Source organism: Akebia trifoliata, chromosome 11, assembly GCF_017979445.1.
Source record: "Akebia trifoliata isolate Shusen 1 chromosome 11, ASM1797944v1, whole genome shotgun sequence".
NCBI lineage: Eukaryota > Viridiplantae > Streptophyta > Magnoliopsida > Ranunculales > Lardizabalaceae > Akebia > Akebia trifoliata.
The window spans coordinates 14,798,403-14,870,491 of NC_141385.1; the positions used below are offsets into that span (position 1 = coordinate 14,798,403).

At 37.5% G+C, this 72,089-nt stretch overlaps 1 protein-coding gene across 4 annotated transcripts; it reads left to right on the forward strand.

The window, feature by feature from the left end:
- Positions 1–4,555: 4,555 nt before the first annotated feature.
- On the forward strand, positions 4,556–23,895 carry LOC147391029 (Translation initiation factor 2, small GTP-binding protein). Of its 4 annotated transcripts, none has more exons than XM_086457948.1 (9): positions 4,556–4,587; positions 6,117–6,183; positions 9,186–9,230; positions 9,437–9,527; positions 9,764–9,833; positions 16,370–16,700; positions 17,364–18,404; positions 18,673–18,822; positions 23,395–23,895. In XM_086457948.1, exons 3-9 carry the CDS (start codon positions 9,204–9,206, stop codon positions 23,827–23,829), a joined length of 2,145 nt encoding a protein of 714 aa, XP_086314074.1. In that variant the 5' UTR covers positions 4,556–4,587; positions 6,117–6,183; positions 9,186–9,203; the 3' UTR covers positions 23,830–23,895. The 4 variants fall into 4 exon arrangements, with proteins under 4 accessions (XP_086314074.1, XP_086314071.1, XP_086314073.1 ...); XM_086457945.1 differs by lacking the exon at positions 4,556–4,587 and adding an exon at positions 4,887–5,145; XM_086457947.1 differs by lacking the exon at positions 4,556–4,587 and adding an exon at positions 4,887–5,139.
- Positions 23,896–72,089: the final 48,194 nt, after the last annotated feature.

Sequence of the window (72,089 nt, forward strand, 5' to 3'; positions counted from 1 at the left end):
ACACATCACACCGGGATTGGCCAGAGAAGTTACCATTCGCGTTATGGACATATTATACTTCAATACAGTCTTCCACTAGAGTCACTCTAGTGTATGATATGGAAGCAATCTTACCGGTTAAAAGGGAAAATCCTGTATCTCAAGGTCTTGATGGAAGTTAATTGTTAGAAACAGATTGGGTTTGTCAATGGAGATGAGTCACTCGCATGTTTGACAAGAAAGTCAAAGTTCATCACTTATAAGTCAAAGATCTAAGCATCAGACTACAAAAAAAAAAAAAATTGAGCACTCTTCCTCGATCATAAAAAGTTTGAACCCAATTTGAGAGATTCAATCATTAAGGAAATACTATCTGGAAAAACTGTTAGACTTCAAGATCATGATGGAATCGAATTACCAGAGTCAACCAACCTTGACCAGATCGAACAGTATTACATTTAAGGAGGTCATCTTTGGTCGAATCAATTTTCCTGCTACCCAGTTCAATATCTCCTTTCTCAGCCCTTTGCAGCCTTTTAAAAAAAATGATGCATTTTTCTTTCTCAGCCCGATCACCTAACCTAGGGGAGGGAAAAATTCGAACTACGTCTTGGTTTGATCCCAAAATTCTGGGATACGTAAGCAACCTGAGAAGTTACTTCAGGCCCGATCACATCAAAATAAAAAAATAGATTCCCTGACAAAGAAAAAATCTAAAAAGAAAAAGAAATATTGCTAGAATGGGGAAGAAAATTCAAGGAAAAAAAATAATTAAAAAGAAATGTCACACAAGGGGCATTTGGATTTTTGAGCCTCAAAATTCCTTTCTTTTTATACCCAGTCCTAAGCCTACCCATAAAAGTCCTCCGAAGTACTGTGCGAAAAAGTCAAGGAATATAACAAAGCATGATTAGACAGTAACTCCATAAGTTTAAAATGGAAGAAAAAGAAAAATGAAGCCTGCTAGGTTGAAAACCCAAAAGGGCAACTTAGGCAAAAATTAGGGCAAGCTCGCAAGGTTGAAAATTTGAAAGGATGACCTTAACAACAATCAGAGCAAAGAAAAGAGAAAAAATTATAAGTTCGTTAGATCGAAAACCTAAAAAGGCGATCTAGGCAAAAGCTAGAGCATGCTCGCTAGATTGAAAACCTGAAAAGGCAATCTAGGTAAAACTTAGAGTAATCAAAAAATAAAAGAAAATCCCCATTGAGTTGAGAAGCTGAAAAGACGATCCGAGTCGAAATATCAGAAGTCCAAATGATCAAGTTTCAATACCCAGTTTGAACCAAATATAGACTCAGTGGATACAAGTATCTAGTCTATGATTGATCTGAAAAGTTTCATGTCCCTAAACGAACCGACGGAGAGAAAGAACAAATTCTATGATGAATTTCAGAAAGAAGTATTTTGTTCAAATTTCTTTGAGCCTGACTCAAAATCTTCAATATAAAAAGTCAAAATTAAAAGTTAAACCTTTATTGCGCTTGTGGTAGTTAAGGATTTCAAACTTTCATAACAAGGGCACTTCCTTTTTCTAAAGAGTACAGTTTCCCCCCTTATACTAGGGGCATTCATTTTCAAATTATGTTCAATTATCCCCAGTGCAATGTTCCCTGTCAAACTAGGGCATTTTAGGTCTGAAGCTTGGTTAATTTCAACCCCAAAGGATAATATGTAAGTTAGTAAAACTTGGCCGAATCAAGTAAGATTTTATTTATTTTGATTAAAACCATTAATATTTTATAATTTAAAAGTTTATTATAGATGGTTAAGTATCTTTTAATTTTCAAAAATTGTAATTATTTATATATAAATACATATTAATAAATGGGGGCGGTTCAAAGGCCATATGTAAAAACATATGAAAAAATAATGGTTTTTCAAAATATGGGTTAGAGGTTTTGGATTTAGCTGATTTTTTGCAAGGATGGCCACTATGATGAGAAGATTGTCCTCACAAAAAATCAGTTCAATTAGAAACTTCTAAATCCATCAAAAGTGATTTACAAATTATTGACAAAAATTTGTAAAAAATCGACGATCCACATTCTAAATCACTTTTAATGGGGTTAGAAGTTTCAGATTGGACTGATTTTTTTTTTCAAATGATTTTCCCATGATAGAGATCATCCTCACAAAAAATCAACTCAATCCGAAATTTCTAACCCATATTTTGAAATTTTATTAATGTTACATTGTTTTTACATAAGTTTTCTCATATGTCCCTTGAACCTGACCCTTAATAAATACATCAATGATACATTCTGATGTAATGGAGCACATGTAACCATAGATGTTTCTCATCGAGATACGAGTGAAAATCATATATAGTTATGTGTGCACCACCCCATCAAAATGTCAGGATCCAACACGACTAACAAACAATTGTAATCCGAGTTAAATAGTTACTATTATGAGATGTGATGACTCGGAAGAGGAGGGCGAGGCGAAACGAAACGAAATACTAAAACCACGAGTCTGCATTCTTTCTCTCCGAGAGCTTATTATAGTGACCAAAGTTTGGAACGGACATACATCGTAGAACAACCTCCTCTTGATGCGGGATTCTTTTTTGTGAGTTTCTTTGTTACAGTTCTTGATTTGTTCTTTTTTTTATTGTTATATTTTGAAAATTTAGTGTTTTCTTTCCCCAACTTTTGATTTCTGGCTATTAATCATGAGTTCTATAATTAATTTTATGACTTTAGCGATTGGGTCCCTTTCCCCCATTTTGTTTGAAGTTAATGTTGTAGATTTCGTTCGAACTTGGATTCCAAGTTCCATCGAATTGATGGTAATGTGCCCTTTTTTTTAATGCTTAATTTTATATAATTTTAAGATTTGTTATGTGCTTTTTGATCAGTTTATTCATGAGATTTTCACAAGTTTGTAGTTTTAGGGGTTTGGTATGACCTGATAGACTAGGGTTTTGAGTTTTTTAGTTTCTCCCCAAAAAGGGAGTGTTTTAGACATACCCCTCCACGTTTTGGAGAGTGTTTGAGATAACCCCCATCGTTTTCAAACTGGAAAGATGCACCCTGGAACCCAGTCTTCTGTGATTTACTAATAGAAAATGACCTGAATGCCATCGTCTTCAAGCTGTAGATAAAAAACAGTCATCTTCAACCTTAAGATTCTATCTATTTTAAACTTCAATGCAAGATAAGATTTTTGAGGAAGTAGAAAAAGATGGAATTTTGGCCAGAAAATGTTAGGATTTTCTACAAAGGGTTAATGCGAGGTTGAAAATGATGAATTGAAGAGAAGATTCAATAAATCATAAGAAATTTGACATAGAGGTTGTAAGACAGGTGGACAAGGATTTTGCACACATTTTTTTATTATAGGGACTCTAGGACTCATCTAAACCGACTAAGATAGTATGGGCCTCATTGTGCTGAGTGGATCAAGTGAAGGAACTGTGGGATAGAGATTGAGAGTGTATAATGCCTCCACTCTTGACTAGGTAATAATATTGTTTGCTTTGGGTTTCCCCTCGTGGCTTGAAAATGCGTTGTTACAAGGTAAGGGAGTTGGACTACCTGTAGCTTAGAATGTCGAACATCCCTGGTTGATGTGGGACTAACTTTATCCTCCTCCTTACTATCCTACTCCACAACCACGAGCCCAACCACACGTGCCTGATCAACCACTGGTCTAGCCAGTAGCGCACTAACGTGTGTGTGTGTGTGTGTGTGTGTGAGAGAGAGAGAGAGAGAGTTGTTAGACTTGAGATTAATGTCCTTTTGTGCCTATCTATTAATGAATAGATAACCCCTATTTATACAACAGGAGGAAGAAGGTTAGTTCGAGGCTAGCTTATGCTATGCCATGTTTTTTGACATGGTTGGTGTGTTGTTGTTTGTCGTTGTGACGTAGATAAGGCAGCTCAGCATCTCTCTCAGTTGGTTGTGGGAAGAAGAAAATAATTAATAGTTTTTTATCTAGAGATTGAATATGAGGACATTTGGGTCATTCTTATTATTAGTCTATAAGAAAATACCAAGATTAAGGATTAACAATAAAGAATAGGGGTATCTCAAGTATTCAACAAAGGGTTAGGAGGTATCTCTAAGTTGCCTTTAAGAAAAGAAAATAAATGGTTGAACTATTTAATGCGGAATGCAAATCAAGTCAACAGTTAAGGGTTCTGACATAAAATTTGCAATTATTTAGGTTTTCACTTAATTGAGTTTTTATTTATCGTTTTATCATTCAAGATTATTTCAGATTAGTTATTATTATTATTATTTTTGTTTTGAGTTGTTTAGGACTTTATTTTTATGTTTTTGGACTTATTTTCATGTTTTATTGACCCATGGTCTTATTATAATACTTAGGGGAATTTAATAACTTTAGTTTGTATTATATTTAAGTTTATTAGGATTGAAAAATTAGGGGAGAGAAATTAACGAAAATTAGATTATTTATTTAATATTTTAATTTTATTAGGACTCTTGGTTAATTTTCTTTATTTATAGATTGTATTAGGATTTATTTATAGAGAATGAATAGAATGCATAAAATTATAGAAGTCTTTATTTTCTTTTGAATGCTGATGCATTCAATGTGGTTGATGTCATGAAAATCATTGGGGTGATTCCAAGGTAAATATCAATTTTTTCTTTGATTTTCTTCTTCAATCCATCTTTTCTATAATTTTTTTGAGAGATCAAGAAATCATCAAGAACCCTCTAATGCCTTCAAAAAATCACTAATAAAATCTGTTTTCTTGATTTTTTTTTTCAAGAATTCTTGATTCTTGATTTTATAAATCTCAATCCTTAATCATTTTCCAGTTTCTTTAATCCTTATGTCATTAAATCTTTTTCCAAATTTACCCTATATTCTATTATTAAATTATTTTTTTGAAGAAAAAAAATCATAATTTTTCAAACCCTTTTTTTATTGTAGCCCCAAAATCTTAAACCAAATTCCCTAACCCTTCAAAATTCCTCTTTTTTCCCTCACTATCCTGCATCTCGTAGGAGACTTGAAAGAGGGAGATTGAAAGTGAGGGAGTTTTAGAGACAGAAAATCGGGAGAGAGTGAGATCGAGAGAAAGCATTTTGGAGAGCAAGAACTCAAGAAAGAGAGAGGGCTGTTCTTGTGTGCATGGCTGGGGGTATATACCAAAACAGAAGAAGAAGAACTGAATTGTCTGGGTTTTGATGGATTTTTTTTTTCCCTTTTAGATATGGAATTTTATTTTGCATAATTAGGGTTTTTACTGGATTTCTCTTCCTAAGAATTTTTTTTTTTGGTTACTAGAATATTGGATAAATTAATTGATATTTTAAGTTAGTTGGAGAATCAAATATTATAGTTTAGGTAGATAAAATTAATGTTATTTGGTGTAGATGAGGTGTTTGTAAAATTTTCAAGCTTCGCAAAGTTGTTATTTTGGGTTGCTGAAAAAAATGTTGAATGGCCCATGTTATTTATCATGTGGTAAAGTTGATTGATGTTGAGTTTGAAGGACTGTATATTAGAAGTTAGATTGGTAAGTTGAAGTACAATATGTGTAGGAACAATGTGATTGAAATAAAATCTGTTGTTATTGAAGTTCAATCACTTATTTTCTGTTTTCTTTTGAAAGATTTATTGGGATTATGGATTTTAAAAATATATTGTGTCGTACTTGGTTTATTTGATTATTTTGTTTGTCGTTTGGATGATTATGGTGTCATATGTGAAAGTCAGTGGTTCTCCTATATATCCATAGTAGCAACTTTGAAGCTATTGGGATTATAGTTTAGAAAGTAGATGTAGAGTTCAAGTTGCGATTTTGGTGGATTGGTGGTTACTACTTTTGAAGGATTCATGTTGGGACTTTAGTTGATTGATTGATGTGTATCTTAGATGTTAATGTTGATTTTGGAAAATTATACGTTTAAAACGCAGAAATTAAAATGGATACAAAGTTTAAAGAATGCATGAGAATAAGAATTATAGAAATATTTAGGGGTTAGTGACATTATAATGTTAAAGTGTTGGATGGTGTTATGCTAATTTTGACAAGTGAATCTTAGAGCATGTTGTGTTAGTTTGATTTTTAGTACACAAGCTGTAAAATTAGTAAGGATTTTTATGTGTTATTAATAAAATTATAGTTTCTATTTTATTTTTTTTTCAGAAGGAATCGGGCGGGAAAAATGAAAGGTCATCATTTTTGCACTTGTGTCAACAACCTTATGATCTAGGTAAGTGATCTTCCTTATTCTGGAGTTTTATAGTAATACAATTCTTTTGACTGATTAAAGTTTTATAGAAAGTGCTCTTACTTTGATAAGTTTTATTGAAATGGTACTCTTGATAAAAGTTACATGGGTTTTGATATAAAAAGATTTATTGAAAAATGCATTTGCAAGTAAATTATGATTCAGTTAATGATAAATGAAGGTTGCTTGTGATAGAGTATCACATTTCTTATATAATGTTTTAATGAGGTATATTCAGAATTATTTGAGTATAAATTAAGAGATTTTAAGAATTTTGACAAGAACATGTAATATATGATTGGATTACTTTTGATGGCTTTTCTTTAGTGTTATATTAGGTCGAATGACCAGTGAGATAGAATACTATGAAAAGTAGGCCATATTGATCCCTTGGATGTAAGACCCGAAAATGTATGGCACCGGGTTCAAATAGAGCTTACAGACCACACTTGCATCTGGTGCAACTAGACAAACCCTGTTTAATGGGTTAGGATAATCTGTAGCGGTTGGGAAATGGTGTGCTTGGAATGAGGCCCTTGCGCTAACCCAATTTAGGTCGTTGCGTAGAGTCTAGAGGGATCAATGTACCTGGATCTCTCTATAGCGACTATACTGATGATTGAAGCCGTTGAAAGACATGTTAATTTCCAGTGTAGGATAGCATTCTGGTGTTCAATGCTTCTTTACTTAATGGTAGCCTAGATGGTTATATTACATGTTCAACTAGTTTGAGAGAATGAGAACGAGAATGAATAGAAAGTGATTTTCAATGATCATGAATCATTAGTATATTAAATAGATTTTTCATTATTCTCATAGTTTCTTTTCATGTAACTCTTTTTTTAAATGTTATTGAAATGATTTACATGAGAGTGATTTGAAGGTAATCATGATTTACATTATTGTTTTCACTATTTTATTTTAGACATATTGTCTTGATAGTTTTCTTGAAGTTGTGATTTTAATTACCTAAAACTCTTATGTATAAGTTAATTTTACTTTCTTTGTTTGGTTAGCAGCTTGGGTAAACTTTTAACTTTAGAGTTATTGATCAAATGGGCTGGGTAACGCCTTACCTTTGTTGCTTATGCCATGCTAATAATGAATATTCACCATATTTAGACCCACTATCTTTTTACTAAAGATATTTGGTATTTCTTTTACTTATCGAAAAAAAATATTTGGTATTTCTTTCTAGCCCAATTCCATAGCCATTGGGTATTCCCTAAATTAGTCTGGGAGCTTTTTCAAAGTTGGAGTATCCAAGCTTTTTTCCTATTGAGAGTGAGTTTTGTGGACTTTAACCCCAGTTTGTTGGGGGAAATGGATGAGGAAAACTTGAGAAACCTTTGAAGGAAAGGATTCATCTCTTCAAGAAGTGCTTTTAAACATTGCTGGTTTGTTGTTCTTTTGGTGTAAGCTCCACGAGGAGGTCATCTCGACCTCATATTTTCTTTTAATAAAATCTTGCTTATACTTGCAAAAAAAAGTTAGTTAGATCAAAGCTCAAACTCACCTACACTCCCTTGTAGAGGAAGTTGAGATTGGAATATAAGGCTAACATTTGATTTCAGCAGGACAAAAGCTCTTTTTGTAAATTGATATGTGTATTCATTTTAGAGTTTTTATGCTAGGTCAAGTTTGATTAGAATCATGTAAGTAGAATTGGTTGTTAAGATGATTTTGCTTACTTTGTGGTTGTAATTTTTATTGTGAATATTGAGCAAATGAAAACAAGTGGCATTTACAGGTTAAAATAAGATTCTTTAAGTACAAAAAATATAGAGGAAACTCTTTCGATTTTTTTAATAATTAATACATCTTTAAGGAGTTTTCAAGGATTATTCCTTGTGATTTGGAAGCTCAACATAATCCAAATTCCAGATCTTGGGGCGTGACAGATAGTTTCCTCTAGGCCCGTTGGTGGTCCTAGTCACTTGGTATCTATAGAGGTTAAAGAGCTTGAAGAAGACGGATTTTGGGAGAAAAACAGGGGTTTTTTGGCTAGAGGTTGAAGATGAGGGAATTTAGGCCATTTAGCATTAACCTATAATAGAAGACCCAAGTCAAATGGGGCATGTCATCAATTTGAAAACATAGACTTGTATCTCAAATATTCACTAAAATGTGGAGGGCTATGTCAAATCCCCCCCGCCCCCCTCCCCCCCGCCACACACATACACCCAAAATAAAACAAAACTATGCCTTAGGGGTTTTAAAGAATTGTGTTAGTTAGTAAAAAAAATGAATTTATTTTCTTTTTGGTTTATTACTCACTAGAAGTTTTGAGTAAATTTTTGGGTCATTTAGTATTTCAGCATAAGTTGCTTGTTTTTGTGCAATTCCTTTGATTGATACTGTTTAACTTTGTTTAAGGAACCCAAAAACAGTGTCATGTTCATTAAATATAAGGTATATAAGAACATATGAGCCTAAGTTGTAGCTCATTTGCATCCTTGATTCCTTGAACCGATTACCATCTTTTAGCTGACCTTGCCTCCTCCATCCCTTGGGACCATTGTTAGGATATCTTTATAGTTTAAGAAATAGGTTGTGAACTGAATTTGGAGGAAAAAAAATACCATTTTACAATATTGAGAAATCAAAACTACCTGATTGTATATCATTACAGCTACTTCATACTACAACGTGCAACTTATAAATACAAAATCAAATTGCTTGTTATTGATAAAAAATCACATTGTTTGTAGGACTCTGATGACTAGTTGTCCTTGAATATAAGCCATTAATTTAATTCGATGAGGGTGAAGGAAGAAGCATGCATATTGTCAGTCTCTTTTTTTGTTTGTTTTTCACTTGTAACTAGTAGAACAGTCCTTGCTCACTATCTTAGAAGATTATGCTAATTCCGTCACAAAAGCTCATAGCTGCTGATTTTTTTCCTCTCTTTTCTATATATTATGTTACTTGCATTTTTTGTTTACGATAATTAATTGTTGTCTTTGTTTCTTTGTTCTTGGCAGAGGCTAACTTACTTATGAATGGCGTGGAGAGAGATAAGAAAAAAAGTTAGTTTTCATGTATCAAGCTATCCGTGGGATATAATATCCTGAAACTATGTGATATCGTATTTTTATCTTGTCAAATCTTTGGGATAAGGCTTTGATGTTATTGTGGTTGACTAGCATGTAGGATGCTTTTAGAAACATAACCGTTTTGGTACTCATATTTTTGTTTAGTGCTTATAAGGTTTCTCTTGATTTTTATTTCCCAGGGTATCCAAGCCATTGCTTTAAGAGCCTTTACCCCAACCACTCTGGGAGAATGGAGGCAATCGATCTCTGCTTCAGTCAGGGGCATAACAAGTAATTCTTAGATGTTTATGTGTTCCGTCACTCATTGAAGATTAGTTTTCTATATCTTTACATTTTTTGTTATGTATTTTTTATCGCATGATGAACAATAGGTTTAGTCTTAAGATCATTTAGATGGTGTGATGTATCAGAGGTTCAGAAACTTGCGGTCATAGGCTTCAGTTCTGAGGTTAACTGAGTTGCATTGCATATAACATTTTTGACCCTTCTGGATGTTTTTGGTGCAGAGTTCAATGTCAATCCAACATTCCAAGGCATTGAAAATGGCATGGTTTCACCGAAACGATACCTTATTCGGTAATTTGACCTTTTTGTTTTTTTTGCTTTTAATCTTTTTCCAATCATATCATTTGTTTTTTAAACCAGTTTTTTTGTTTTATTTTTATATAAATGAAAAAAACAAATTATAATTATATTCTAATTATAGCCGGTTGGCCCTAAAGGTAGGGGGATAAGAGGAAAAAAAAAAAGACTCGACCGTTCGGAGTATTCCAAATCACGTGAAAAAATGAGAGGAAGAGAGGCATATATATATATGGGATATATCCATCCATATTGAATTGGAGATACATCATACTTCAATGATAAAATCATCTTTGATTTGACCAATTACATGTCTCTGATATGGATGAAAGACGATAGAAAAGAAATCAAATTGGAGGAGACAAACACTTTTCGATATAGGAATCTGTATCTAATGTCTAATGAATTCAATGGTTCCAACATAAATGAAAGAAAATAGAAGCGAGGATGAGAAGGCTTCCAAGAAAAAAATAGGATTAGCTGTCACTACTAAAAACCTATTCCTATCTAAAGAGTTCCTTGAAGAAAAGGCCTATGAACTCACTAAACAAATTACACCAATAAACAAGAGACCCAAAGTACTAATAATAAACTCCTGTCTAAAGTTGCTAATTTCCTTAAAAAATCCTTCCGTTCCTCTCCTTCCATAGATCCCAACAAACCGTGAAGGGTATGAGCTTCCTTAAAATCCTTTCTTTGACAAACACATTTTTGGAAATAGATATTGGAAATGAATACTTAGTTCCTTTCATTTGAGTACCTTAAAAACCACCAAACCTCTGTTTCAGACATGTTTGGTTAGCTTTTACCGGTTCTATCTCTTGTGAAGTGGGACCAAACCTTCTGGGCAAAGGCACAATGAATAAGAAGGTGCTTCACAGATTTCCCACTGGATTCACACAAGAAACGTATATCATCAGAGTTAAAACAGAGAGAAAAGTTAATTTTCATTAACTAAGCCTAATTAGGCTTTAAAGGTATTACATTAACCTAAATAGAGGAAAAGACAAAAAAGGACATAAATAAACTCATTTTAACACTCCCCCTCAAGTTGGTGAGTGGATATCAACAACACCCAACTTGGACAGGACATCTTCAAAGGTGGTTTTGCTAACACCTTTAGTAAGAATATCAGCAAGTTGTTGAGATGTTGGAACAAAGGGAGTACAAATCTATCCAGAAATAATCTTTTCTCTAATGAAATGACGATCAACTTCGATATGCCTCGTTCTGTCACGTTGAACTGGATTTGCCGCTATGTTAATAGCTGATTTATTATCACAATATAGTAAGAATGGGGCTGGCACAGGAAGACACAGGTCAGCGAATAAAATCTTCAGCCATAACAACTCACACACTCCAAGTGCCATGGCTCTATATTCTGACTCCGTACTCGACCGAGAAACCACATCCTGCTTTTTACTGCGCCAAGTTACTAAGTTACCACCAACTTTAGTACAGTATCCAGAAGTAGAACGTCTATCAGTCACTGAACCAGCATAATCTGCATCTGTCCATGCCTCAATACGAAAATGACCATGATTACTGAACAAAATATCTTGACCAGGACATCCCTTAAGATATCTAAGAATACGATAGACTGCAGTAAGATGAGATGCTCGAGGAGAGTGCATAAACTGGCTTACAACGCTAACAGCATAAGCAATATCTGGGCGAGTCATAGACAAATAAATCAATTTTCCCACAAGTCGTTGATACTGCCCAATATCCGATACGCACTCCCCTTCGGAGTCACTGAGTAAATCAAGGACATATTTTTGCTGAGAAATAAATATACCGGCCTGGGACCGTGCAACCTCAATACCCATAAAATAACGAAAATGCCCAAGGTCCTTAATCTCAAATTGACGACCTAAGTAAGTTTTGACCTCAATAATACCAACATCATCATCTCCCGTAAGAACAATATCATCAACATAAACAATCAGAGCAACAGTTTTACCGTGGGAGTGACGCAAGAAAAGGGTGTGATCAGCAGAACTCTGATGAAAACCAAACTGATGCATGGCCTTAGTAAAGCGCTCAGACCATACATGAGGAGACTGCTTCAGGCCATAAAGAGAACGACGAAGACGACAGACATGTGTCGAAGAAGTAGATGTAAGAAACCCAGGAGGTTGGACCATATAAATCTCTTCCTGAAGATCACCATTGAGAAAAGCATTCTTAACATCTAATAATCCGAGTACTTTAGTTGAAAGATAGTTCAAGTACGATGAGGGCACGACTCTCTAGGATAAAGTGACCGCAGCACCTTAAAGGTGACAATACACGATCAAAAAAGATAAAAATTGCTGTTAGAACAGCCCCAAACAACACCTTGCTGTAATCACAAGCCTCCGTAGGTATTCACAATAACTGCTGAAACCCTCATATACCCCTTACGATGATTGAAATACAACAAATATTCACCTGTTGTAATTTCCAAGGATTATAATAGAAAACTGCTATGTCGTACAGGGTAGGGTAGTCATCTACTGGTGTTATCTACTGAAAAATAGGTCACCTGCTGTGATACGAAGAACAAACAATCACCTACTACAATCGCAGAGGGCAAAAAAACACTTGTTGTGATAAAGAACAACTCAGATAGCCACCCACTTGTGTCGCACAAGGCATATCAGCCACCTGATGGTGTCGTTTGCTAAAAAACAAGCTCCTACTGTAATCGCAGGGCTCACACAGCAGCCTCCTAGCGTCGTAAGACTTGAACGATGCTGTCTTGGGTGTCGCAATACCTAAAAACAGCTAATTTGAATGTCATAAGGTTCAAACAATGCCAAGTTGAGTGTTGCAGGTCATCACCAGTATCACTGCTGTGAATACAGCATCGCTGCTATGACTATAGCCTGATCGTAGGCTTTGAATTAGTTCTAACTCCCTATCGCATGATGCGATAAGGGTGTGTATCCGCAAAGAACCCTCGTAGGGGTGATATAAAATGAAGACAAGGGTTGTAGGGTGCTGGTTTTATGTAGAGATGGTCGACTGAGTTTGGTGTAGAAGAGGAAGAAGTTGAAGGTCGATGGAAGCTCTGATACCAAGTTAAAACAGAGAGAAAAGTTAATTTTCATTAACTAAGCCTAATTAGGCTTTAAAGGTATTACATTAACCTAAATAGAGGAAAAGACAAAAAAGGACATAAATAAACTCATTTTAACAATCAGAAATAATACCCGTTATTTTAAGGTGATCTAACGTTAAAAGTTTGTTCAAGGCCACTGTCCACACAAAAACAAACTCACTTTTGATGGAATTTTAGGAGCCCAAAGTACTTGGCAAGGAAACTAAGACGTAACACCCCTCAAGCATAGATCCTATCGTCCTATGGCAGATGATCACAAGCATTGGAATATATAAGATGGTGTGGGATGTCACATCCCAAATCTCCTACTCGTTGATACCTCTCCTGAATCCAAAATCCCAAGATGAATCCCCTTCATTTGGAATCATAAAATGGGCATTGGCAGCCCTCTCTTACATGATATTGAAAATAATCTTGGAACAAGTTCCTGTATAAGGGGTGTCACTGCACCGTCAGTCATCCTTGAATTGAACACTATTCCTTCTTCTTGGGTTGAAAAAGCTGCTCTAGCACCCATTATTTTTTGTGCAGTGTTATGTGATATGCAATGTAACGCTCTCTCATATTCTTTGTAAGTATAACAATTGCTCATATAGCACACGTTTTTCCTCAAATAATGGTTGCATTTTTTTTTTTTTAAATATTGGCCATTATATAAAATATAACATTTGTTATTTCTGAATAACACTTACAAAAATAATGGTTGGCCCCGATTAAAAGTTTTCTATCTAGCATCCTACGCGTCTTTATTTTTGACCCAACAGCTGTGGCGTACAATACAGAGAAGAAAATTAGGATTTTTTACGGAATAATATGCATGGTTCTCCTAAATGCCACTTTGTAAAATGGGAGAGGATTTGTGCTTCTAAAAGAAATGGTGGGTTTGGAGTTAGAAGATCAAAATGGATGAACTTAACCCTTCGAGGTTAATTGATGTTGAATGGAAGTTTCTGTCTAATGGAGACAAGTTATAATTCGTAAGTTTGGATGTGATCCTTTTGGCTTGGACAATGGTAGAGTTAAGAGTCTTGTACGATTATAGTGTTTGTAGGGTAATTCAAAATGGGAAGGAAGAGTATAACAAAGATATTGTCGTTAAGGTTGGAGGTTTTGAATTTGGGATGATCTGTGGTGTAGGGATGCCCCTTGAAGTCTTAGTTTCCCATTCTATTCTATGCATCACGAAAGAACAATCTGTTTCAAAGTTTTGTTAGTTCGTTAGGTTTGTTATCGTCAATTTGATGGTGTTTCTTGGGACCTTGGCTTAAGCAGACACATAAATGATTGGGAACGGAGGCTTGCTATGCATATCTCATTTTCTCCTCATCTATGAGGACAATGCAAAGGAGCCGTAATGGAAAATGTCTGGTTTGATCTTTGTATCCTATGCAAGTGAACCACAATGGGCTTTCATTTCTGGGTTCTATTATTTGGATAATGAAAATTTTGCCTAAAATGACCTATATGTTATACAAATAAAATTCTAATTGGTGCTTATCTTGTTGTTTATAGAAAAGCTATCATCATTTTTTGTGTGATGTGCAAAGAGAATAGTGAGACTGTCAACCATATCTCCCACAACACCATAGGAAAAAAATATTTGTTCCCATTTTTTATTTGTTTTCCAGACCCATTGGACACTTCGGATCTTTTCTTACATGCAAGTTGAGGGTTTTAAGAAGGCAAGGAAGGCTGAAAGTGAAGTGGATTGAGTCCATGATTTTATGTCTTGCCAACATTGGGTTGACTTGCCCAATTTATGTTGGCGACATATTTCGAGGTTCCTGATTAATGGGGTGGAGTTGGAAGGATAAGAGAACATTAGAAACGAGGCGGTGGAATTTTATGAAGGGATGTTCTCTGAAGATTGTTACAATCGTCCTTTGTTGGATAATTTGCATTTTGATCGTATTTATGAAATCCAACAAATTTGGCTAGAAAGACCCCCTTGAGGCAGATGAAATTTAGGACTCCATTGCAGAATTGAAAGGTGGTAAAGGTCTTGGGCCAGATGGTTTTTCCATGGCCTTTTTCAAGGCTTGTTGGGACATATTGGGAGATGATGTTATGCTTGTGGTCAAGGATTTCCAAGAGAATGGATTCTTAGACCACTACTCTTAAGACCACCTTTTTGGCTTTGATCCTGAAGAAAATGAACCCAGAAGATATTTGGGACCTAAGACAATTAGCCTCGTGGGTTCAATATACAAGATTGTGAACAAGGTGTTAGTGGTGAGACTTAAGGAGGTCATGGGAAGTATTGTGGGGTTAGAGCGAGGAGCTATTCTGAAAGTTTGCTAGAACTTGGATGGAGGTTTGATAGACAATTAATGCATTGACTTTAGATTAAAGGATAAATCCATGGAGTGGTTTTTTTAAGGAATTTAGAGGATTGTTTTTTTGGGGATTTTTGGTTTAGATGGGACTTACTGTTTGGGGTTTAAGAGTTGTAATTTGCTTGCTTCTTTTCTCTTCTGTTTGTTTTTCTTTTCTGTTGTATCTATGGGTGGCTGTCTCAGCCTGCTTTTCTTTTTCTTCAATAATTTTTTTACCCATCAAATTTTGTTTTTTTTTTCCTTTATCATCTCTACATAGTCTTTCTTAAATCACTTCCCAACACAATTTGAAGAATTCCGCAGAGAACATTTTTGGCCTCAGAACTTTCCCTCCGTTCGTGTATCTAATGTCTTCCCATGCTGAAAGGCATTGCTTCCTTGTCTTTACGATCTATCTTCCTCGGCAAAGCCTGCGTGCTGCTCCCGCTTCGAATGGATTGGATCCACTGCCTCTTCATTAGAAGCTTAAGATGTGGGCTTAAAGCTTTCACCTGGCTTTCCCGCTGTTAAGTTAGAAATTGAATTGGATTGCTTATAAGCATTGACAACCTTATGAAAAAGATTGTGTTGTTATCCCCTTCTTTTAGCCATATGAATTTAGTTTTTTTTGCTTAAACTGATTTCTTCCATTTTGGAGATCCTTAAGAATTCCTCCCCTGCATGTATTGTCCTGATTTTGCTCTATTATCTAACCTTCCTTGCTTCTCTTTATTATCTAGCGCTCTAATATCTTTCTTTTTCATCTCCGCACTACAAAGTATTTAAATAAAATAGAATGTTGAAAAGTGTGTTTGCTTGAATCTGATACATTGTATGACACGATATCCAACACAACAAATTCTTGATAAATTGAGTGTCCTTATTACGTAGTTTCTTCTCCAATGTAAGAAAACGTCACACGCTAAATATTAGCAAGCTTTAAATATTTGTAAAAGAGGACTTTTCAAATTCCTTGGTAGCTTTGCTATTTTTAATTCGTAATTTGATTTGATTTTGTCTTATGTTTCATGCTTTCTTTTGCCGTCTTAAACATCAAGTTGTTGCTGGTAATTGAAATAATCAAATTCTCAACGTTTGAGATTGTGCAGATGTTTTCATGTGAGCTCTGAGCTATTGGCAAGGGCAAGAAAGGAGGAGGTGTTTGGTTTAAAAGCTCCCAAGAGAGCGAAGTTTGTAAAAAAGGACAGTAGGACTCAACCACCTGTTGAAGCTCCGTATGTGCCTCCTAAACCAGACAAAAGGACAAGATCCATGCCTGATAAAACGATTGATATTTTCGAAGGCATGACTATTTCTGAGCTTGCAAAACGGGCTGGTAAATCAATATCTGCTCTGCAAGATATCGTTGTAAATGTTGGAGAAAAGATTGATTCAGAGTTTGACCCTATTAGCATAGATATTGCTGAGCTGGTTGCAATGGTATTTCCTTTTTTAATATTGCGGAATCCTCTTTTTAAAATTATATGATTCTCCTGTTTCTTTTGATAATTACTTAGGTCAGGATGGACTGGTAGTCTGCACTGGTATCCCCTTTTGGGTATATAGTATTAAATTCGATATATCTTCACGAAATATACCAAAATATTTTCATTTCCACAAGGTCCAACATGAAATTTAACCGACTATTTCTTTTTATATATATTTCAATGGAAATAACTATTCATTGTGTAGTCAAACGTTGTTGATCTTCATTATCATACTTAATTATTTACTGTATTCTTAAGACATAGTAGTGTATTTTCATGTCTCTTTTATCACTGTCTACAGTTTTACTAGAAAATTCCTCAATATTTCATCAATTCCCTGAAAATGTATTAATTTCTTCGCTTTTCAAACTGTGTACATTTTCAGACCGGCCAGAAATAGACACTGAAATCAAAATTTAATACCTTGGCTGGGTATTGCCGTTGTGGCAAGATCCAATGTAAATAATCTATCTATATGGCCTCTAATCTCTTTTCTATTTATACTTCTTACTGAAGTAGATGTTCTATACGATGTGCGTATGGTGCTAGATGGAAATTTTCATATTGGGAAATACATGTGTGGTGTACCATTAATATAAGGTTTTCCACTTATCAGGAAGTTGGAGTCAATGTTAGAAGACTACACTCCAATGAAGGCGCAGAACTCCAACCACGCCCACCAGTTGTGACAGTCATGGGTCATGTCGATCACGGTAAAACTTCTCTTTTAGATTCCTTACGTCAAACATCTGTTGCAGCCAAGGAAGCCGGAGGCATCACGCAGCATCTTGGTGCATTTGTCGTGGACATGCCATCAGGAGCGTCGATCACATTCCTTGATACCCCTGGTCATGCCGCCTTCAGTGCGATGCGTGCAAGAGGTGCTGCAGTCACAGATATTGTAGTGCTTGTGGTTGCAGCTGATGATGGTGTGATGCCCCAAACTCTCGAAGCCATGTCCCATGCCGAAGTTGCTAAAGTACCGATTGTGGTTGCAATTAACAAATGTGATAAACCGACCGCGAACCCAGAAAGGGTAAGAATCCAGCTCGGTTCCGAGGGCTTGCAGTTAGAAGATATGGGTGGAGATGTTCAAGTGGTTGAAGTCTCGGCAATGAGTAAGATTGGATTGGATAAGTTGGAGGAGGCTTTGCTTCTCCAAGCTGAAATGATGGATTTGAAAGCACGTGTGGATGGACCTGCTCAAGCTTATGTAGTGGAAGCGAGGCTTGATCGAGGGCGGGGCCCGTTGGCTACTGCAATAGTGAAGGCGGGGACTTTGATATCTGGGCAACATGTGGTTGTCGGTGCTCAGTGGGGGAGAATTAGGGCTATTAGGGATATGCTGGGAAAAGTTAAGGAGAGGGCATTACCTGCAATGCCTATCGAGATTGAAGGGCTTAAGGGGCTTCCCATGGCTGGTGATGATATTGTTGTTGTGGATTCAGAGGAGAGAGCGAGAATGTTGAGTGCGGGAAGGAAAAAAAAATTTGAGAAAGATAGGCTTACAAAAATTGATGAAGGGAGGATTGAAACTACTACCGATGCATTGGAAGATGTGCCCCAGAGGGTCGAGTTGCCAATTATAGTTAAAGCAGATGTGCAGGGCACCGTCCAAGCAGTCAAGGATGCATTAAATAGTCTGAACAGTCCTCAGGTATGCCAAACATTTATTTCTTGCTGGATTGTTTAAAGAGAGATTCTATTGCCACACCAACTTTTGCTAATGCCACCCCAATTCATATGTAAATCACCAAAGAATTAGCACACATCTTGGGCTGGCATTAGCAAACTTTGGTGTGGCAATAGAAGCTCTCTTGTTGAAATGACGTTGGCGGTTGATCATTATACAACATCAATTATGGACTATTCTTTTGTTGATTATTCGTATATGCTAAACCTTCTCTCTTAAACCTCATTGCCAGGTTTTTGTGAATATATTTCATGCTGGTGCTGGCCCTATTTCCCAGTCTGATGTGGATTTAGCACAAGCTTGTGGTGCATGCATAGTTGGGTTCAATGTACGCAATCCACCAAGTTCTGTTACTCAGTCAGCAAATCGAGCAAATATAAAGGTACCATTCTTTCATTGGTCTTGTTCTTTGTTTTCTCATGAAGCTTTTCCATCAAATTCTTCTTTAACTTGTAGTAAGGTGAAAACAAATTAAAAGGAATACAGATCTATTTTTAGTTATTTTCTTGGGATCTGGGGATCAGGAAATCATATAAATTTTTTTCGAGAGGAGGAATCCCAAGGCACCCTTTTGCCATCTTTGTACCATTATGAGGTAGCCGCCCTAATTTAGCTTATAAGTAATGAGATACCTTAGATTTCCTCACTAAAGAATTAGGAAAAACTGAATAAGTGATAAACTATGCCCAGAATAATGAAATCTAAGTGACTAGGAGGCCTAAGAATTGTCACACATTGATCCTCACTAATACAATATGCCACATATCATAAATATGTTAATACTTCAGTTAATTTAAGTAGACAATACTCTATACTTTCATTAAGTCAAATCCTCAAAACAAGGTTGTTAACATTAAAAGATGGAAGAGGGTGTGAAATTAAGGGATGCTGAAGATTGAGATGGCAGGCCTTTGCAAATAAATTGATGATGGAAGACATACAAAACTTAGAGGCAATGAGAGTAGAGTGATGTGGGATGAAGTAGCTAAAGGCATTAAAAGAGTATCTTTGGGAGTCTATGGGAAAACAAAACTTGATTGTAGAAGTATAATGATGGTGTTCAAATGGTCAATGGAGAAAAAGATCCATTACAAGTTGGGGCTAATAATTATAAGGAGAAAAAACTAGGAAATATGAAAATACAAAAAAGAAAGGAGACAAAGAAAGTGGTAAGTCAAGTGGCGCACCATATTTGGTCGCACTTCTTATCTTTGTTTGGTATAGTGGGTTGCTTCCCCCGATCAGTCAAGTCGGTTTTGGAATCTTGGTTGATGTGGGGAGGTTTTTTCTCTTCTTCCAAACGAGTCCTTTGGTTCTTGGTGCCGTTTGCAATTTGCTGGGGAATTTGGAAAGATCGCAATCGCTGTATTTTTGAGGGGAAAGTGTCTACGTTGGAAGGATTAGTTATGTCGATTTTGGAGATTCTGTTCTCTTGGTGTAAACTTTATAAGGATTTTAAAGGGGTCTTCTTTGAAGACTTCATTGTAAGATGGGATAGGTTTGCTCTTTATCGCGAGAGTGATTGGTTCCTCCCGCTTTATTGTTGTTTTCTTTTCTTATTTTCCCTCTTTGTTGTGAGTTGGTCTTCTCGACCCCCCTCGTTGTTCTTTTCAATAAATTCATCTTTACTGATAAAAAAAAGAGAAAGAAAGTGGTAAGTGAAGCTAATCATAAGGCATGTGATGATCTATACAATACATTGGGTGCTAGGGAAGGTGAAAATATGTTTACAAGGTGGCATGAAGTATAGAAAGAAAAACTAAATACTTAGATAATGTCAGGTGCATTAAAATTAAGGATGAGAGTCTTGGTTAGAGATGAAAAAATTAGATAAAGTTGGATAAATGAGGACTACCGAATAGATTTGGGGCTAGCAAGAGATATATGAGAGATTCAGGAGCCACACTTTATAAAAAATAGGGTTTAGGAAGTGAAAACAATAATAGAAAAGATGAAAATAGGAAAGGCTTTAGGTTTAGGTGGTATTTTGATATATTTATGGAAATGTGTGGGAAGTTTTGGTTTGTCATGGCTACCTCAACTATTCAATAATATTTTGAAGACTGAAAAAATGTTAGATGAATGGAGAAAATGTATCATAGCACTTATAAATAAGAAAAAAGAAGCATACACAAGTATCAATGTATAAAACTTATGAATCACCTTATGAAACTATGGGAAAGAGTGATTTGAATAAAAGTTTAAGAAAAAAAAATGAATATGCAGAACCAATTTGATCTTATACCATGTCCACAGCCATCAGGCCTATCTTTTTTACTTAGACAAGAAGTTCAAATAAAACAGGGAAAATCTCCATATGGTTTTTTTACTAACTTTGATAATCATGCGACCAAGTACCAAGAAAGTTAATTTTCTGGGTATCAGGAAAGAAACGAGTCCCTAATGGATATAGTGATTTAATTAAGGATATGTACTAGAGGATTATGATTAGTGTGAGAGAGAATGGAAAGGAAATAAATGAGTTCTCAATTACAATTGGTTTACATCAGGGATTGACTTTGGGTTTATAAATTGCTCATATTCAAGAACGCTTATCTTGGTGTAAGTTATTTGCAAATGGGGTAGTATTAGTTGATGAGAATAGAGTCGGAATCAATAAAAAACTTGTATTGTGGAGAGATGTTGAAATCCAAGAGCTTAGGAATAAGCATAATTAAGATCAATTACATGGAGTGCAAATTTATATTAATCCTTCTTGGGAAGAATGTCCAATAAATACTGATAGTATGGAACTTGAAGCGTTTCGTTGTCTCATGTTTATTATTTATAAGGCTGGGGAAATTGAGGGTGATGTTGTCTATAAAATCATAATTTGATGGCTATAATGGACTAATGAAGGTATGCTTTTGGAGTGCTATGTGACCGACACATACCATTCAAATCAGAAAGGAAATTTATTTTTAGAGGACAATAAGACCAACTATGTTTTATGGAGTCAAATGTTGGACGGTCAAGAAGCATCTTGTTAATTGATTGAGTGTAGCGAAGATGAGGATGTTGAAAAGAATAAAATTAGAAATGAATGCACTTAGGACATGTAGGAGTAGCTTCAATAGTTGAACTAAGAGGAAGTAGATTGAGATTGTTTGTCCATGCTCCATGAAGGCCAGTTATTATTTTTGTTTTTGATAGGTATAAAAAGATTTTATTGAAAAATAAGACAGAAAACGACGGCCAAGGTAGCCACCAAATAAGGCTCACAACAAAGCAAAGAAAAAAAAAAGAAGGAAAATTACACTTGGAAGGAATAGCAAGTTGATGGTGGAAGATCTGAAAGAACATGGATTGAGGAGATGGTGAAAGAGAATATGAACCCACTTCCAATTATAGACATGGCACTTGACATAATTGAATGGAGGAACTGATTCATTTAGCCAAAGTCGAATCTTTGATAGGAGGCTTCGATGATGCAATGGTCCAGGCATCTCTCTCCTTTTCAACCTATTGAATCAATAGAAGGCTCCATGAAAGAGTATGTCCCCATATCCACTACAACATCAGTTACAACATGTATCTTGATTTTTGAATTACTTTCTATCTGAAAAGATCACTTACATTATCATGTTCTTTGTGCTAGAAAAACTAGGTAACAACATTTCATGACAGTCCAGGACTTTGCTTACTCCAACAACAATAGTAGACCTGACCACAATCCACTCTTGGTCTCTTTTAGAGGCTGAATGGGAAGAAAGAACAACCCATAAGAGCTTCTAGCTTTAGCATCATCTGAGGACTGTCCAAGTTGTTGACGAGGGGTGCACTCTAGATTCCCAAAGTTGATACCATAGTTGATGTAAACAAAAAGGACTGTCCTTGAGAAGTCCACTTATCCAATCTTTGGTTTGTGATCTGCAAGTCGTTCTTTCCTAATTTTTTAAATGAGCAAAATTAGACTTGAGATAAAATGTGCACTAAAATTTACAAAGTCTAGTTAATTGTAATGTGAGGATATATATTTGTGATGTCGACAGTGTTCTGTCCACATGAAAAAATCAATGGGTCTGCAGCGTTTGACCCATTTGTCCAGTATTGATCCACAAATCAATCTGACAAACAAGGCAATCAAATTGCCAAGCTTTTATCATATATGATTATATAGGTGTGGCCACGGTTCAAAATATTGACGAAACACAATGGAATACGAAATATAGATTGTTTCCGTGTTTTTTCGGAAAAAAACAAAGAAGGGAGAGGTTAGAAGAAGAAGAAGAAGATGAAGAAGCTAGGGTGCTGCTGCATCTTCACCTTCTTCCCCTTTACTTTGTGAAGAAGCTAGGGTCTTTTATTTAAGTTATACCCTTGACTTGGTCTTCTCTATAAGATTAGGCTATTTAAATAAAACAACCCTCTAGACTGGGTTACTTAAATAAAAACCCTTCATTTTAATAACTATTTCAAGCACCCAATATTTTTTTAAATTGATTACATGCCCTTTGACCATGGTCTTTTGTAAAAGGCTTCTTTTATAATTCAAAATAAAAAAAGGCATAAATATAGTCATTTTCTAGCTGGGTATCCCGATTGAGTATATGTCTAAGAAGGGGTCTCTTCCCGAGGGAAATATCCATATAAGTACGAGCATTATATCGAAAGTTTTGGTTTTTGAAAACACTGAAACATTGCATCAGAACGAGATTGTAAATGATGGGTGTGGCCTTGTACAAGCTCCCAACTAAAGGCCTAGCTTGGGACATGTAATATCACATAATAAGCTGATGGTCGGTCTTTTCTCTTTAAAGACAACTTGGTGTGGCCAAAAAAAATTCTGGGTACATGGAGAAAGAATACAGTTTAATTAGCTGATATACATTAAAATCATATAAATAATACATTATTATTGAGTCGGCATGTATCGGAAAGTCATGAAGTGTCCCTAAATTCTTCACGATCCTGATTCCTGACTTTCAATAATTCTTTCTTTTCTTCTGTATAGATGAAGTTCCACCGTGTAATCTACCACCTTTTGGAGGACATGGGCAATCTGATTGTAGAAAGGGCCCCAGGGACTTTCGAGACCCATGTTGCTGGGGAAGCCCATGTTTTGAGCATTTTTGAACTCAAGGGGAGGAGCAAATCCAAAGGAGAGGATGTGAAGATAGCTGGTTGTAAGGTTATTGATGGTCATGTTACCAAGTCATTGACTATGAGGCTTTTGAGGAGTGGAGAGGTCGTCTTCGAGGGATCATGTTCGTCACTTAAGCGGGAGAAGCAGGATGTTGAGACTGTTGGCAAGGGGAGTGAGTGTGGTCTTGTGATACTTGGTTGCGATGATCTTCAGATTGGAGACACCATTCAGTGCTTAGAGCAAGTGAACAGGAAGCCTAAGTTTGTGTCTTCAGAGAGTGGGGCTGTTCGGATTGAGTGCTAACAATGCCCCTGCATAGGAATGGTATGTTTATTATGATTATCATTGGAATATAGAGACATTTTTTTTTTAATATTAAATTTTCTATATTTGCCCATGCTTTTCTTGATAATTTCAAGGGGCTTTTGTTCTTTTTTATGCAGAATAAAATTTCTTTGTGAATTAGCTATTGAGGGCTAATTCATCAATTTTGAGACCTTTTCATATATTTGCTACCAGTTTACCTATTTGTTGCAAGTCTATTTTTTTGGCTTGTTAAACCTGTCCTGGTCATGTAATTTAGTGAAGTTAAGCTTCGAGGTTTATTTGGGAACTCTGGTGTGCCAAGGGCTTTTCTGTATGAGGAAAATTTTGCGGCTTATTAATATTTTCCCCATACATAAGAAATGGATGCATTCATTTGTTGTTGGCTTAAATTTTTCATATTTTGTAGAAAGTATCAAAACAGTCATGAATGAGGCCAATATTACTGGCCCAGCCATATTTTTAAAGCATTCATTAGAAGTTTAGAAGAGCAATATACCTGTTTTGATGAATATATATATATATATATATATATATATATATATATATATATAGGGAAATGTTCAGCAACAAACATTTTGGCAAAACATTTTTCAAAATATGGGTTAGAGGTTTTGGAATGGGCTGATTTTTGGTGAGGATGATCTCTACGGTGAGGAGATCATCATCACCAAAAATCAGCCCATTCCAAAACCTCTTACCCATCAAAAATGGCTTACAAAAAATGGACGGTCCACGATTTCCCAACTTGTAAACATGGGGCTAGAAGTTTTGGAATGGACTGATTTTTGATGAGGATGATCTCCTCACCATAGAGATCATCCTCACCAAAAATCAGCTCATTCCAAAACCTCTAACCTATGTTTTGAAAAATGTTTTGCCAAAATGTTTGCCAAAATGTTTGTTGCTGAAAGGGACCCATATATATATATATAGGGTAGCGTTCAATGGCAAACTTTTTGGCAAAACATTTTTCAAAACTTGAGTTAGAAGTTTTGGAATGGGCTGATTTTTGGTGATGATGATCTCTACGGTGAGGAGATCATCCTCACCAAAAATGAGCCCATTCCAAAACTTCTAACCCATGTTTACAAGTTGAAAAATCGTGGACTGTCCATTTTTTGCAAACTGTTTTAGAGATCATCCTCATCAAAAATCAGCCCATTCCAAAACTTCTAACTCATGTTTTGAAAAATGTTTTGCCAAAAAGTTTGCTAAAAAGTTTGCCATTGAACGTGACCCATATATATATATATATAGGGAAATGTTCAGCAACAAGCCAAAATGTTTGCCAAAATGTTTGTTGCTGAACGGGACCCATATATATATATATATATATATCCAAAATGGATACCCATTTTTCTTTCTAGCCTTCTTGCGAACCTTAAATAAAAGAACATGTTTATTTTTATTTTTATATATTATAAATAAATCATGAAAAAGCTAGTACTACATTTTGGGTTTATTACATGTTGAAAACAAAGGTATAAAAGGTAAATTCAGTTATCAAAATTGGTATATAGCATTTTTGATAGATGTTTAAAAAAAATTTAACTGGTTAGTAATTTGGGCAAAATTCTTGGTTATTTCTGGTAAAATACTTTTATTTATTTATTATTATTTAATTTTCTTTTCATTATAAACGGTACTTGTCTTCTCTTATAGTTGATTTTGCTAAAGCGAATTTGGCAGTCTTGATTGATGTATGGAGCAAGTTAGAGGATAATGATTCTTAGAATACACATCCCATACTTCTAAGAAAGAAACCCTAGTAGTACTCATTGAGAGAGGAATGATCCTTTCAAAACCTTGTATCCATCCTTAAAACCTTCAAACTAACCTGTGATGGCAGTTGAAATAGCAAAAGTTGTCTGTGAGAAACCTCAGACAAATAAGGTCAATGAAATTTAATTTGGTACGGAAATTCTTGAAAGAGCAGTGATACAATACTTCGCAAAACCCAGCCACACAGGGTGCTGGAGATCGTTGAACCATATTTGGGACCAAAGCTTTCATCCTATACAGTCACCATAGTCATTTTGTAATCCCTAGGACTCTGATACTTGATCATGGTTTCAAAACTTGGTTTGGCCTCTCGTCTAGGAGGAGTGAACCTTGTCTTGAACGAGATGAAACCATTTATATTGAGGGTTGGGTTCAAGAGACAAAATTTTAGACAAAGTGTTTTGTCGTGTGAGTTCAAAGTTTTGGCATGGGTTGATATTTTTTTGTCAGTACCCAATTTACAAATTGAAGAATCTTGGACGGTCAATTTTTACTATTAGTTTGTAACCACTTTTCATGGAGTTAGAAGTTTTGGAATGGGCTCATTTTTTGTGAAGATGATCTCCTTGTCATAAAGATCATCCTCACAAAAAATCAGCCATTCTGACTTTTTAGCCATAAAAGACAACTTTATTTAGAACATTGTCTACCGAACACCCCCCTATATATATAGGGGGTGTTCTGCTTACAATCTTAAGTTCACAAAACACTCACAAAAGTTTTGTTCTATACGGCTTAAAAGTTTTGAATTGGGTTGACTTTTTGTGAGGATGATTTCTATGGTTAGGAGATCATCCTCACGAAAAAAATCAGCCGAAATTGAAACTTCTAAGTCCATCAAAAGTGGTTTACAAATTTTCGGTAAACAATCGACAGTTCACAATTCAAAAATCACTTTTGATGGACTTAGAAATTTCATATTCGATCGATTTTTGGTGAGGATGATCTCCTTACCATAGAGATCTTCCTCACAAAAATCAGCCCAATCTGAAATTTCTAAGTCACATAGGACAGATGTTTTGACAGCATTTTGAGAACTTAACACACACACAGACATATATATATATAGGGTCATGTTCGGCACCCTACTATTTACCCTACGTGTTTTGTCCTACATGGGTTAGAAGTTTTGGAATGGGCTGATTTTTGGTGAGGATGATCTCTATGGTGAGGAGATCATTCTCACCAAAAAGCAGCCCATTCCAAAACTTCTAACCCCATAAAAAATGGACGATCCACGATTATTCAATTTGTAAACATTGGACTAGAAGTTTCGGAATGGGCTGATTTTTTGTCACCATAGGGCTCATCGTCACCAGAAATCAGCCAATTCCAAAACTTCTAACCCATGTAAGACAAAATACTTATGGCAAAACGTAGGACAAATAGTAGGGTGCTTAACATTTTCCATATGTATATAAATGACAATAATTATTGTTGAGGGTTAAATCACTAAGATATCTGAACCCTACACATGTCCAAAAACTAGACTAGTAGGAAACTAGAACTGAATGGTGGTACCTAGGACACCAGCTCGTCTGAAGGGCAGAATTGACGTAGATTTGCGAGTTGTTTTCGAATCAACCCACAGCCCTTAATTTCAGGGAAGATCCCAAGAATCAAGGAAATGGATAATAGAGTCGAAGAGAATCTTTCATTTCTTAGTAACTTCTCCTAAAAGTAAGGATTCCCTGTTAGAGATCCCTGAAGATCAGGGATCTCGAGGAGATTATTTATTCGAAGAGATTTCTAAGAGAGAACTATAAATAGAGGAAGAGACTGAGAGGGAAGAGTTTCGAAAAGTCAAAAAGTCTATTATTGATAAACTTGAGAGCTAACTTCATCATCGGAGGGTTTTTGCCAGGTACCACTGGTATCATCACTAATCCGAGGAAGCAAAGAACATGGGGCGAACAAAAGGAGTTGAGTTGTAAGAGATAACACGAAATCACCTCTACATCTTTGGCATTGTCCATGGGAAACATACGTTGTTTTTGAAGGTTTTTTTTTTTTTTTTTTTCCATTTTTAACTCCTTGTGGGACTGAAATTAATAAGATAATGAGACCTGCTTGATCCGGTACCAACCAACCTTAATCACCTCTCGTCGTTCTTACATGAAATGTTGAGGATCCATTGGCGGCTCAGATGGAGGAGATGAGGAAATGGCGTGAGGAGATGCAACAAAAAATGGATGCTTTAACCAAAGAAAACCTGGTGCTGACTCAACGGTTAGGGGCTTAGTAGAGGGCTTTTCATGGGGAAGGCCAACATTAGGTTATAGAGGACGACAATGTCTCATTGCGTAGCAGTGGCTCAAAACCTACCCATGGATAAAACGATTTGGATAGAGAGTGGGAACCAGTTGTGCGATGGGGTTGCCATCCACGCAACTGTAGTTCACAGGAGACATCCAGGGGTCCCAACACCTTTATCTAAGATAAGAGGCTAGGGACTTAATAAGGAAAGAAAAGGAAGTTATTAGGAGCGATTAAATTAGCCTAGCTGCGGCATAAGCTATCAGGGATATACATGGATCCCCATTTACTCTTGAAATCCTAGCGGTTGAAGTCCCGAAGAAGTTCGTTGCTCCAAGGTTCACACCGTTTACTGGAATGAAATATCCAATAGAGTACTTGTACCATTTCAAGTAGCTTCTGACTTTGTGGGAGAACAACAAAGCCCTGATGTGCAGATTTTTCCTTACTAGCTTGCAAGGGAATGCACTGACCTAGTTCTATAGGCTCCCTACTAAGACCATGACCTCATTCGAAAAGCTCTGGTTGGCGTTCGTCAAGTAGTACATAGGCAATACGAGGTTGGGAGGGGATGTCGATACCCTGCTCAGCATGAGAATGAACCCAACAGAAAGCCTTAGAGAGTTCACCAAGAGGTTTTGAGAAGAAGTCATGACAATAGAAAGTTGTGATGAGAAAATAATAGTGGTGGCATAGATGAATGCTCTACCTCTTGATTCTGACTTGTACAAATCATTGATATGGAAGAGGTCTTCAACGTTAGCCGAGCTAGCTCAAAAGGTAGATTAGTACTGTGGACACGTGATTTATTCAATTTTGAATATATCATCTACTTTAGAAGATTTTGGAGTCGTCACTATTCATTTTTGACATGAATGGTCACCCGGATTGCATTTTTTTTTAAAAATATGTCATTTTTGACATTTTGGTGACTCTCGTACGGATATGACTCATTTGGTTTAACTTTTGATTTTAGGTAAGGAGGCTCATTTTATAGAGTAGGGAAGGTGTTAGGCACCCTACTCCATCCACCATGGTGATAACCTCGGATTCGATCCATTTTGAAAATAAAAATAAAATAAGAAAAAGAATAAGAAAATTCGATATGTACCCTTAAGTATGAGATGCTTTGATGTTGGTTCAACACATTGATGGCATCCTTATTGAAAAATGGGCCCTTTGATGGTTCAAACCATGGTGGTGTATGTGAAGGTGTATAGAAAGGGATGAGTAGAAGAGGGGAGTTGGAGGGGGTGTTCTTTTGTCCAAACCCATCTTCCTCCTTTATTGACTTTCTTTGAATTTTCTTGATGAATCCCTTTGGCCTTCTTGGATTTGTTTAAGAAGAAATTAAGAATTGAGAGTTGAAGGTAATGGAGGTGAGTTAAGAGTTGAGAGTAGTGAGGTGAGTAGAGAGTTTTTTTTTTAGAGAGCATTTTTCTCAAATTTTCATTAGGTAGTGAGAGTTGAGGATGATGGGAGTTTTATAGAGTTTGGGAGTTGTTTTTAAGGGTAAAATTGGGTGAAATGAGGAGGAATGGTAAAATGGTGTGGGATTTAAAAGAAAGGTAGGGGTAAATTGAAGGGTTTGAAAGGTATTTGTGTAAGAAGGTTAAATTGGTTGTTTTACAACCCAAATGGGTTGGATCTTTCAGCCCATTTGGGTTGAGTGTTAGGTGAAGGATAATAAATGGTAAGGATGGGGTGTAAGAGAGTGATATTTGGATTTGAGATAATGGGGGTGTAAGAGGGTGGTTGATGATATTTTGGGAGGGTGTGGGAGATGATGCCATGTGTTAAAATGGGTGGAAACGAAGGGTTGAAATGAATTGATGAGAGAATATGAGTGTTTGATTTGAGGGGAGGGGTGTGAGTTTAGATTGTAGATGTGAGTTTTGTAGGGAATGATGATGGTAGATTAGGGGGAGGTATAGGTTAGGGGTGTGGGTAGATTAGATTTTTTTAGAAAAAAGGTAATGGATTGATGTAGGTAGATTAAGGGGAGGTATAGGTTAGGGGTGTGGGTAGATGATGTTTTGAGAAAAGGTGATGGGATAGGTTGGGAATGAGGGAGGTGAGATGGGGTGATGACATATGTCATTTTTGATAAAAAAATGATGATTGGCTTGATGTGGGTTGTGGTTTGTAGGTTAGGATTGTGGGTTGGATATAAATTGGATATGGACTTGGGCTTAAGGGTATTGAGCTTGGGTTTTAGGAAGGTTGTAAGTATTTTGAAATGGGGTAGGGTTGGGTATGTTGGAGATATTTTGGGGTTTAGGTTATGTGGAGTTAGGTTTAGGTTAATGGGTAAGGTGAGGGATTGATTTTAGAGAGTTGAAGGTTGGTAGGCCGTAGATGGATTTAGAGTATTTTTGGTTTCGATTATGGAGTGGTGAGGGTAGAGGAAATGATAGGTGTCCCAAGTCTTTTTTTTTTTATTCATTTTTTTGAGGTTTTTGAAAATATTGGTTTGATCAAAATGCCACGTGTTGGCAAGTCGGGCTTTTTAGGCATGTTGACGAGTTTTATTAAAAAACGGGTATTTTTAGGTTTGGGAGTGAAGCGGTGAAGGTGGGGGTGCGCCAATTCTTTTTGGTAGGCCCACTAAACTGTAGACACCTTATTTTTGCACTCGCTTGATTAATCAACTTGTCAACCCGATCGCAATGATTCCCAATGATGGATGTTTATTCCATTGCTTTATTTTGTTACCAGAAATGTTTTAGAAATCCGGATGAGGTATCTCAAATTAACAAAAACTGTAGAAACCACGCTACGTTAGGAAAATACGACCCTAAAAACATAGAAATCATCATCTTGCAGACCAAAAAGAAGCTTCACGATAAAAATCACTAAAAATAACCAAATTATCAAAATACCCCTAACATCAAAACAACCCTAGAGCCTACGTTACACTTAGGAAAATCCATTCAAACACATAACATAACAAATCGGAACTAAATAAATCATTTCGCTAATTTTAACAGAATTTGACAAAATTACGAAAATGCCCCTCATAAAGTTCATGATCATTTCACACAAAAAAATTTCATAAATGACACAAACTAATATTTCCATTGAATTCCTTATGAAAAATCGATTATAAAACATCCTAGAACATTAAAAACCGACTTAAAACGTAAAAAGTCCTCTTTGGGGGTAAAACGGTAATTTCACAATTTTCATAATTAAAAATTTTGAAATTAATAAATGAAGCATTAAATAATTAAAGTGAAACATTAATGAAATTAATTTAAAATTTTGAACTAAAAAAATCGATCAATCGGGCTCTCATGAAAAATTATTGAGGGTTCGTGAGATATTTCTTTAAGGACCCCTCCGTTTGGGGGTCAAAAGAATTAAAGATATAATAGAGGAGGGTTCTCCAAAAAAATTAAAGTCAATCAAGCAAGACTAAGGTCAAGGTATTAAAGTCAATCAAGTGAGACTAAAGTCAAAATTAATGTCAATTAAGCAAGACTAAAGTCAAGATATTAAAAGTCAATCAATTAAGACTAAAGTCAAAATATTAAAAGTCAATCAAATAAGACCAAAGTCAAAACCCTAATAGATTTCTAATTAAATAATAACTTTATTTAATAGAATTCTAACTAAAATACAACTCTACCTAAAACAATTCTAATTAAAATACAATTCTACCTAAAACAATTCTAACTAAAACACAACTCTAGCTAAAAGAATTATAATCAAACACTAATTCTATCTAAATCAACGCTTAAAAAAATCTATAAATAGAGGTCATCACACCCTATTTTCATATAAAATCATAAACCTTAAGAGAAGTAGGTCTAAAAGCCCCCCTAGCCTCCCATAAACCCTAGTTTTGGAGTCCCAACTCCTTACCTAACATCCCTTCTTCGTTAGCCTAAAAAATGCTTAAACGCCCTTTAAAAACACCCCAAATCCATAACAAAATCGAAGAATTCAGATCCAAAAGAAAGAGATACCTTGTCTCGGAGATCAGAAATCAAATCCGGAGACAGAACGAAACAAGGAGTACGGTACAAGGAGCAATTTTTGTCGGATCTGAGGAACAAGGTCTTTGCTATCGGAGAGGTATAATTTCTTACTTTTTTATTATCTAGGTTTTTTTTAGCAATGTAATTTATTTGGGAAATTAGTAGAGACCGACTTTGGCTGGCGGGGTTGGTGCCTAACACCTTCTAACCTCGTAATGTGATCTCCGAATTCAATTTTTTTTTCTGTTCTAGATTAGTTTTTTATCCGTTTAGAGTCATTGATCGGTTCCTAGATCGTAATAACTAGGTGGCAACCCCCAAACCTTAAGGGTCAAAAGCGGATCCGCGCACCCCGCGGATCGAGGGCGCTTTCAGTGGCGACTCCACTGGGGACATTGAGGATCAGACTTGAAAAATCCCAAGTACGGGAGCATTGCTAAAGCGATCTAGTTTTTTTAATTTATTTATTAGCTTATCTGTTTATTTATTTATTCTTGTTTTTTAGTTTTTTTATCATCCTATTGTTCAATGTTTGATCATGTGTTTGGATCCTGCATATTCTGCTCTTATATGTTCATTATTGTGGCTCAATCGAGGGGTATTTAGAATGATAGTAAATAACTAACCAAATTAAGAAGTTTAATTGAGGATGGAATGATGATTAGTGAATCACGTAGGTTTGTTTTTTTAAAAAAAAAGTTTTGGTGGATGATGTATCCTTCGATAATTTCTTCTTTTATTTTTAGTTTGTTTTATTTTAATTGTTATTTTTTATTTTATTTTATTTTATTTTTAAATTTTGTTAGGTTCCATTAACAATGATAATGGGCTGAGGGTGTTGATGTGAAAAAATAAAAGCTAATCCTTTTAATACTCCCCATTTTCTGTTTTTTGTAAAATTTTTTTTAAAAAGGATCTATCTACAGCAACGTTGGGCTGTGTTGTAGCAAGAAAAAATCGTTTTTTTATTTTATTTATTATTTTTTTTTCGAGGTTCTGTCAACAAAAACAACATGCTGTTTGTAGGGTGCCGCGAGTAATTCTGTCTTTTATCTTGTCTCACACCATTTTTGGCAGCAATAATGTTGATGATTAAGATGTGTGTCTTACACAAAATAAAAATGTTCCTTTTGGCACACCATCTTCTTCAAAAGATCAACCGTGTTCCAGCGTTTTTTAACAGAGAAGCCGAACGTGTCTCTCCGTTCGGTCGGTTAGAATCTCCGCTCAATCGATTTGTAACTCTTGGTTGAAGTTGCTGATTTTTCTGATTCAAAGTTTGGACCTACTAGTTCCTGTTGAAACCAACTCAAATTAAGTGGTTTCATCAATCTCTCTTCATTTAGTTGAAGAAAATTCAAATTTTGCTGATTTCAAACCGTTTAAAAGTTCACAGATTCAAAGGAAAGCTGGTTGAAAAATTGAATGTGAAACAGTTCCTATTCATACCTTAAATAAACCCGAAAATCGTGATAATCTGTTCAGCCCTCATCTTCGGTACATATATTTTGCGTTCTTTAGCTTATTCGATTAGGTTTGGGAAATCCAATGGTTCTCTGAGGGGATTTGTGATCGGTGTGTGATTTGAAGCTTTATTTTTGTTGTTTTTTTTTTCTTTTAAGGTTCTTCTTCCCCGATATGAAATTATTGGTTTTTTTTTTTTCGATGCATTTGGAACGGTTATTGCTGTTTTGAATTTATTTGAGATATAAGGTTGGATGATCTTAACGTTGAAACTCAGAAAGGCCTCGATTTTTGTCTCGATTTTCTCCCAATCGATTCAGGAACAACGAGTACGCTAAGCCAATTGGGAAAATTCAGCTCCGAATCTTTCATCATTGAAGAAGATTCAATGGTGATGAACCAAAAATAACTACGACCGATATGACAGTGGTGACACTTAATTCAGGGGACTGAGTATCCAATTCATGTGACTCATATCATTTAAGTCCCTATTTTGAAGAATCTAACGATTTGGTTGAGCGGGTTAAACAAAAGTCTGGGTTTGTCTTGGATGAGAAAATAAATAAATAAAAATTTTTAATGGCACACCAATTTTTGTTCATAATGTTGAAACTTTGCTTTGATTCCAAAAATATAGTTGGTGTGGCAATAAAATATCCATTTGTTTATTTATTTATTTATTTTAGTGATTTTTTATTTTTAGTTTTTTTTAACAGCAATATTTTTTAAAATAAAAAAAAAGAGTTTTTTTTTTTTTGTTTTTTTTTTTTTGTTTTTTTGTTTTTTTTTTTTTTTAAATGAGTCTTTTGGTAAAATAAAAATTAGTTTGGTTTTTCTAGATAAAATTTTTTCTAAAAAAAAAGGGGGGATATTTGATTTCAAAATCTCCATATTAGCGATCATCTATTCATCCTCAATCCAATGTGCCTCGAAATTCTAAATTATTTTGGACCGTCCGAAATAACCCTTGATTGGAATACATAAGGAAATAATGTTGGATTAAATGCTTGTTTCTAATATCAGTATATGCTTAATGTGCTTATCTTTACTTATGTGATTGGAATGGTATTGATCTTGATTAAATATTCATATGATTCGAATAATGTTGATCTTGATTGAATATTCATATGATTCGAATGGTTTTGATTAAATTTTCATGTAATCCAATGTATAATGATATGATCAGGCCCATGGACCCATTTGTTTGGAAAAGGCCCCAGGCGCACCCCACCCTGCTTTGCACATACCACATGCACGTTTACTGTTTTACCCACTTACACGTCCCATATAGCCAACGTGGCACTAGTGCGTGGCCCGGTCTCTTCGGAGATGCGACGTCATTCATGAAAACCACAACTCCAGTCACGTACCTTAGGGTATATCAAACTGGGGTATCAATACCATCCAATCAGGTGATTCTGAGAGGTATATTGATGCACCCAGGCTGGAGCGACCTGAGCCTTTTACCTATTGTGAGCCACACAGTCACATGTCCTGATTGCCAACGTAGTACTAGTACGTGGTCGGTCCCCTCGTGGGACGCCAAACCATTTATGAAAGCTACAACTCTTGACTCGTACCCGTAGGTGTAAAAGATAATCTAAGTATATCAATTGCACTTCTTGGTCAAAACCGGTGCCTAAGCAAGATCTTGCCCCGCTGTACCTTACTGTACGAGGGGGATAGACTACGTCTATTCTAGACGAGAGGTATTTAAGTGGGCCCTTGCTCAGCATTGTGCGCCACCTCTCAACTGGAGATCAAACTGGCTATTTTTGGCTTCAGAGAAGTGAATTGAGGTTTTAGATTATCACCTATACGGTATTTCAAACCAAGTCACCACGTATCGAAAGGTATATAGGTGTGCTTGGGCAAGGGTGGCCAGATAAAAATGCATTGCACGTAGTAAGCTTAGAGTCTAGAAACCTTCCCTGTAGGTCATGACTCAAACTTATCGTGGGTGTTCTCGGGTTGTTTATTGAATGGAACCTTTTGATTGATGAATGTATGTGAATGATGAGATCAAAGTGTATGATTGTCCTCAAGGATCAAAAATATTATTTTTAAAAATTAAAATGGGTGCACCGACCCAATAAAGAATCCATCTTTTACAATAATGATCTAGTCCACCTCGATCCAACAATCATGATGGATCGAGCCATTTAAATTAAAATGGAAATCGAATTTTCAAAGAAGAAAATGAAAATATTTTCCAGAAAAGAATGTTTTAAAAAAGAAGTGTTTTCTAGAAAAAATGTTTTTCAAGAAAAAATATTTTCCATAAGAACAAGATTTTCTGAAAGGAAAGTATTTTCTAAATAAAAAGAAAATTGATATTTTACATGGACTTTGGAAGAGTACTAAAATACCCTTTTGTGTAGAACCAGGATGCTAGTCGCAGGCGATAACCCAATCGATCAGTTAGTCAAAACAACCGTCATAGGAATGCACCCTGTAGAGAAGATCAATTTTGGGAGATTCATGTTGAGGAGTGCTCTCTACTTCCACGAATTTGAGATAGACTGGAACCTCTTACATGCTATGGCTAAGCGATGGAACCCCTATCTTCACATATTCCACATGGGGTATATGCATTTGTGCCCCACTCACGAGGATTATTGTGGCATCATGAGGATATCCACTTCAAGACCTCTAGTCAAGCCCTCATTAAAGACCGGATATTCTGGTGAACTCGCCACAGGACTAAACATTTCCAAGGAAGAAGCCAAGGCCTTAGTTCATAACGGGAGATTGGACTTAGTACCTTTACTGGGCCCGTATCGCTCCCGCAGTCATCCTATCAATGTAAAACCCGAAGCCTGGCGAGCCACTAGAGACTATCGATTATGCTTAGGAATCCTAGCCCAATACATACTGGCCTCTAATAGTGATGGCCAAACTATCCCTGAGTCCTTCATAGATATAGCCTCTCAACTCTCAAGGAAAGCCAATCCAGTACCCCTCATCCTAGCTGAAACTTTCTCAGGTCTAGATGCCATAAAAAAGGGTGAGCGGGAAAGCTTCAAAGGAAGCCCCTACTTACTCTATATGTGGCTTTGTGATCGTCTCAAAATTGTAGAGGTTCCCTCAAACCTCGAATATGGGCCAGAACACTTTTCCAAGAGAAACCTGTTAGTGCATCACAACTCAGTCAAAGCTTGGAGCAAATGGTTAGACTTTCGCCTTGCCTGTCATATCAGTTTTAGGTGCCCCTAGTGGATGACTGATTCCCCTGTTCTAGGAACCAAAGGATCCTACTATGTTCGTCTGATTGGTTTAGAAGAAACATCTTTTTACCATCCTAATCTGATCCCAGAACAGTACGACGTACCTATAGAGTTATCTTTACCTCAGCACAAAACTTTCTTTTCTCCCGAGCCTTTGACTGAAAAGTTAGTACATCTCATTGAGAAAGCTTGGAAAAACGCACCTTAGGGTATCTAGACGGACCAGCAGAATTCAAAGAGCCAGTTGTTAGAGCCAAGAGGGTCAAGCCTGACAGCAATCCTGATGACCATCAAGACAGAGCCAAGCTTCCATGTAAAAATAGTTCAAGTCAAATTTGTTGAAAGATGTTTTAATAAGAACATATTCTTTGTTAATCATTTTTAATAAAACTATCTTTCTTTTTGAATAAATATCTATTTCCTTTTCGAATATTCATTGTGTGAATGGATTAATTAATGGATTGGTGCACAAATCTCAATAAAATGATTCCTTAAAATGTTATCAAGGGGGTAATACTGCAATTGATTAAATCTACCTTTAATGGGGTCATATAGGATTATCATTGCGCCCAAACTCAAGCGTCCACCTCCTAGTTGGAGTCGTAAGTCCAGTCGGTTAGAATGAACCACAATACCAAGTCAACAAACAGAGATGGCTTCAGAATCTGAGCTCACAGAGATCCGTAAGATCTTGGCAGCCTTTGCCAATGATATCAACAGTATAAAAGACAAAGTGGAAGTGTTAGAACAGACCTCGGAATCGACGAGTAATCCTCTAGATGACCCAAAGGGAAAAAAGATAGAAGAGAAACGTCCACGTGAAGTCTTCGAGCTCGACGGAAACGAAGAGTATGTTGATGAAAATCCGGCGTTATCTAATAGAATGTCTCAATTGGAGTCAGCTATGAAGAGTATAAAGGGTATTGATGAAATTGCAGCAGGCATTGAAGCTCTGAACCGCTTCCCTAGAATCCATTTGCCAGAGAAGTTTGTGATGCCTGAAATGGACAAGTTCAGTGGGACAGGGTGTGCGAAAATGCATCTTAAGGTGTATGTTACCAACATGCGCACTATGGGGCTCAGCGACGAACAGATGACATTATTGTTCCAAAGAACTTTATCAGGATCAGCACTACGTTGGCTAATGTCTCAAGATCCAGTTACTGTGGGTACATGGGAGAACATGTCACAGGCCTTCTGGCATCAGTATAAGTACAGTACCGAGATCGAGACTTCAAGAAGGGATTTGGAGGCAACTAAACAGAAAAATGGGGAGACATTCACTGATTTTATTGGTCGTTGGAGGGCCAAGGCTACTCAAATGTGGGATAAACCTTCGGAGAAGGAACAAGTAGCGATTATCCTAAAGAACCTCTCTCAAGGATATGCTCAGCACCTAGTGGCCCAATATCTCCCTACCTTTGAGTCCTTATTACAAGTCGGAAGCCAACTCGAGGATGCATTTGCCTCTAGGATTCTTTCTAACCCCTCAGATAACAAGCCTAAGAAACCGTATGTTCCCAAACCCAATATCAACCATACTTACATCGCCAATACCTTAGTTACCCCGGCTCAACCCCCGGCCCGGGCTAATAACTAGGTTCACCCAAGTCATCCTCGAACTCCACGTTAATTTACCAATTTAGGGATGACCCTTACCGTAGCTTTGCAAAAATTATTGAAAAAAGGGTTGCTTACCCCGATTCAACCCCGACCTTTACCAAATCTCTTGCCAGTCGGACACAACCCCAACTTATTCTGCAAATTTCATCAAAATCCTGGCCATCACACGGATCGATGTATCACCTTGCGCCATGCCATTCAAAACCTTATTGATAGCAAAAAGATCACAATCCCTAGCCTACCAAATGTCACTACTAATCCACTACCTACCTATCAACCTCCACCAACCCTAAACATGGTTTCTCACTCCTCATTGCCATTTGATCCCGTCTCTCTTATCCATCCAATCTAAGTCAAATCGCCTAGTTACCCCCTTGCCGGGATAGCTTTCACTAATGAGGTTTTCACTACGAATTATGAACCATTTGATCTAACCTTCAGATGATACATATTGTTTATCCCCGCTTCGCTACAGTAGTCCCGCATTCACTAGTTACCTGTTGGCTCAAATGAATCTGAAAAGCCCTGTACCTTTGACAGACGAAGATCTATACTTGTTGACTGAAGAAGATGAGCCTTTCTCCCTTTCCTATGATGAAGTTAGACATATGACTCGAGGGGGAAGAGTTTTTAAACCACAAGAACTCTGTGTTGATAATCCTGCAATCCTGGCAAGAAAAGAAGGAGAAGATCCCACCAAGGAAAGCATCGAAGAAGATAACTCCGTGATCAAGCAGTTGAAGAAATCAGGGGCCAATATCTCAGTATGGGGTTTACTCATGGCTTCCACTGCTCATAGGGAGGCTGTTCTCAAAGCACTAAACACAGCCCAAGTCTCCCTTGATACTTCTCCAGATCAGCTGGCTAGTATAGTAGAGGCAACTTCCGTGGAGAATATCTTATCCTTCTCAGACTCAGATCTCCCAAAAGAAGGGGCAAGCCACACTAAGCCGTTGCACATTACAGTTGACTGTAACGGGATGAGGGTACCTCTGGTTTTGATCGATAACGGGAGTGCATTGAACGTTTGCCCGCTAAAAATGGCTATTTGTCTCGGGTTTAAGGCTGAAGATCTCAAGCCCACTAATCAAGGTGTTAGAGCCTATGATAACACCAAGAGGGATGTATTGGGAATTTTGCACCTTCGATTGTCCACAGGCATAGTTGAATTTCCTATGGAATTTCAGGTTATTGACATCCAGTCTTCTTTCAATTTACTGTTAGGGAGACCATGGTTACACCAAATTAAAGCCATCCCTTCTACGCTGCACCAGAAGGTCAAGTTTATCAAGGATGGGCTAGTGATTACTCTCCATGGAGATGCTGAAATTGTAGGGATTATAAACAGTACTGAAGCTAAGGATGAGCCGTTGCTTGAGATTCAACCAGAACAACAGGGAGTAGAGCTCAGTGGGTTCGAGTTTGAAAAGATATGCTCAGTCCAATGGGATCAAGCCATGAAAGAATATTTTTCAATGGAAAATACTTCTAATTGCTACATGGCCAATATATTCAAGAAAATGAGATTCTTCCCTGGTATGGACTTAGGTCGCAAGCAGCAAGGTATTAAAGAGGCACCAGTGATTAAAGAGGTCATCGGCACATTCGGACTAGGATATAAGCCTACTAAGGAAGATTGGGCCCAATACTGGAAGACGAAACGGGACAAGGCCATTGCTAAAAGGCAAATGCGCACCACAGATCTCATTAAAATGAAGTCCTATCGAAAGACCCTCAATGGTTATTTTGTGAAAGAAGGAGAAGACTTCTGTTACTGTGGATTCCCAGAGCCGTTCATTGATCACATCACAGGTACTCGTCTGCCGGGGTTTGAAATCTTCTTTGGCATGGAATGGCCTGAAAAGGAAACAAGCACAGAAGTTAAGGAGAAGAAAATTGAAGACTGGCAACTCGATCTGGACTCCCTCAACATCGATCAGCTATTCATTGAAGATCATAGTGTCTTAGTGTTGTCAGTTGAGAAAGGGATCCGCAAATCCTCAGTCTGTAATCAAATCCGTTGTTGGGTGTCTCTCAAATTATCATGTAATTAGTCCTGTGTTGCATGTCAAGGCTGGGTCTGTCTGTCCCATTAGTCCTGTTCAGTCTGACATGCCAGTTGAGTCCTTTATTTCTGTTGAGTCGAGTAAGTTAGTTGTTTCTGCTGAGTCTGTTATTTCTAGTGAGTCTGTTTTTCCTGCTGAGTCAAGTGAGTTTGTCAAGTCTGCAATGAGTCTTGTTACCCCATATCTTTTTAATGAAATGAAAGAAATTTTTGATTACCCCGAGCGCAATAATAATTTAACTAATAATCTGGCCTCGGAGGAAGAATCTTTTGACGAAGAACCTCCTCCTGAAATAATAAAATTACTTGAACAAGAAGAGGAACGTCAGGCTCAACCTCTAATAGAGGAAGTATAGGTTATCAACCTCGGAACAAAAGAAAGTCCTCAAGAAATTCGGATAGGGGTCACTTTATCTCCCGATGAACGCAAAGGGATAGTAGATTTGCTCAGAAAGTTCAAAGACGTGTTCGCGTGGTCTTACGAGGATATGCCGGGGGTAAGCACAGATATTGTTCAACATCGGATTCCGTTATATCCTGATGCTCGACCAATCAAACAGAAACTTCGACGTATGAAGCCAGAATGGACTCTAAAAATTAAAAAAGAACTTACGAAGCAGATTAACGCTGGATTTTTGGAAGTAGTAGAATACCCTGAGTGGATTGCTAATGTCGTCCCAATGCCAAAAAAGATGGAAAAGTTAGAATGTGTGTGGATTTCAGAGACCTCAACAAAGCAAGCCCAAAAGACAGTTTTCCTTTACCCCACATAGATGTCCTAGTAGATAGTACAGTAGGGCACGTTTTGTTGTCCTTCATGGATGGATTTTCAGGGTACAATCAGATAAAGATGGATCCTCGAGATATGCAAAAAATATCGTTCATCACACAGTGGGGAACCTTTTGCTACAAGGTCATGCCTTTAGGTTTGAAGAACGCTAGAACTACCTATCAAAGAGCGGCCACGACTTTACTACATGACATGATACATAAGGAAGTCGAAGTCTATGTAGACGATATGATAGTCAAATCCAAGGAACGACTGGGGCACGTTACTACGTTAGAAAAGTTTCTCACAAGGATTCAAAAGTACCAACTCCGCCTCAACCCGCAGAAATGCGTATTTGGAGTAACTTCTAGAAAACTGTTGGGATTTGTGGTCAGTCAAAGAGGGATCGAAGTAGACCCTGTGAAGATTAAAGCTATCCAAGAGATGCGTCGTCCGAGACTGAAAAGCAGATTCGAGGTTTTCTGGGCAGAATCCAGTATGTTAGCAGATTCATCGCTCAACTCACCAACGTCTGTGAACCTATTTTCAAGCTTCTCAATAAGAATGAACCAACAGTTTGGAATGAGCAATGTCAAAAGGCTTTCGACCAAGTCAAGGAGTATCTCTTGAACCCACCTATTTTGGTTCCACCCACACCGGGCGAACCACTTCTTCTTTATCTGTTAATCACAGAAGAAGCTATGGGATGCATGCTTGCACAATATGACAAAGATACTCGCAAAAAGAGGGCTATATACTACATCAGTAAAAAGATGTTAGAATATGAACGAAAATATTCTGCTCTCAAAAAAACTTGCTTAGCACTGGTATGGGTTACTCAGAGACTCTGCACTATATGCTGTTTCATTCAATTATCCTGTTATCTCGGATGGATCCTCTCAAGTATCTTTTCGAGAAGCCGGCGTTGACAGGGAGAACCGTGCGATGGTTATTGTTGCTATCAGAGTTTGACATCACGCATGTTACACATAAGTCTATCAAAGGAAGAGATGTAGCAGAATACTTGGCAGATCACCCTGTAGTAGAAGGAATAAGGCCTATCGATCCATTCCCAGATGAGAACATCTTGCACATTAAAGAAGAACCGCAGAACCAAACATGGCAGTTGTACTTTGATGGAGCCGCCAATCAAAATGGGTATGGAATAGGGGCAGTCCTGTTTTCTCTGGAAGGATGTCACATTCCTATTGCTATTAAATTAGCCTTTTCGAACACTAATAACACGGCTGAATATGAGGCGTGCATCGCGGGGCTCGAAGCTGCTTTGAACCTGGGCATTACAGAAATTGAAGTTTTTTGTGATTCAGCCTTGGTCATACATCAGTCATTGGAAAAATGGAAGACTAGGGATGAAAAATTGAAACCTTATCATGAGTATTTGTTAAACTTAGTCAGTAAGTTTAAAGCTATCCTGTTCCAACTTGTCAAGGGAGGATAACAGATTTGCTGACTCATTAGCAACTTTATCTTCAATGATCCATTTACCCCCTGGCATGGAATTGAGGCCGATCACGGTTGAAGTCAAAGACAAACCCGCATACTGTCATCAGATCAACATTGCTACTCGACTACCCGATGGAAAGCCATGGTACACCGATATAAAGAGAGTATTGGAAAAACAAGAATTTCCGGAAGGAGCATCGAGGAAGGAACGACAAACCCTACTAAGATTAGCATCTCAATTCATCCTGTGCGCAGGAAGTTTATACAAAAGGTCTTATGATGGGATTCATTTGTCGTGTGTTGATGAAGACCAAGCTGAACAGATAATGGTTGAACTACATTCAGGAGAATGTGGCCCTCACATGAGTGGGAAAATGTTAGCTAAGAAAATTATGAGACAAGGGTACTACTGGCCCACGATGGAAACAGATTGTCACCACATGGTCAAGACCTGTCATAAGTGCCAAATACATAAGAACTTTATACATATGCCACCATCTCAATTAGTGGGTCTGACTTCACCATGGCCATTCTCAGTCTGGGGAATTGACATTATTGGTAAAATATCGCCTAAGGCATCAAACGGGCATGAATACATTCTAGTTGCCATCGATTATTTTACCAAATGGGTCGAAGCTACCTCTTATGCTGTCCTCACTGCGTCTCGAGTTGCAAAGTTTATCCAAATAAACATCATCAGTCGATACGAGGTACCTTCGGAGTTGATATCTGATAACAGGTCACACTTCAAAGCTGAAGTTATCAAATTGTGTTCAAAATTCAAAATCTCACACCATAAGTCATCTCCTTACTGCCCTCAGACTAATAGAGCAGTCGAAGCAGCTAATAAGATTCTCAAGACTATCATCAGGAAAATGTGTCAATCACATCGAGATTGATCAGAAAAACTACCATTTGCATTATGGGCATGTCGAACTTCAATTCGATCCTCCACTGGAGCTACTCCCTACTCCTTAGTGTATGGCATGTAAGCAATCTTGCCGGTTGAAATGGAAATTCCATCTCTTAGGGTCTTGTTGGAAAGTCAGTTGTCAGAAGCAGATTGGATTCGTCAATGGTATGAAGAATTGAATTTGATCGAAGAAAAATGACTGAGAGCTTTGTATCACATGCAAGCTTATCAAAGAAGAGTTGCCCGCGCATTTGACAAAAAGATCAAAGCCCGTTACTTACAAGTCGGGGATTTAGTACTCAAAGAGAATCGGGCACCTATTTTTGACCCTAGAGGGAGGTTCAAACCAAATTGGGGAGGTTCGTTCATCGTCAAAGAAATATTACCAGGAAAAGCTGTCAGACTTCAAGATCATGATGGAATCGAATTACCAGAACCAACCAACCTTGACCAAATCAAACGGTACTACATTTAAGGAGGCCATCTTTGGCCAAATCAATCCTCATATTACCCAGTTATCCAGTTCAACATATCCTTTCTTAACCCCTTTGCAGCCTTTTCAAAAAGAAAAATTATGCCTTTTTCTTTCTCAGCCCGATCACCTAACCTAGGGAAGGGAAGATTCGAACTACGTTTTGGTCTGATCCCAAAATTCTAGGGTACGTAGGCAACCTGAGAAGTTACTTCAGGTCCGACCACATTAAAATAAAAAAAATCTATTTCCCCACACAACAAAAAATCAAGAAAAATTCAAAAGAAAAGAAAAATATCTTCAAAATGGGGAAGAAAATTTAAGGCAAAGTAAAAGAAATGCCACACAAGGGGCATTTGGGTTTTTGAGCCTCAAAATTCCCTTCTTTTTATACCCAGTCCTAAGCTTACCTATAAAAGTCCTCCTAAGTACCGTAGGAAAAGTCAAGGAAGATAGCAAAGCATGATCAGACAGTAATTCTAGAAGTTCAGAGGAGAAGAAAAAGATAAAAAAAAGAGCCTGCTAAGTTGAAAACCCGAAAATGGCGACTTCGACAAAAATTAAGGCTAGCTCGCAAGGTTGAAAATCTGAAAGGACAACTTTGGCAACAATCAGAGCCAAGAGAGAAAAAAAGGAAAAAGCTCGCTAGATCGACAACCTGAAAAGACGATCTAGGCAAAAGTTAGAGCAAGCTCGTTAGTTTGAAAACCTGAAAAGGCAATCTAGGCAAAAGTTAGAGCAACAAAGAAAAACAGAAGAAAATCCCAAGCTGACAGCGGTCCAATCTGAAACATCAGAAGTCCGAATAATCAAGTTCAATACTTAACTTAAATCAGGCATAGACTCAGAAGCCACAAGTATCTTGTCTACGATCGATTTGAAAATGTTTACTTCCCTGAGTGAACCAATGGAAAGAATGGTGAATTCTATGATGAGTCTCAAAAGGAAATATTTTATTTTCTTGAGCCTAACTCAAAATCTTCAATAAAATTAATCAAAATTAAAAGTTGGATCTTTATTGCGCTTGTGGTAATCAAATATTTCAAAACTTCATACAAGGGGCATTTTCTTTTTTTTCTTTAATGTAACTTTTCCCCCTTATACTAGGGGCATTTTTTTTTAGTTTTTGCATGATATGTTCAATTATCTTCAATGCTACGTACATTATCAAACTAGGGGCATTTTATCTTTGAGCAATGTTAATCCTAAAAGATAATGAGAACCCCAAATTTAAGGTTACCCTCTTGATAACAGTTTTTTGAAAAACCCTTGAGGTTCAAAAGAAATAAAAACTCAGGTTTTAAATTCATGAAACTTTTTGGATAAAACCTTGAGGTTCAAACAAAAGCACTTCGGATCTCACCTTTGACTGTGCCCAGAGATTAACTAATAATTTACTTACCTAGAGTAGGAGATATGGCATTATTTCGTTCCCAGATTCCTTTCCAGATCCAATCATTCTTAGATTCGATCATTTCTCTTCCAGATTCATTATCTTTCAGATTTATTCATTCTCCGATTCATTCCAATCAGTCTTCTCCAAATTCATTCATTCTTTCCCAAAATTCCTTCATTCCTTACCAGTTTTGCTCGTTATCGCCAAGGGTTATCTTGGATTTTGCTCAGTTACCACCAAGGGTTAACTTGGATTTTGCTCAGTTGCCGCCAAGGATTATCTTGGATTTTGCTTAGTTGCCGCCAAGGGTTAATTTGGATTTTGCTCAGATGCCGCCAAGGGTTATCTTGGATTTTGCTCAGTTGCCGCCAAGGGCTATCTTGGATGTTGCTCAATTGTCGCCAAGGGTTATCTTGGATTTTGCTCAATTTTTGCCAAGGGTTATCTTGGATTTTGCTCAGTTGCCGCCAAGGGTTAACTTGGATTTTGCTCAGTTGCCGCCAAGGGTTATCTTGGATTTTGCTCAGATGCCGCCAAGGGTTAACTTGGATTTTGCTTAGTTGCCGCCAAGGGTTATCTTGGATTTTGCTCAGTTACTGCCGAGGGTTTTCTCAGATTATGCTCAGTCTATGCTCAGTTTATGCTCAGGTTATGCTCAAATTATACTCAGATTTTACTCAGTTTCACATAGTGCACACACTTGCACATTTGCACTTTTTAGTCAGGGAGAATTCTTTAAAATTCAAGGATCTGATACTGTCAGTGAGAGTTCTCGCTCGATGACTTGACAACCTTTTAGTTCGGGGAGACTTTAACCCTTAAGGATCCGAACGCCTCGACAAATTGCTAAATCAGGCTGCAAAATGAACTGTCACTAGCTTTGGCATTCAGATATCGCACTATCTACCAAAATAGATTTGCTATCTAGTTTGCTTCAACCCTCTGTCAAAGAAGGGCATCTGTAGACACCTCATTTTTGCACTCGCCTGATTAATCAACTCGTCAACCCGATCGCAATGATTCCCAATAATGGATGTTTATTCCATTGCTTTATTTTGTTACCAGAAATATTTCAGAAATCCGGATGAGGTATCTCAAATTAACAAAAACTGTAGAAATCACGCTACGCCAGGAAAATATGACCCCAAAAACATAGAAATCATCATCTTGCAGACCAAAGAGAAGCTTCACGATAAAAATCACTAAAAATAACCAAATTACCAAAATACCCCTAACATCAAAACAACCCTAGAGCCTACGTTACGCTTAGAAAAACTCATTCAAACACATAAAATAACAAATCGGAACTAAATAAATCATTTCGCCAATTTTAACAGAATTCGACAAAATTACGAAAATGCCCCTCATAAAGTTCATGACTATTTCACACAAATTTTTTTTATAAATGACACAAACTAATATTTCCATTGAATTCCTTACGAAAAATCGATTCTAAAACATCTTAGAACATTAAAAACTGACTTAAAACGTGAAAAGTCCTTTCTAGGGGCAAAACGGTAATTTCACAATTTTCATAATTAAAAATTTTGAAATTAATAAATAAAACATTAAATAATTAAAGTGAAACATTAATGAAATTAATTTAAAAGTTGAAACTAAATAAATCGATTAATCGGACTCTCATGAAAAATTGTTGAGGGTTCGTGAGATATTTCTTTAAGGACCCCTCCATTTGGGGGTCCAAAGAATTAAATATATAATAGAGGAGGGTTCTCCAAAAAAATTAAAGTCAATCAAGCAAGACTAAGGTCAAGGTATTAAAGTCAATCAAGTGAGACTAAAGTCAAAATTAAAGTCAATTAAGCAAGACTAAAGTCAAGATATTAAAAGTCAATCAATTAAGACTAAAGTCAAAATATTAAAAGTCAATCAAATAAGACCAAAAGTCAAAATCCTAATAGAGTTCTAATTAAATAATAACTCTATTTAGTAGAGTTCTAACTAAAATACAGCTCTACCTAAAACAATTCTAATTAAAATACAATTCTACCTAAAATAATTCTAACTAAAACATAACTCTAACTAAAAGAATTATAATCAAACACTAATTCTATCTAAATCAACCCTTAAAAAAAATCTATAAATAGAAGTCCTCACACCCTATTTTCGTATAAAATCATAAACCCTAAGAGAAGTAGGTCTAAAAGCCCCTTAGCCTCCCATAAACCCTAGTTTTGGAGTCCCAACTCCTTACCTAACATCCCTTCTTTGATTTTAGCCTAAAAAACACCTAAACTCCCTTCAAAAATACCCCAAAATCCATAACAAACTCGAAGAATTCAAATCCAAAAGAAAGAGATACCTTGTCTCGGAGATCAGAAATCAAATTCGGAGACAGAACGAAGCAAGGAGTACGATACAATGAGCAGTTTTTGTCGGATCTGAGGAAACAAGGTCTTTGTTATCGGAGAGGTATAATTTCTTACTTTTTTATTATCTAGGTTTTTTTTAGCAATGTAATTTATTTGAGAAATTAGTAGATACCGGCTTTGGCTGGGCGGGGTTGGTGCCTAACACCTTCCAACCCCGTAATGTGATCCCCGAATTTAGTTTTTTTCTGTTCTAGATTAGTTTTTTATTTGTTTAGAGTCATTGATCGATTCCTAGACCGTAATAACTAGGTGGCGACTCCCAAACCTCAAGGGTCAAAAGTGGATCCGCGCACCCCGCGGATCGATGGCGCTTTCATAGACCACTAGGAGGTCTCATGGGCCTCGGTTCGATCAAAATGCCGTATTTAAGTGATTCGGGCTTTTGAGGCCCGTTGGCCAATTTTATTGAAAGATTATTTTTTGGGCCCTTTCGAGTGGGGGCCAGTTCAAATTGGGGTGTCTACAATTGCCTTTTTTTTACAAGAATTATGTGCAAAGAACTGCAAAGAATAGACTAAACCCCTATTTGTACGGGCTGAAAAAACTTAGTAAAAACAAGACTTCGGATTACCGATTGAATTGATGAATTTTGTGGAAAATGACGCCTCAAGCACGGAGTCTAACAGATTTTTGCCTTATTAATTCCTTGATCTCAATGGCGCGGAGCTCGTGTGAGATCTTGGATTTGATGAAAATTTGATGAGTTTTGAAATTGGACTATTTCTTCGATCGTGTTTTGACAAATCGGAGTTGAGTGCAACTCGAAATGTTTTTGAAATTCTTTTGAGTTTTTTTTTTAAATCCACTCTTCATTGTCTTTTTTTGTTGATCTTACTCTATTTCTACCATAAGTAAACCATCTTAATTCATGCATTGTCCTTTGTAATGACGCCTTTGATCTTTTCAACGGTGCAAGCAATAAAGTTGTTAACAGTTGTCATAAATCCAAGAGAGAGTTTTGGAGTTGAATCAACAAAGATCTAAAGGCAGGAGGGCTACATAGTCTGAGTCGTTCCCATTTAGAACTACATTCATTGCAGCAATATCAACAGGAGCATAAACTGTGAAAGAGCTTGTTGTATCGGTGCTACTCTCTAGCAATATCAACATACTCTTTCGCCCTTCTTGATTCATTATCATACCAATATCTCTAGCTGGCATAACACTTGCAGGGCGTTCACACTGTTGATCTAAGGTAGCAACCCATTGCTTTGCTCCAAATCCAAGGTCAGATATAACCAGTGTTCTATATATACTGTGAACTACTTTGTCATCTACTTCTACATGTTCGACCCATATGACCTTGGAGTAACTATTTGGCATTTCTTGGATTAAACAGCCTGATGGCCTTCTTCGACATCTTCATATCGGGCTAGGACGCAGATGATCCAAGGAAACATCGACTACCACCAAAATCGCCTCGGCATGTTGTTTACAATACCTTACAAAGAAACTCTCTCGAGTCGAAACCAGAGGTGAAAGGATTTGAAATTCTGCTGTCATCACTTGAAGAGCTCCATTATAGTTTTCTGTTACGTTGGTTGATAGGACTTCTAGAGTCATGGCTCTTGAAATAATGTTAGAAAATATATTCGACCATTGATTCACATCCATGAGGATCTCAACAAGGTTAATGTGATTCATAATAACAACGGTGGTTTTGGCCCTATTCCCCTCGGGAATGTTTGCATGTACTCATCTTCACTTAGAATCTCATAAGCATGATCAAGGCTATGCACCCACAACGTTTCCCCTAGTTAGGCCATTCTTATAAGCTATTCCATTGCTGCAACTGCAAGTTCGATGATCAATAGTTTATCTGCCTCAGTAGGCCTGGAGAGTGATCTCAAGAGGGGCTTGCTCAGGTATCTGCTTCGATGCCTTCACGTCTTACCTAGTGAGTCGTGGTGCTTCGGATGCCAAGGTGGTGATGATGGGGCAAGCTTATCTGAATTCGTGCTTTGGAAGAGATACTTGATTCATTTCTCATCGAGACGTGTAATTGGCACCATATATTATGTATTTTCTTTTTGTTAGTAAAAAAATGTAATGTGAAACCTTTGGAAAAAGAAAATAGGTTTTTTACTTACTTGGCCTCAGGTGTATCTAATACTTTGAAAACATGAAGTTTGAATAAGTCCTAGACTTTTCATCCTTGGCCAAAATAGTAGTTTTGAAAATATTTGAATTTTTGTGATTTATCTTTGTCGAATAAATATTGAAGATGCAGAATATGAACACTTTGATAAAACTTTGTTACTTCGATGATTTATGTGTTTTTGCCAACTACTGAGGATATAGATGTCAATAGCTCTTTGGATTTTTTTAGAGTCATCCCCAGTGTCCCATATTGGGTAAAAATTGATTGAGCGTGGGACTTGGGATTTCAAAATTATTTTTATTTATTTTTTTTTTGTGTTTTTCCTTATTGCCCTTGGCGCTAGTTATAGTTTTCACCAGACCCGGTTTCCACATTTTTGCGCATCGATGCCCTTTTGGATTTTTATCGTGCCGGTGGCTTTGGTCTTGTCATAGTCTGATTTTTTTACTCATAGCCCTTTCAGGTTTTCACTATGTCCTTGCAGACTATGCTTGTATATTTTTGAATTTTTACATAAATTCTTGTTTGGAGCCTCTGTGTCTTTGTGGCTTGGTGACTCAAGTTGAGCTACGAGATTAGTGACTCTACTCTTATAGTGACGATCTTTCTTGAGTGATCGATCTAGATTCTCCTCTCGAGTTTACTGACGACTATTCGTGGTTCTACAACTCAAGTTGAGCCGTGAGATCGCTACTCTACACTTCGAGTACTTTTTTTTTTCGAATATCAGATCTAGACTCCCCTCTCGAGTCTTTCAACGACTAATAAGACTTGAGGTCCGTATCAAGTTACAAGATCATTGGTTCTACCATTGTCATTGTGAAGCCTTTAGAACATTTCCTGATCTGAAAGGACTTTTGATGGGACAAAATGTTGGCTTAGGTTTAAGAGTAGTGGAAAAGATACAAAAAATTTAAGATCTGGATCTATCTAGAGTGGGTTACATGTGGGGTTTGTCTATTTTTATTTCGAAAAGGTGATCTATGTCTCCTCCCAACGTCTCTCGAACTTGTTTAGACTGGAGATTTGGGTCGAGCTCAAGGTCAAGTATTCGATTTTTGATTTTTTGATTTTTTTGTATTTTTAGCCGTTCACAGTTTATCTTCATGCGGGCCAGGAGTACTTTGATGCTTTGATTTTTCTGATTCTTTTTTTTTTGTACTGTTGACTCGCCCCAGTCTTAGGTTAAGAAATGAACGTAATGACTCAAAAGGGTTGACTAGGTTAGATAATTATTTTTAGGATAGCAAAGATGACATTTCGTCATCTCAAGATCAGGCCTCAGGCGTAGTATTTCTTGACAGTGTCAGCATTGATCGATTGTGGGAAGACTTGTCCGTCCATTTATGTGAGAATCAGAGCTCCTCCCGTCATTACCTTTTTCACGATAAAAGTCCCTCATAGTTTGGTCGAAAATTTTCCCTATCGTCTTCTTGGATTGGCAAGATTTTCTTCAAAACAAGGTCTCCTGGTGAGAAATCTCTAGGCTTGAATTTTTTGTTGTAGGCCCGAGCTATTCGTCGTTGATAGATTTGTCCCTGGCAAATAGTTGCAAGTCGTTTCTCCTTTATTAAATTTAGTTGATCGAATCGAGCTTGAATTCATTCTGTTTCATCTAACTTTGCTTCTTTTAAGATTTGGAGGGAGAGAATCTCAACCTCGACGGGTAAGACTGCTTCCATTCAGTATACCAGTGAGTACGGAGTTGCCCCAGTTGAGGTTCGTAATGAAGTCTGATAGGCATGAAGGGCGAAAGGCAACATGTCGTGCCAATCCTTGTATGTGACTGTCATTTTCTCGATGATTCTTTTGATATTCTTGTTGGCAACCTCAATTGCTCCGTTAATCTTGGGTCTGTAAGGTACAGAGTTGTAATGAGTAATCTAGAAGTCTTCGCACATCTTGATCATATCCTTGTTCTTAGCGTTTGTCTTTGACAAACTTTAAGACATTGCTTTTGGTGACATTGGCATATGATGTAGCTTCTACCCATTTTGTGAAGTAATCGATAGCGACCAGGATGAAGCGATGTCCATTTGAAGCTTTTGGTGAGATCTGTCCAATAACGTCCATGCCCCAAAGTGAGAAGGGCCATGGAGTAGTCATACTGTGTAATTCTGAAGGTGAGCGTTGATCTTATTGGCATAGATTTGGTAGAGATGGCATTTACGAACGTGCTGATAGCAATTGCTTTCCATTGTAGTCTAGTAATATCCCATTCTCATGATCTTCTTGGCAAGCATGTGACCATTCATGTGAGGTCCGCAGACTCTACCATGTACGGTCTCGATCAATCGTTTGCTGTTTTTGTGATACAACGGAGAAGAACCTCGTGATGTGATTTTTTGAATAGAGTCCCGTTACTTAGGAAGAATTGTCCTGCCAATCTTTGGATGGTCCTTCGTTCATTTACTGTTATGTCTGACGGGATAGTTAGATCTTCTAAGTATGCATTGATGTCTGAATACCCAGATTTTTCCTTGGACTCTACTATATCCACTGGCAAACAATAGGTTGGTTCGTCTTGGATGCCAATTTCAATAGGATCGATGACTAGGTCTTTTGAAATACTGATCATGGAAGCAAGCGTGGCCAATGCATCTGCAAACTGATCTTTGACTCGTGGCATGTAAGTGAATGAGATCCTGGTGAAGTTTGAGCTCAGTTCTTCCAAGTACTCATGGTAAGGGACTAATCTTTGTTCTCGAGTCTTCCATTATCCAATTGTCTAATAGATCACTAGACTTGAATCTTCGAATACATCGATTTCGTCAACTTTCAAGTTGATTGCTGCTTTTAACCCTACGATATATGCTTCATACTCTGCCTCGTTATTGGAACATTGGAATTTCAATCGGATGGCGATCGGAACATGAGATCCATCTAGCTTGATCAAAACTGCCCCTATTTCATTTCCTTTCTAATTTGCAGCTCCGTCAAAATACATCTTCCAACCTTACTCTTTGTCATTATCTTCAACTTCTGTCAATATAGGATGGCCTCATCTGGGAAATTTGTCTTTAATGGCTCATAGTCAGTTAAGGGATGCTCAGCTAAATGGTCGGCAATGGCTTGTCCCTTGATTGCCTTTTGAGTGACATAGGTGATGTCGAACTCCGATAATAATAATTGTCATTTTGTTGTACGACCTGTTACCGCTGGCTTCTCGAAGAGATACTTGAGAGGGTCCATTCGAGCGATAAGCAAAATTGAGTAGCTGAGGAGGTAGTGACACAATCGTTGAGATGCCCAGACCAGTGCACAACAAGTTTTTTTAAGCGCTGAGTACTTTGCCTCATAATCGGTGAACTTCTTGTTGAGATAGTAAATGGCTTGCCCTTTTTGACCTGACTCGTCGTGTTGCCCCAGTACACAGCCCATAGACGTTTCTTGTACTGAGATATACAATAATAAGGGTCGTCCTAGCATAGGAGGAACCAAGACTGGCAGATTGAGTAAATAATTCTTTATTTTGTCGAAGGCTTCTTGACAATCTTCATTCCATGCTTTTGGTACATTTTTTTCAATAGTTTGAAGACTGGTTCGCAGATAGGTGTGAGGTGCACAATAAATCTATTGATATACTGTATTCTACCCAAAAACGCTCTGATGTCCCTTTCTGACACTGGTGCTTTCATTTCAAGAATGTACTTGGTCTTTGCTGGATCTATCTCGATGCCTCTTCTACTGACGATAAAACCTAACAATTTTCCTGATGTTGCCCCAAAGACGCATTTTACTGGATTAAGCCTCAGACTGTACTTCCTTAGTTGATCGAACAATTTTCTCAAGTTTATCAGATGGTCATTTTCCAAGTTAGACTTAGCAATCATATCATCCACATAAACCTCCATTTCTTTATGGATCATATTGTAAAATAAAGTCGTCATTGCGCGTTGATAGGTTGCCCCAACGTTCTTGAGTCCAAATGTTATGACTTTGTAATGAAAAGTGCCCTAGGGTGTGATGAATGTTGTTTCTCCTGGTCTTCTTCTACCATTTTTATCTGATTGTAGCTTGAGAAACCATCCATGAATGAGAACATACCATGTCCTACTGTGCTATCAACTAGAGTGTCGATGTGGGGTAATGGAAAATCATTATTAGGACTGACTTTGTTTAAATCTTGATAATCGACACACATTCGTACTTTTTCGTCCTTCTTTGGTACCGGAACGACATTGGCTAGTCATTCGGAGTACATGGAGACTACGAGAAATTCTGCTTGGAACTGTTTCATCACTTCGTCTTTGACTTTGAGTGTCCATTCTGGCTTGAGTCTTCTTAACTTTTGTTTGATCGACTTGCTCCTAGGAGCGAACGACAGCTTATGAACAACGAGATCTGTGTCTAACCGGGCATATCTCTATGGGACCAGGCAAAGATGTCTTGATAATTACGCAATAGGTCAATCATTTCTTCTTTTTACTGAGGGGTTAACAAGGACTCCAATTTTTACATCACGTGGGTCATCTTTAGTGCCGAGATTAATCGAATTTGTATCCTCAATATTTGGTTGAACACCTTTCTCATGTCATTTTAGAAGGTCCTTGATTGCTTTAGGAGGGTATTCCACTTCGTCCTCAATTCCCATGAGGTCGACGTCAAGTTCGAAATCGAAGTCATACTCATCCCTTTCATATTCTGTTATGTCCAAAGGTTCATTTGATTGAAACAAATCCGTTAAATTCAGAGAAAACTCTTTTTTTTGGAAGATATTTATTTTTTGAGATTTTGAAAACTTTTTTATTTTTTTATTTTTGAGATGTTTTTGATTTTTTTGATTTTTGAAGAATTTTTTATTTTTTTAGTTTTTGAGTACTATTTTCTAGACATCTGAAATAAGAAGAACAATCATGCATTAGTAAAGATAAGGAGCCCTCAAAACAGTTTTTACCTGAGGACGAGGGCTTGTTATGATCATCGGACAAATTGATTTTGCCTAAAGGCATTTTTTTAGGCCTCAGCAGCCTCAATGGTTAGAGGGAATTCTTCTCAATTGTTCAAAATCTCCCCTTCCTTGATGGGGTAGATGATGTGAGATGGTGGTTCTTTGGGTGGTTCGGAGATGACCATGATCTTCGGTTGATTGTTGTCAGAGTTGGGCATAGTTCCTTCCAAGCTTGGTGGGATAATGACGGATGCCCAGTTGATGTCAGTGGGGAAGGGTGATTTTTTCTCTTGGCTCGTGGTGGTTTCCACTTTTGTGGATTCTGGAGCGATTTTTGATAGACTTTCATCGGAATCCCCATTGAATAAGACATCAATACCTTCTATGAAAGATGATTGGGACTCAACGATTGAATCTTCTTGAATGTGCACAAGTTTGAAATTTACAGTCTTTGGCTTTCTTACTGGTTTTGTCGGCAATGGTTCTGATAAGCTATCGGGTCTAGTCTGTGATTTTGGAAAGCTGACACTGATATGATGAACTCTGCCCAGATTCCAGACATTTGATTCACGGTTTTGTTTTCTGGCTAACCGGAGTTCTCTCCTTTTGTCGTTCATATCTGATATATCCTTTTTCATGGGCCTGAACCCCAAATCGAAATAAAGGAATGTGTTTTTTTGCTTCGACCGGCGTAGCTTTCCCTTTTCCTCCTGAGCCTAACCCTTGTCTGGGTCGGTAGCCTTATTTTTTCAATACCCGTCCGATCATCAGATTTTCCCTTGATAACTTTACTTTCTCCTTTTTTCCCTTTTTGACATGATTAACAGCAGCAAACTGATAGGAGTGGTAGAGTACTTTGTCCTTTGTCATCTCAATGTCGATAAAGGAGACGTTCGGAGCTTTCCCAGTCGGAATCAAGTTTTTTGCTAGTACAGAAATCATCTTCTACCCCATGATGAATTTGACTATTTGGTGCAAAGAGGAAGGCACTACCCCAGCAATATGGATCCAGGACCTGTCGAGCAGTAAGTTGAAGGTTGTCGGTATTTCTATGACCTCAAACGTTACTTCGAACGTATACGAGCCTATGGTGATCGGTAAATCCACATCTCCCAGAGAGTCCCTTCTATCGAATCCTCGAACGACCTTGTTGTTGGGTTTGACATGCGACCAATCCACATTGAGTTTTCAAAAGGTTTCGAGAGGACAGACGTTGAGGACTGAGCCAGTGTCGATTAGTACTTTAGCAACCATCATGCCCTTGCATATGACCATGATATTTAGTGGCTCGATGTATCCCCGCCCCTCTGGTATGAATTCACTCTCTATGAAAATGATGGGATTGGGAGTCATGATTTGGTCGACTGTTTGTTCTAGCTGTTCGGGCTAAGTGGTCGAAGGTACATGTGATTTTCCCAGAACTCTTAGTAGTACCTCTTGATGTTCTTCTGACTTTTGTAGCAAACCTAAAATGCTGATCTAAGCTGGCTGTTTGTTCAACTGATCCATGATATTGTGCTCACTCTTACGAATAAGCTTAATGAAGTATGTTGCTTCGTTGTCTGTCACTTTCGCCATTTTCTCTTCCTTGCCCTCTTCGTTTATCTTCCTCTTCCCATTTTCCTTTATTTTTTCCTCATCCATTGTTTCTTCCGTGATGCTTATCCCTTTTACTGGCACTCTTTGGCACCTTCCTATTTTGGTCATGTGGCAAATGTCAGCTACCATTACCTTCTTCATCGTCTTGACCCCTACTGATGTGGTGATAATGGTCTCATAGCTCCAAGGGAATGCTTGGTTAGAGTTGTATGGAAATGATTTTGGTGAGTATATGGTGATTGGGGATGGATCAGGTTTTACATTGAAAATAAGAGGTAGCGGTTGTGATTTGGATGTCGTGGTGATAGGAGGGGCTACTTGAAGGGATGGTGGAGTGTAAGGAATAACGAGAGGTGGTCGTGAGGATGAATGGTAAGGTATGTGAAGGGGGGTCGAATCGAGTTTTAAGGATTTGGCGATGTATAGGGTATGATGAGTGGTGGTCAGGTGGTAGCATTGGGAATTTGGTGAGTAGATAGATGGTGAGATCAGCCATTTTCAGTAGCGATTGTGTATTTCGATGCTGGTTTGTCATGTATTGGTTGGCGATGCTGACTGTTGACATCTCTGGCTCCCTTGTTAAGTGGATTCTAATCTTCGACCCGATAGGAGCTATCAAAGTTGATGGATTAAAATCAGATTCCCCAAGAATGACATTTACTCTGCGCCCATTTCCCCCTCCATTGTGAGTAGGTAGGGGGTTTTGGTTGATATTCTGTTGTTGAGGTGGGTTTATGAGCCTGTCCAGTATGAGAGCCTTCTTATCTATCAGGTTTTGTACTGATGTTTGAATTGCCAGCATTGATCTGTAAAGTACCCTGGAGCACCCATATAAAATTCACAAAACAAGTTGGGGTTGTATCCTTGTCCTTTCTCAGCTTCTGAATTCGGTGGCCTTTTAGCGAGATATTCTCCCCTGAGTAAGATCGGGAGTAATTCTGATAATGCCATTGGCAATCTGGTAAATACCCTGTTAACTCTATTGCTTGCTGATTCTGTCCATATTGTGGTGTGGGCTGTGTTGGCACGGCCTGTGGAGGAACCATCTAGAAAAGATTTTGTGGCGTTGGAGCCCAGGCAGCTAGAGGTACTGGCGTCTAAGGAACTTGTGGTGCCGGTGGCCTCAGAATTGGTGCCTGAATAAAGAGAGGTTGACTAGGTTGTATATTATTGACTTGCGTTTCCTCTCTCTTCTTGACAAAAGGTACTGATTTTTTCTGTGCCGATGTCCGCAGACCAGTTCGGATCCCGTCCTCAACCCGGTCTGCTACTTGAACAAGATTTGAGAAAGTGCCAGTGGTATGCCCTACTAAATGGGTGTAGAACGAATGTCCCAATGTATAGATAAACGTGGTGTTCATCTCTTGTTCGGTTATAGCGGGCCGTACTTGGGAAGCTGACTCTCGTCACCTCTAGGCATACTCTTTTACTATTTCCCTCTGCTTCCTCGTCATATCATTCCGGTCCAACCCTACATCTGTGTTGAACCTTTAGTTTTGCCAGAACATCTCAACCAAGTCCTTCCAATTCTTGATAAGTGAGTAGTCCAACCTTGAGAACCATTTAAGAGCCGACCCTATTAGACTTCTCTAAAACAACTGTACCAACAATCAGTCATCTTCACCATATTGGCACATCGATCCACAGTATAATTTGAGGTGCGACAGAGGACACCCAACGCCATTATATTTCTCAAATTCTGGGCATTTGAACTTAGCTGGCAGCTGGGTGTTGGGATAGAAGCAAAGGTCCCTGAATCTTGTCCCTTTTAAAGTATTTGTACCCTTCATTCGTCTTATTTCCTCTTAGAGAGACTCAATTTGCTGGGCCATTTTGTCATCAGTGGCATTTTTTACCTCAGGAACCCTGAAGTCATACTCATCGTCTGGGATTACCACCGGAGGTGGTTGATTATGTGGGATGTAAAGTGGAGGACCCTAATACATTGGCACAGTAGGAGGTAGGATGGTCTATTGATCTGGTTGTATCTGTTCAGGAGGTTCCGGATTTGATCCAGATGCTTGGTGCTGAGCGGCTTGCGCTTGTAAAAAGTTAGTACTACTCAAAACGACCATCAACATTTGTTCCTGTCTTTTCGTTGTTTCTACTAGCTTCGCTATCATTGCATTAGCTTTGGCAAGTTCACTTGTCGCAGGTTGTGGGTCCTTGAGTTGCTCATAGTTGATGTAGGTCGAAGGAAATACAGAGGTTTCTCAGGTGTATGTACTTCTTTCGTTTGGCCACTTTATGCATACAGAAGACCAAACGTTACTGTCTTGTTTACAAAAAGGAACATGCATGACGTTTTATTAAGTTCGGTAATTATTCGGGATAACACCCAAAAAGGAAAATCTTAGTTAGGTAAAAAACAATTGTTCGTCAACGCGGAACTGGATCGTTTGAGAAAAAATAATTATGTCAACCTAAAGCTGGCATCAGCACGAAGTTGGAAGAACATTTTGAGAAAGAATTACATCAATCGGAACTGACATCGACACTGAGTCGGTATAATTAAAAAGCGATTACATCAGCACGAAGCTGGCATCAACATTGAGCTGGCATCAATACGAAGTTGGTAAAATATTTGAAAAGGAATTACATCAGTTGAAGCTAGCATCGACATGAATTCGGAAAAATAAAAAAAGAATTTCATCAGCATAGGGCTGGCATTGACACGGAGTCGGTAAAATATTTAAAAAAATTACATCAGTCGGAGCTAGCATCAACACGGAGCCAGTATAATGAAAAGGCGATTACATCAGCACGAAGTTGGTATCAGCACGGAGCTAGCATCAACACGGAGTTGGTAAAATATTTTGAAAAGGAAATTTCATCAACATGGGACTGGCATCGACATGGAGTCGATAAAATATTTTGAAAAATAATTACATCAGTCGGAGCTGGCATCGACACGGAGTCAGTATAATTAAAAGCGATTACATCAGCATGGAGCTGACATCAACACGGAGTTGGTAAAATATTTTGAGAAATGAATTTCATCAGCACGGGACTGGCATCAATACGGAGTCGGTAAAACTAAAAAAAAAAAAAAGAAATTGCACCAGTCGAAACTGGCATCGACGCGGAGTCAGTGTGACATTTTGTAAAAGTAGATTTAACTGAAACAAGTTGAGTTGTTTGATTGGCTGTCATCCTTGTTAGATCACTGATGGGTTATGGGCTTGATTCGAAATCGTATATGGGTCGTGGATCCATTTGAGGTGGATTATCAATTGCTGTGTTACCCTTTTGATAATATTTTGGTGAATCCTAAGATTTAATTTTGTACACCAACCCATTAAATAATTCATTTATGCAATGATTATTCACAAAGAAACTAAACAAAATTTTATTGAAATATTGAAAATTATTTGACAAATAAGATTTTCCTTGAATAACAACTTTCAATAACTCTGACTTAGATTTTTTTAAATTGACGTTTGACTTTGTTTTGATCGTCATCAGGATTCTTGTTTCTTTTGGTTCTAACGACTAACTCTTTGAACTCTACTGATCCATCTAGATATCCTAAGGTGCGCTTGTTCCAAACCTTCTCAATGAGATGTACTAACTTTTCAGTCAATGGTTCAGGCGGAAAAAATTCTGTGTTGAAGCATCGAAATTCCATAGGCACTCTGTACTGTTCTGGGATCAAAGCAGGTTGGTAAAAAGATGTCTCCTCCAACCCGATCAAACAGACATAATAAAATCCTTTGGTATCTAAAACAGGATAGTCAGTCATCCACCAAGGACATCTCAAACACAATATGACGGACAATGCGAGAATCCAACTATTTGTTCCAGGCCTTGACTGAGTTGTGACGCACTAACATGTTTCTTTTGGAAAAGTGTTCTAGCCTATACTCGAGAGTTGAAGGAATGTCCACAATTTTAAGATGGTCGCAAAGCCACATATAAAATAGGTGAGGGTTTCCTTTGAAATCCCTTCCCTCACCATTTTTATGGCATCCAAACCTGAGAAGGTTTCAGGTAGAATTAGAGGTACAGGGTTGGCTTTTCTAGAAAGTTGGGAAGCTATGTCTATGAAGGACTCAGGGACAGTTTGACCCTCACTTTTGGAGGTCAGTATATACTGGGCTAAGATCCCTAAACATAACCAATAGTCTCTAGTGGGTCGCCAAGCTTCTACTTTTACATTGATGGGATGACTACGAGAGTGGTATGGACTCAATAAGGGTATTAATCCAATCTCCCGTTATGGACTAAGGCCTTGGTTTCTTCTTTTGAAATGTTTAGGCCTGTGGCGAGGTCACAAGAATCTCCTATCTTTATTGAAGGCCTGACTAGAGGACCTGAAGTAGATATCCCCATGATGCCGCAATAATCTTCATGAGTAGGCACAAATGCATATGCCTAATGTGAAAGATATGAAGATAAGGGTTCCAACGCTTAGCCATAGCGCGCAAAAGATTCCAATTTATCTCAAACTCGTGGAAGTACAAGGCACATCTCAACATGAGTTTTCCAAAGTTGAATTTCTTTACGGTGTGCATCCCCGTGATGGTTGTTTTGACCAACTTGTCGATTGAGTTATTGCTTGCAGCTAGCATCTTGAGTTGACACTAAAGAATATTTCAGTACATTTTCAAGGTCCATGCAAAACATATCTTTGGAAGTCTTTTTTTTTTGCAAACAATAAATCTTTTGTAAATCATTTTTCTTTTTCTTCTCTTTTGAAAAATATTTTTCTTCTCTTGAAATGGGTTGGGACCCAAATTAGAGAAAAAAGAATCTGAACGCCATTTCGACTTAAATGGTCCGGCCCATCGTGATCGTTAAATCAAGATAAACTGGGTTATTGTGCATCACTACCATATTTAAAATGGATTATTTATTGGGTTGCTGCACCCATTGATATAATAGTTTTGAATCAGGTTAAACAAATGGTTTGATTATCTTGAAGAAAAAATCGTAACTTCCTGATCTCACCAATTTGTAATGTCTATTTCCGAAAAGCAACCCGGGAACACTCACGATAAGTTCGAGTTGTGACTTATAGGAAGGGTTTTAGACTCTAGGTTTACTATGTGCAATGCAATTTTGCTAGCCACTCATGCCCAAGTGCACCTATATACCTCTCGAGCGTACTCAATCAGACGGTACATGATGACTTGATTTGATATACCGTATAGGTGATAATCTAAGTCTCAAACTCACAATCTCTGAAGTAAAAAATAGCCAGTTTAATCCCTAATTGAGAGGTGTCGCACGATGCTAAACAATGACACTCTTAAGTCACCTCTCGTCTAGAATAGACATCGTTTATCTCCTTAGTATCGTAGAACAACGGGGCAGGATCTTGCTTAGGCACTGATTTTGATCAAGAAGTGCAATTGGACAACTTTGATTATTTTGATATACCGTACAGGTACAAGTCTAGGGTTGTAGTTTTCATAAATGATTTTCGCATCCCGCGGGAGGACCGACCACGTACTAGTACTACGTTGGCAATCGGGACATGTGACAATGTGGCTTATAATAAGACAAAGGTTCAAGTCGCTCCAACATGGGTGCATCGATATACCTTTTAGAATCATCCGATTAAACGGTACTGATGCCCAGTTTTATATACCTTACGGTACGTGATTGGAATTGGGGGTTTCATGAATGACGTCGCATCTCCGAGGAGACCGGGCCACGTTGGCTATTAGGGACATGCAAGCGTGCAATGCAGTAAAGTAACATGCTAGTGGTGGATAGGGTGTGCCCGGGGCATTTTCCAGATGAGTGGGCCCGTGGGCCAAATCAAACAATTCTTACATGGATGTCACATAGCTCAAAGAATACAAAATCAATTACATTTGTATTATGATCATGTAAGCCCATTGAAAATATGTCTATAGAAACCATGGCTTTTCAGATAATTAGTCTACAAGGATAACACATTTATAATTAAGCATCGACCAATTAATTTTTAATTTTTTTTAACGAATGAACTAATCATAAAAGGACTTCTCTTTTTATTTTTATTTTTTTATGGTCCAAACGATGATCGCTTTGAATTTTCATTTTGATCAATCAAAAAGTGACGAGCGGTATGCCCAAAGTTTAACAAAAAGTAATCTATTTGATCTTTTGAAGTTTTAAAACTCAAAACAAAAATGAAGTCTAAGAAGAAAGTTGCGAAACTGACATAAGGAGCAAACTGAGCAAAAAAAAAAAAATTTAATATTTTTTTTGTGTGCTCATTTTAAGGCACATTGCCTCTGATTTTTGGCTTGGGCCAAAATTTTCTTATGTTTTTTATTTTTTTCCTCATTTTGTATCCTTACAAGAAGTCAAACAGAAATATTAACGAAAATGATAGTAAACGAACTCAAAAATTGATTTTGACTTGTCAAAATCTTGCTGACTCTGTCACATTTGAAGAAAATTTCATTCTACCCCAAATCAATATGTTATAATAGTTAATCTGAGATTAGACGAGAAAGTTACAATCAGTTTAAGTTCCATTATCCATTTGGCAAAAAGAAAAAAAAACGTTTTTTTAACTCATTTTGAGGCACATTGCCTCTGGTTTTTGGCTTGGGTAAAAATAAACATTTTTTCATTTTTTTAGTGATATGCATGCTTAAAAAAAATATAATCGGATAACTAAAGAAAAAAAATCGATTTTTTTTTTAAATCCAAGGGAGTAAATAAAGAAAAAGAAACCCACCTAAACAACAAACACAACAAATACAACAAATAATATTAGCTTGCAAATAAGAAAATTTTGTATTTTTTTCAAAATGATCGAGTTGACACAAGGGTAGAGCCTTCCTTACTCAGTGGAGTCGTCAAGTTGTGGACACGTGATTTATTCAATTTTGAATATATCATCTACTTTGGAGGATTTTGGAATCTCCACCATTCATTTTTGAAATGGGTGTGAATGGTCACCTGGATTGCATTTTTTTGAAAAATATGTCATTTTTAGCATTTTGGTGACTCTCATACGGATATGGTTCATTTGGTCCAACTTTTGATTTTAGGTAAAGGGGACTCATTTTATGGAGTAGGGAAGGTGTTAGGCACCCTACTCCATCCAACATGGTGGTAACCTCGGATTCGGTCCATTTTGAAAATAAAAATAAAATAAGAAAAATAATCAAAAAATCCGATATGTGCCCTCAAGTATGAAGGGCTTTGATATTGGTTCAACCCATTGAGGGTACCCTTATTGAAAAAGGGGCCATTTGATGGTTCAAACCATGGTGGTGTGTGTGAAGGTGTGTAGAAAAGGATGAGTAAAAGAGGGGAGTTAGAGGGGGTGTTCTTTTGTCCAAACCCATCTTGCTCATTTGTTAATTTTATTTGACTTTTCTTGATGAATCCCTTTGACCTTCTTGGATTTACTTGAGAAGAAGTTGAGAGTTGATAGTTGAAGGTAATTGAGGTGAGTTGAGAGTTGAGAGTAGTGAGATGAGCAGAGAGTTTTTTTTTTAGAGAGTATTTTTCTCAAATTTTCATTAGGTAGTGAGAGTTGAGGATGAGGGGGGTTTTATAAAGTTTGAGAGTTGTTTTTAAGGGTAAAATTAGGTGAAATGAGGAGGAATAATATAATGGTGTGGGGTTTAAGAGAAAGGTAGGGGTAAATTAGAAGGGTTTGGAGGGTATTTGTATAAGAATGTTAAATGGGTTGTTTTACAACCAAAATGGGTTGGATCTTTCAACTCATTTGGGTTGAGTGTTAGGTGAAGGATAATAAATGGTAGGGATGGGGTGTAAGAGAGTGATGGATGGGTTGAGTATTTGGGAGTGGTGTTTAGATTTGAGAGAATAGGGGGTGTAAGAGGGTGGTTGATGATATTTTGAGGGTATGGGAGATGATGCCATGTGTTAAAATAGGTGAAAATGAAGAATTGAGATGAATTGATGAGAGAATATGAGTGTTTGATTTTAGAGAAGGGGTGTGGGTTTAGATTGTAGATGTGGATTTTGTAAGGAATGATGATGCTAGATTAGGGGGTGGTATAGGTTAGGGGTGTGAGTAGATTAGATTTTTTTAGAGAAAATGTGATGGGTTGATGTGGGTGGATTAGGGGGAGGTATAGGTTAGGGGTGTGGGTAGATGATGTTTAGAGAAAATGTGATGGGATAGGTTGGGGATGAGGGAGGTGAGATGGGGTGATGACATGTGTCATTTTTGATGAAAAAGTGATGATTGGTTTGATGTGGGTTGGATATAAATTGGATATGGATTTGGGCTTAAGGGTATTGGGCTTGGGTATTAGGAAGGTTGTAATATTTTAAGATGGGGTAGGATTTGTTTTAGGGTAGAGTTGGGTATGTTAGAGATATTTTGGGATTTAGGTTATGTGGAGTTAGGTTTAGGTTAAAAGGTAAGGTGAGGGATTGATTTTAGAGTGTTGAAGGTTGGTGGGCCGTAGATGGGCTTATGGTATTTTTGGTTTCGACGATGGAGCGGTGAGGGTAGAGGAAATGATAGGTGTCCCAAGTCTCATTTTTTTTATTTTATTATTTTTTTTTGTTGAGATTTTTGAAAATATTGGTTTGATCAAAATGCCACGTGTTAGCAAGTCGGACTTTTTAGGCCTGTTGACGAGTTTTATTAAAAATCAGGTATTTTTGGGTTTGGGAGTGGAATGGTGAAGGTGGGGTGTGCCAATTCTTTTTGGTAGGCCCACTAGACCACTAGGAGGTCTCATGGGATTTGGTTCAATCAAAATGCCATATTTGAGTGATTCGGGTTTTTGAGGCCCATTGGCCAATTTTATTGAAAGATTGTTGTTTTTTGACTTTCGAGTAGGGGCCCGTTCAAATTGGGGTGTCTACAAGTACATCAGGATCAAAGATGATCTGAGGAGAGCAGCTAGCAAGAGTAAGATAGTCCACACAGTTGAGAAAACTGAAAAACAACAACAATAGAAGAAGAGGATGCACGAGCAGCCGAGTAGGAAGGTGGAGCAAAGAAAGATAACTACATACTTTTAGATTCCACCAAGTGAGATTCTGCCACTTATTCAAAGCAAGCCATTTTTTGAATGGTCGAGGGTGCTCCTAACCACGCAGATCAAGGCAAAGGAATATTATTGTGAGTATCACAAGGTTGAGGCTCATAGGACCAATAAATGTCAAGCATTAAGGGGTTTCCTCCAAAGCTTATTAGACTAGGGTCTATTAAGAGACTTTACAGGAAAGGTCAAAACCGATAGGAGATCAGAAAGGTAGAACATAGAAGAACATTGAGATCCTGAGCAAGAAGAAAGACAAGGTGACCTGGTAACAATCATCCACGTCATCTTGAGACAAGATGAAAAGAGAGAAAGGAAGAGCGTCTTGGAAATGAAAGTGAAGGCTATAAGAGCAGAGCATATGGGGCACATCTACTCTACTCGAAGTGACCAACAAAAAGGAAGACTGAACAAGGTGAGCTAAAGGTGGCCTTTAGAGAAATACTTGGAGGGGCTGGTCTACGCTCATTATGATACTCTAGTGATTATTCTGAAGGTTGGTATTTTCACCTTGAAAAAGATATTGATTGATAGTGGTAGCTTGGTAGATATCATGTATTCGTCCACTTTTAAGAAGATGGGTTTGGCAAAGAGTATGATCAGCCTTGCTCAGGTACTGTTGATTGGGTTTGTTGGAACTTCAAAACAACCATGGGGGGAGATAGTCTTGGTAGTCTAGGCAGAGCCAATCACGCTGATATTGAGGTTCACGGTGGTAGATACCCCATATCTCTACAATGCTATCTTGGGGAGGTGGTGGACTCATGAGATGAGGGCGCTCCCTTCAATTTTCTACCAAGTTCGAAGATTCCCAGCCTCTCATGGGATGTGGGACATTCAGGGAGATCAAGCACTAACTCAAACCTGCACAATCATCAATGAAGATCATGTCGAGTTAGAAAGTACCAAATAACAATTAGAATGGGGGTTGGCAAGAGAGAATAGCCCCCTAGACTTGATGACGTCCATATGGTGGACATTGGAGACGAGAAGCATATTGGAGTAGGGACTGAGCTGGGGGTGCAAGAAAAAAAAAAGTAGTTGGTAACATGCTCGACAAGAAATAAGGATACCTTCGCATGGTCGATGGAGGATATGCCCAAAATCAACCCAAAAGTCATAATCCATCACTTGAATGTGTCAGAATCAGAGCAGGATTTTTTAAAGAAGTTTAGTTCCCTAATTGGATAGCTAACATTGTGGCAATGCCAAACAAGAATGAGAAGGTAGAGTCTGCATAGACTTTACCAACTTGAACAAAGCTTGCCCAAAGGACAGTTCAACCAGTTAGTAGATGCAACGATAGGGTATAAGAAGTTGTCCTTACTGATGGCTATTCAGGGTATAACCAGATATAACTCAACAGAGAAGATCAGGAAAAAACATCATTCATCACCAAACAAGACTTGTAATTTATAAGGTCATGCCGTTCGGACTGAAGAATGCAATGACAACTTATTAGAGGCTGTTGACGGGGATATTCGAAGATCTACTTGGAAAAATAGTATAATTTTACATGAATAACCTTTTGATAAAGAGCAAGAGGAAAGATGATCACATAACTGATCTGGAGGAAATGTTTTCCCGAGTGAGGAGGATAGGCATGCTTCTCAACCCAGAAAAATGTGTGTTCATTGTAACCTCAAGAAAGTTCTTGGGGTATCTAGTGACAAAGAGAGGGATTGAGGCCAACCCAAAACAGATCAGAGCATTATTAGAGATATCTTCCCCAAATACCAAAAATAGGTACAGAAGCTAGCAGGAAGAGTAGCAGCGTTGAACATGTTAATTTCGAGATCTTTAAATAAATGCATGGTCTTTTACTTTTGGCTCAGAAAGTTGATCAAGTTTGATTCAACGGATGAGTGCGAGCAAGCTTTCTACCAATTGAAGGAATACTTGGGGAGACCACCAATTCTCTTGAAACCAGATGAACAGGAAGAGCTGGGGCTTTATTTAGTAGCGTATGATTGTGACGTCATCTCAATTTTGATAAGAATGGGGATAAGGAAGCATCCTACTTACTTTTGAGTAAAACCTTGACTGATGTGGAGACAAGGTACTCAAAGTTGGAGAAGCTCAGTTTAGCTTTTGATCTATTCAACTTTGAGACTGAGGCCATACTTTTAAGCCCATAAAGTAAACGTGATCACAAAATATCCTTTCAAGTCTATTTTGGATAGGACAGAAGGATCAAGCAGAGTGGCGAAATGGGCAGTAAAGCTAGCAGAGTATAAAGTTGAGTATGTGCAAGGAGTGTAAATAAAAGGGCAGGCAGTGGCAAATTGCCTAGCAAACTTCCCTTTGGAAGAGAAAGTTGATGTGACAATTGAAGAGCTGTCAAAAGAAGATGCATCTAAAATTTTAAGTTGGAACCAGGATGGAAGCAATTCGTAGATGGATCATCCAACTCAGAAGGGTCAGGAGTGGGAGCAATACTGGTTACACCAGAGACTACCAAGATAGAGAAGATGGTCAAGTTGGGCTATCAGGCTTCAAACAATGGAATGAAGTACAAGGCATTGCTAGTCATAATCTCGATGTTGAACGAGCTGAGGGTATAGTAGGCTACAATCTATAGTGACTCCCAACTTGTCATGAACCACACCAATGGAAAGTTCGAGGCTAGGGATGAGAGAATGCAATGGTACTTCTAGTCTGAGTAGAACTGAGCAAAATCAAAAGAACAAAGGCCATGCATATACCTCGAATAGATAATAGACATGTAGATGCTTTAGCTTTCATAGCCTCGATGCTTGTTGGTGCTGAAAAGAGATAATTTCCACTCGGATTCTAAGGAAAATTGTCCATAGAGAGTAAAGTTGAACGTTCTCATAACAGCAAAGAGAGACTCGCGCTAGATGGACCATCTGGTTGAATTCTTAAAAATAAGGCAACTACCAAACAGAAAGACGAAGGCCAGGCAGGTCAAAGCTAATGTAGTGAAGTACGTAATATTGGGAGAACAGTTGTATAGGAAATCTTATGGGGAACATTATTTAGGTGCCTAACTCTAGAAGAAGTCAAGCAAATTTTGAAGGAAGTGCACGAGGGAGATTACGGAAACCACTCAGGGGGAAGATCTTTGGCACGCAAAGTGTTCTCGCAGGGCTACTTTTGGCCATACATTCAGAAAGAGGCTCTCAGATATGTTAAGAAATATGACAAGTGCCAGAGGCATGCTTGGCTCATACATCAGCCAATGATTTAGTTGAACTCAGTGTTAAGTCCATGGTCGTTTGCCCATTGGGGGATGGACTTGGTGGAACCACTCCCTAGGGCTCCAAGGAATCTAATTTTTCTTCTCATAGTGACAAACTATTTCATCAAGTGGGCTAAAACGATTCCATTAGCTCAGATTAGGGAATAGAAGGTGAAAAAGTTCATTTGGGAACATATTGTTTGCATGTTTGGTGTTCCCCATACTATTACATCAGACAATGGCAAATAGTTTATAGGAAGCCAGGTTAGAAATTTCTTTGAGAAGCATGGAATCAGACAGACCTTCTCTACCTTATAGTATCCATAGGGAAATGGTCAAGCAGAAGCTACGAACAAGGTTTTAATTGATATGCTAAAGAAAATATTGAATGAGGCAAAAGAAAAATGGATGTCTGCTCTGCACGGGGTAATGCGGACATACAAGACTAGAACTAAAGTGTTTATAGGGGCTTCTCCATTCACAATGGCATATGAGATGGAGACAATAATCCCTACAGAAAATGTCTTTCCCACAAATCAATCAAATGTGGTCACAATAGTTTAGAACGACAGGTAACTGTTATTGGAGTTAGAACTCCTATAAGAAAATAGAGACGATGCAAGGGTCATACTAGAAACTTACCACTCAAGGCTGTAAAGGTATTACAACAAGAAAGTGAAGGAAATATATTTTCAAGTAAGAGAGCTAGTTTTGAGAAAAGTGTTCCAAAACATGGTAGAATTAAACATTGGCAAGTTAGGCTCAAATTAAGAAGGGCCATATCTGGTGTCTAAAGTAGGAAGCAATGTAACTTACCATCTAGCAACCATGATAGGACAGGATGTGCCTAGGCCATGAAACACTTGTAATTTGAAGAAATATTATCAATAAAGGAGCTTTGACATTCAGTCATGAACTAAAAGAACGTAGTTGGACCCTAGAGTTGGGTCTTCTTGTGGGTCAAGGTCCTAGTGACCTTGCTCTGTCTTGAGTGACAGAGCATAGAGTTTGCCTACTTGGGGGGACAAGGTTTTAATAACCTTGCTCTGTAATGAGTGATAGAACACAATTTCCTTCATGTAAAGGGTGATAAAATAAATGTGTTGAAGGTTAGGTAAATGAAAGAGAATAAACATTCAAGTAAATGAAAGAGATCAGACAAGATATAAGGTGTTATAAAAAGTCTTGTTTCATTAATTGCGTTGAGATTACAAAAAATACCCTAGTAAGGGCAACTACAAAAAAGAAAAAAAATGTACATCTAAGCATTTTGTACAATATAAGGATGGGTAGGATCTTGAGGGGGCAAAACTGAGACTGAATGAACAAAAACATCAGATTGAGCAGCAGCAGGATCAGATGGGAGAACAGTATAGTTGGCACCAGAATAGTTGGGGTTGTCCCATCAACAATAGTAGGAGACTCCTCATCCTCCTATATCACTCAGTTCTATTGGTAGCTTTTTCATTTTGCTCAATAAGAATTAAAGGAAGGAGATTCCCAGAAGTGCAGGCATTCCACTTCGCCAATTGGAGTGGGTTGCTGAAAGTCGGGGGTAGTGATTCATCTTCCTCAGAAGATGATGCCACGTCGTATTTCTTCTTGGCGTTGCAAAAGCCCTCTTGGTAGCCAATTTTTTTTGGCTTCTTCTCAGATCAAGATGTACCCTGCCTTTAGCTTTGACAGAAGCTCCCTGGTTTGTTGATGTAAGACATCTACAATCCTTGTTAGAGTTTTATTAAGATACGTATTTCTATTTCTAGTAGGATTTCTATTTCATAGTTATATTATGAGTACAATTTCTTGTTAGTTTCTAATTTGTTTTAAATTATTTTTATTATTTATGTTATAATTTGAAGTGTTTAGAAGTATTCACTTTTCGTTATCGGATTCTAAAGTTATATTATATTATAGATATATTAGAAATGTCAATTATTGGTATTTTAGTAGGATTTTAAGTTGTACTGATGGAATTATCTATATAAGGAGCTCCAAATTTGAAAATTCAATAATTAATCAATCAATTCAATTATCTTTTCTCTTTTAATTATTTTTTCGCTTTATACTTTATTTTCTTTCAAGTTATTACTTGTTTATCAATTGAATCTATTGATTCAAATTTATTTTGAGTGTTCTATTGAACACAACCTATCAAATCTATTGATTCACACGCTTCCGCTACGTCAAGTGGTATAAGAGCTTTTGCTATGATGCACAATCATGATTGGTGAAAATAATTCATCACTAAAACTGAATTGGAAACCCTTTGAGAAGTTAGAAGAAAGCAAACATCTCAATTGTATTATCCACAACTTATTGCCAACGCAACATGTTGATCCTTCAACTCGACATAATTTTTTTTCGGACTACATGCAAGGTGCAAGGTAAGTTGTGCCAATCAATTATAAATAATGGAAGTTTGAGAATTTTAATTTCAAGCTACATGGTCAATACATTCAAGCTACCCATTACACAACACCTTACACCTTATTTTATATGTTGAATGAACGATGAATGCAAGAAGAATGTGACATGCCAATGTTCCATTTCTGTTAGTATTGGACAATATAAAGATGATGTTATTTGTGACATCGTTCTAATGAGAGCATGCCACATCCTCTTAAGAAAGCCTTGGCTTCATGATAATGTGTCACCTACCGAAGCAAAGCCAACACCTATTCTTTAATGTATAATGGTGTCAAAGTGATCTTACACCCTTCCCATTCAAAGCCCAATGCTACCCAACCAGCCAAGGAGAATGAAACATTCTTTGTTTCTACCAATATCAACAAGGACTTAAAAGAAACAAGTCAAGTGTTCTCAATGGTAGTGTAACCTTCCAACCGAGACCCTCCGATATGTATTTCTATTTCTAGTAGGATTTCTATTTCATAGTATATTATGAGTACAATTTCTTGTTAGTTCTAATTTGTTTTAAATTCATTTTTATTATTTATTTTATAATTTGAAGTGTTTAGAAGTATTCACTTTTAGTTCTAATAGGATTCTAAAGTTAATATTATATTATAGATATATTAGAAATGTCAATTATTGGTATTTAGTAGGATTTTAAGTTGTACTGATGGAATTCTATATAAGGAGCTCCAAATTTGAAAAATTCAATAATTAATCAATCCATTCAATTATCTGTTCTCTTTTAATTATTTTTTCGCTTTATACTTTATTTTCTTTCAATTTATTACTTGTTTATCAATTGAATCTATTGATTCAAATTTATTTTGAGTGTTCTATTGAACACAACCTATCACATCTATTGATTCACACGCTTCCGTTACGTCAAGTGGTATAAGAGCTTTTGCTATGATGCACAATCATGATTGGTGAAAATAATTCATCACTAAAACTGAATTGGAAACCCTTTGAGAAGTTAGAAGAAAGCAAACATCTCAATTGTATTATCCACAACTTATTGCCAACGCAACATGTTGATCCTCAACTCGACATAATTTTTTTTCGGACTACATGCAAGGTGCAAGGTAAGTTGTGCCAATCAATTATAAATAATGGAAGTTTGAAAATTTTAATTTCAAGCTACATGGTCAATATTCAAGCTACCCATACACAACACCTTACACCTTATTTTATATGTTGAATGAACGATGAATGCAAGAAGAATGTGACATGCCAATGTTCCATT

Coding starts and splice junctions, on each gene's coding strand:
- LOC147391029 (XM_086457948.1), top strand. CDS start 9,204: ATGGCGTGGAGAGAGATAAGAAAAAAA. Junction 9,528..9,763: donor TTCAGTCAGGGGCATAACAA/GTAATTCTTAGA, acceptor TTTTTGGTGCAG/AGTTCAATGTCAATCCAACA. Junction 18,823..23,394: donor CAAATCGAGCAAATATAAAG/GTACCATTCTTT, acceptor TCTTCTGTATAG/ATGAAGTTCCACCGTGTAAT.